Below are 60,590 nucleotides of genomic sequence, written 5' to 3'. Positions count from 1 at the left end.
GAATACCAACTGGCAATACAAAAGAAGAATGCTGCTCCGTAGCGCTTTTGTAGCGAGAGCTACACTGGCCGCATTTCTGCCATTCCGCTGTGGCCGGTGGCCGCACCGCGCCATGTGGCGTCGTCTGCTTGAGTTACACGGCACGGCGACGCGCTGCTGCCGCCACAGTTGTGTTGCAAGCGTTCGCCGCTTGCATCTGGCATGACGTCAGAGGATGAGCCAGTGAAACTCCGTTGCAACAGAGGAGGAGCCGGCGTTGCATCTATGTATAGAAGGGGCGGCTCGGGGGGGATTCGTCGGCAGATTGGAAAGTGAGTCGGAGAGGCTGAAAGAAGCCAGGCTTCGTTGTAGGAACGAAACCAAAAGGAGGCAGCGAGCCAAGGAGACGGAGGAAGAACGAGCCGCATGCCTCGAGAAGCGTCGTAAGTATGAAGCGGCCAGGCAAGTGGATTCAGTTGAGGATAGCACCCGAAACGTGTTCAAGTCGGGGGGACAATCCTTATCCTCTCGCCTCACCGACTGTCTTTCTGGCATTGAGAAACAACAAGATGAAGACTTTCAATATAAATGTGTTACACTTAAAAATGTCTAGTCTTTAATGTAACCATAACTTAACGAGAGGTAACAACCAACCTAACACATCAGACGTACGAAGCTAAATGATAAAGATGTGACCGTAGAGAGAACCAAGCTAAACAATAAGAATAACCGTACCTCTCGCTACACACACCCCAGGAATAACTGAGTTAAGCCACAGCCAATTTTTAAAAAGAAGATGCTTGCTTGTCTACTCATGCTTCAGATGTGAATTCTTGTCATTTTGTTTTATCTGTCGTCTTTTCAGAGGGTGTTAATTACATAGGTGCGATGCGCGAAGGCACGCACAAGTGTTGCAATATAGGTTGCTTTCTGATTTGTTGTATTTTTGAAGTGTTCATGACCTTATTACTGTGATCAAGATTTGCAATTTTATTTCTATGAGCAGTTTGCAAATGCTGTCTAACTGCCTGAATTTTTTTTTATTTTACTTTTTTACAAGTGTAAAACTATGTGTGCTTCTTTCATTAACATATTGTTGAAAAACACATGGTGCTGAGCGTTGTGCAGTTTGGTGGTTAGGGCGGGTTTATTCAGGCATTTGGTTGCCTTTTTGCCACCCCTTCCCACACAACCGCTGTGTAAACATCATTTGTATATCTGAATGAATGAGTGAATGTATATGCGCTGGATCAGTGGGTCCAGGAGCACGTGCTGTAAACCAGTCTCGATTCGGTAGGTCGATTACTTACTTATATATATATATATATATATATATATATATATATATATTACTTCCCGTGTCCTACAGGGCAGCATTTTGGGCTCATTACTGCTTTAATTCAGACACTAATGATGCTGTTTTTACGTATGAGCCGGCGAAATTTGTAAATTACGCAGTGACACCAGTGTATTCATCACACCAGATTTTTACACTAATTTTAATTATATGGCAGATAGGATTTTTGCATAGCTTCTTTATTGGTCTGCAGAAAACTGCTTAAAAGTAAACTCCTCTGACGGAACAAGGCTGTCATTTGTTGTACCAAAGGTGCAGTCGACTTCTGTTAATTCGATCCTGATGGACCGAAGAAGCTGGTCGAAATATCGGGGCAGGTCAAAATAAACAAAATGTATGGAAAAAAAGATGCAGATCCCACGCCCTGTGGCAATCGATGTTATGCGAAGCGGAGTTTCGGGAGCCTATCAAATTAACGAAACGACCATGAAAGCACCAGACGTAGGCGGCTCTTTCATGACCTACATGACACGCATGTGATGACATTCATGTCATGAGTCCCCAGGAGTCCCTTTAGCTACACCTAAGAGACCTTAAGGTGAAAGCCTTAGTCATGCTCATGACTATGACTTGGACCACCAACCTTTAGCACTTTTCCTTCACTTAGTACCACATCCGAACCCATTCCATTGGTTTTTGAGTGTAATCTTTTTCGTCGAGTCATTCTGATTTTTTACTGAGAAAGGGTCACGACCTATGACTTCTACCACAATCCTTTAGTGTTTCCTTCTCTTAGTGCCCACGTCCAAACCCATTTCAGTGATTTTGAGTGTTAATATTTTTTCGCGGAGTCATGTCATTTTGCACAGTCATGACTATGACTTCTGCCATCATCCTTTAGTGATTTCTTCACTTAGTACCGACGTCAGAACTCATTTCAGTGGCTTTTGAGTGTTAATATTTTTTCGCTGAGTCATTGTCATTTTTGCCAAGTCATGATCATGACTATGATTTGTACCATGATCCTGTAGTGTGTCATTCACTTAGTACCCACGCCCGAACCCATTTCAGTGGTTTTTGAGCGTTAATCTTTTTCGCTGGGTCATTATCATGACCTACATGACATGCATGTCATGACATTATGTTATACCTATCACTTATGTACGTCATACATCCTGTCATACTATGCCAATTTTGGTACCTGCCAAAGTTAACGAAACGACCATGAGAGCACCAAGACGTAGGCGACTGTTTCATGACCTACATGACGCGCATGTCATGACATTCATGTCCTGAGATATCATGTGTTCGTCATATACTCTTGTCATAGTGTGCCAATTTTGGTACATACACAGTTAACGAAATGACCATGAGAGCACAAAGACGTAGGCGGCTAGATAGATAGATAGATAGATAGATAGATATGATAAGGTGATTTATTAACAGAAAGCGACAGGCGAAAACCAACACAGCTCCAAGGGAACAACGGTCTTGGCGCCAAACAGCTCGTGATCTGAGTTTTCGTTCTACGTCGATGATAACGCCCCTCTACTGCTTGCTTCTTGTTCTTCTTCTTCATTACAATAACCCGGCAGCGAGGGGAGCCACCCTGACGACTCAAGGCGATGAAAACATGAGAGGGTCGTGATGGCGGCTTGAAGCAGCTGACGTGAACTGTGTCGTGGCCAAGACGGCGCTTGTCGAAGGAGCGGTTAACTGGCTCAATGACATAAGTGACGAGAGACTGGCACTCGATGACGCTGTATGACCCGTGGTACTTAGCAGCAAACTTGGGAGTGAGGCTGGGAGAGTAGAATGGTTGTCGAAGCCCGACGAGGGATCCAACGGCAAAACTCTGCACATGCTGATCGTTGTCGCGGCGATCTGTCTGGAGGGCTTGGCTGCCGGCACGTGATACGAGCGGGCCAGCTGACGACACTGTTTCTGCATGCTGTGCCACGTCAGAAATCGGACTGAATTCGGAGGCGTCAGGGCGGTACAGTAATATTGTGTCAAGTGTAGAGGACGGTTCACGGCCATATAAATAAAAATGGTGAAAAGCCTGTCGTAGATGTGTCGCGGTGTTATATGCTTAGCCACGAAGGGAGGAACGGCGTCGCAATTGGAGTGGTCAGAATCGACATACATCGAGAGCATATCTCCCAGCATGCGGTTGAAACATTCCATGAGGGTGGTAGGCAGTAGATGTGCGATGAACAATACGGCACGAGTGGAGAAGCTCTTGTATGACGTTGGACAAAACACACGGCCTCTGTCGCTAACAGTTTCCGCGGTGCACCATGACGGAGTATGAAATGGCGCAAAATGAAGGAAGCAACGTCACGAGCACCAGCCGCAGCGAGTGGAGCTGTTTCTGCATATCGCGTGAGATGGTCGACCGCAACAATTATCCAGCGATTGCCAGATACAGAGCATGGAAGCGGTCCATAAAGGTCGATCCCAATGCGTTCAAAAGGGCGGGCAGGACATGGTAAAGGCTACAGCTGACCGGGTGTATGGTGAAACGTCTTCCGTTGTTGGCATACGGGACAGGAACCGAACATATTTACAGACAAATGTGTACATCCCACGCCAATAGTAGCGTTGGCGCAGCCGCTGATACGTTTTCAGCCCACCAGCATGGGCATGTTGCGGATCAGCATGGAAGTATGCGCAAACATCGGTTCGCAAGTGCTTGGGTATGACTAGCAGCCATTTACGTCCGTCCGCCTGGTAGTTGCGGCGGTATAAAAGTGCATTGTGTATTGCAAAATGCATGGCTTGGCGACGAAGGGCACGGGGTTGGCTAGCGGGTGAAGAGGCACAGAGAACTTTCAAGAGGGATGCGATCCACGGGTCTTTGTGCTGTTCCGAGGCATCTCTGTGATGGTGAGAGCATCCAGGGAAAAGGCGGCCGCTGAAGTTGGGCTTCGTCGGATTGCACGGGTGATCGAGAGAGCGCATCTGGGTCAGAATGCTTGCGCCCAGATTGGTAAACAAACGAATGTCGAATTCTTGTATACAAAGAGCCCAACGACCGAATCGACCCGAGGGATCTTTGAGGGAAGCCAACCAGCAGAGTGCATGATGGTCGGTGACAACGTCGAATGGCCTGCCGTACAAATGGGGCGAAATTTTCCTAACGCCCATACAATCGCTAGACACTCTTTTTCGATGACGGAATAATTTGATTCCGCCTTGGTGAGGGCGCGGCTTGCATATGCCACGACATACTCAAGGAAGCCGGGCTTGCGCTGGGCGAGGACTACACCAAGACCAATACCACTGGCGTCTGTATGTATTTCAATTGGCACAGCAGGGTCGTAATAGCGTAGCACGGGTGGCGAAGTAAGTAGAGCGAGGTCGCTGTCGATGGACCGGCGAAAAGTATCTGAGGGCACCGCATCGGATGCAAGGTGAGGTGTCAGGGCATTCAGCTGATGGTTTGTCTCAGGCTCAGAGGGATCGAGGGTCACGATAACATCCACGTCAACAGGCTGGACGTGGCCAAACGTTTCATTACTGTAGAAAGTCAGAGTGCCTGAATTGGGGTTGCAGACAAATAGTCCAGGATTATCCTGTTGAAGCGCAAGGATGGCAAATGGCAGTGACGTATTGTGGCGGCAACGAAATATGTCAGATGGCGTGAACAGAACGGTGGCATCGGGAAGGGCGGCACAGGAACAATGACAACACTGTGAGGTGGCAGGTCAGTATCGGCGGTGACGACAAGCTTGCTATCACCAGGAGCGGGTACATAGGCGGAAGGCGTCTCGCAAAATACAGAGAGCTCTACTTGAGCACGAGCGCAGTCGATAACGGCGTGATTACGCGACAAAAAATTCCACCTATGACAAGGAAGTCTAGCACGGCTGTGGTCGGCACTAAGGACACCGACAGGAAGACACAACAGCGTAGGTTTCGCCAGGCACAGCAGGAACAGCATCGAGCACGAGCCCCACTACAGTAGCGCTGGCGATTCGGCTGCGGAGCTCTACACGACGCACTTCTTCTTCCTTACATCTTCCCCCCTCGCTGAAGACGGAGCCGCACAGGAGGCCTAAGGCGTCGTGAGGACGAAGGGCTCGTGATACGGCTTGAGCCGATCGATGGGGACAGTTTCGCGGCCTCGGTGACGCAGGTCCGTAGGGGGCGTCAGAGGTTCGATGACGTAGTTCACCGGAGAAGTTTGCTGCAGAACCCGGTAGGGTCCATGGTATCGGGATACAAACTTGGAGGAGACACCTGATGTCGAAGTAGGAAGCACCCACAACCAAACGAGAGCGTCAGGCGAAAACTGGGTGTGGGGGCTCCCGTCGTCATGACGAAATTTCTGAAGCGCTTGTTCTTGCGTTGTAAGGGAGCGAGCTAGTTGCCGACATTCTTCTGCATACCGGGCGGCTTCTGAAACCGGTGTACCCTCTGATAAGTCGGGACCTTGCGCTGCTCCAAAGCCATGTCGACAGAAGTGAATGGGGGAAGTGGGTCGTCTAGGACGGAGACACTGACAATGTCGGTGTGGACAGGCGAGCGCGAAAGAGCATCGGCATCGGTGTGCTTCTTGCCTGAGCGGTAGACAACCCGGATGTCGTACTCTTGGAGCCTCAGCGCCCACCGGGCTAGGCGGCCGCAGGGATCCTTGAGGGACGACAACCAGCGAAGTGCGTGGTGATCCGTGACAACATCGAAGGACCGGCCGTACATTTATGGACGAAATTTTGTAATGGCCCAGATGATCGCTAGACATTCTTTCTCCGTTACTGAATAATTTGCTTCGGCTTTCGTAAGAGTGCGGCTCGCGTAAGCAACGACATATTCTTGGTAGCCGGGCTTTCGCTGGGCCAGCACAGCGCCAAGACCAACGCCGCTAGCATCCGTATGGATTTCCGTGGGAGCAGTTGAATCAAAATGGCGTAGTATCGGTGGTGTTGTAAGCAGGCGACGTAGCGTCGCGAAGGCCTCGTCGCAAGCCGGGGACCACGCGGAAAGATTGGTATCTCCATTAAGTAGCTCTGTCAGCGGTGCCATAATCGAAGCGAAATTTCGAATGAAGCGGCGGAAGTACGAGCAGAGGCCAATGAAGCTACGCAAGTCTTTTAGAGACGTTGGCCTTGGGAATTCTGTAACAGCATGGAGCTTGCGGCATCGGGGAGAACGCCGTCCTTCGACACGACATGTCCGAGAATTGTCAGCTTCCGTGCCCCAAAGTAACATTTTTTCAGGTTGAGTTGGAGGCTAGCATCACTGAGACAGCGTAAAACCTGCTCCAAGCGATCAAGGTGAGTAGGTAAATCTGGTGCAAACACTACTACATCGTCCAAATAACACAAGCACGTGTTCCATTTGAGGCCTCGAAGAATAGTATCCATCATCCGCTCAAAAGTTGCGGGCGCGTTGCAAAGGCCGAATGGCATCACACGAAATTCGTATAAACCATCTGGTGTGATAAAAGCTGTTTTAGGCTTATCGTCTGCAGCCATAGGCACCTGCCAATAACCAGAGCATAGATCGAGGGAGGAAAAGAACTCTGCACCTTGTAAGCAGTCTAAGGCGTCATCAATCCGTGGCAATGGATAAACATCCTTTCAGGTTATTTTGTTTAGGCGACGGTAGTCCACGCAAAAGCGGGTCGAGCCATCCTTCTTTTTAACTAAATCAACTGGTGATGCCCATGGACTGTCGGATGGTTCAATGACGCCACGCTTGAGCATTTCACCTACTTGCTCATCAAGGACGCGTCGTTCTGTCGAAGATACGCGGTATGGTCGCTACCGTAGCGGTGAGTGAGCACCGGTGTCAATCCGGTGGCATACAGTCGTCGTTCGACCCAGAGAAGTGCTATGGCTGTCAAAAGCAGGGCGAAATTTGTCGAGGAGACGGAGGAGGTCACGGCGCTGCTTGGGGTTTAAGGTGTTGTCGACGACATGACTGAAAAACGTCTTCAAGCGATGTGGCAGGTACGGGACAACCGGAGAGGGTGTTGACCTCGGACGATCCATTAGGAAGTTCTAACGCGGTAATGGTGTCGTAAGGCTCCACAGTGCCGAGAGATTCACCGCGAAGCAATGTAATCGGCAATGGGAAGTGGTTGTAGACAGGAAGGTGAGTCGCACCGGCTTGAAGGCCAAGCAGCGCGGTTTGGAGTGGTGAGATGTGGCGACGAACGAAAAGCAGTGGAAGGTGTGAAGAGTACGGTAGAGTCGGAGGCAATGGAACAGGATACAGGTGCCAGAACGGATGCGTGCGGAGGTATCTGGATGTCGTCAGTGAGGATCAGATCATAATCAGATCAGATCAAGGATCAGATCATAAGAACACGAAGCCAGCACAAGGAACCTAACGCTGTAGATTGCGTCTTGTATGAGCACCCTGGCCGTACATGCTCCAACGGGTTGAATATGTTGTGCGCTTGCATTACAGAGAGAAAACACTGAAGTCGGCGCCGTCACTTTATGGATGGAGCGGCAAAACTTATGACTCATTACGGAAATAGCGGCACCAGTGTCCACAAGCGTGAAAGTTGGTACACCATCAACAAACATGTCAATAACATTGGCCGGGGACAAGTGAGGACTTAGACAGGTGGACGATAGCGCAGCTCGTGCCTCAGAAGCTGCGGCAGTCAGTTTTTTGCCTCAAGAGCACTTGACCGGCGACACATAGGCGAAAGAGAACGGTGAGGGTGACCGACGAGAAACGAAAGGTCACCCTCATACAGGATTTAGAGGATTTTAACCAAGAAGAAGACTGGACGAAGGCCATCACAGACCCCAGACAAGACGTCCAGCTCCTGGCTGTCCAGAGAGCCCATCAACGAGTGGAGAGGCACGGCCTCTCTGTTCCGACGGGACTAGCTACCGGCTGGGTAGGGCAGGCCCCCCTGCCTAGCTTCTACTACAACTACTTCACAGAAGCACGCAATGTGTATGTCTTTTGACTTAATACACCCGTTATATAAATTTTTAAAGCACAGAGTACACATGTTTGTCCCACCTAATAGTGCTTGTGAAATGTGCTCCCAACACCTTTAGTGTGTCCACAACTTCTATATTTGTGGATTTGTGGAAGGTCATCAGAAGTCGGCTGACGATCGCGGGCGTATGCTTCAGGTTCTCGTTCTGGCTGTGTGCGATGAGGAGGTCGGGAGGAGTAAGCCGAATATCTCAGTGCACTCGGGGTTGCCGCGAAACGCCGGCGACAGAAGCGGGCAACTTGACCCGGAATTCCGCAAGCGTAGTAGATCGGTAGATTGTCTGCAGTGCGCCAAGGATTTGCGTACTGCGGCTGTACCCCGAAAAGCGGCGTCAGTGGCGGTTGAACTAGTGGTTGAGGGGTCAATACCGACAGCGGACGTGGCTTCATGACGGCATCCACATACGTCAGTGGCGCAGCGACAGGAGTCGGCGGAGAGGCAGACGATACGACAAATAATAGCGGCGCGGCAACAGGAGTCAGTTGGCAGGCAGACGGCAAAGCCTCGGTGACCTGCTCCTGTATCACCTGTCAAATGGTAGGAGTCACGTAGTGCGTAGGCGCTGGCGTGGCCGGGGAGAACGAACGCTGTCGAGCAACTTCCTCGTGCACAAGCTCCTTGATCTGGAACAGGAGCGTCGTGTGGTCGCCGCCGATGGTCATCATGGCGAGGGAACCGTCTGTTGACGTCTGCCGCCGAGCTAAGACGCGTTGCTTACGTAGTTCGTCGAAGCTCTGGCACAGGCTCACGAGTTCAGACTTGGTGCGCGGGTCCTTAGCCAGCAACATCTGAAAGGCGTCGTCTATGCCTTTTATGATGTGCTTGATCCTGTCTTGCTCAGTCATGGAAGGATTCACGCGCTTGCACAAGTCAATGACGTCTTCGATATAGCTTGTGAAGTTTTCGCCCTGCTGCTGCGCCCGTCCGCATAGACGCTGTTCATCACGAAGCTTGCGCACTGCGGGGCGACCGAACACTTCCGCGAACCTCGTCTTGAAAATAGTCCAAGTGGCGAAGTCCGACTCATGGTTGCGAAACCAGAGGTTCGTGACATCTGTTAGGTAGAACAGGACGTTGCGAAGTTTTGTAGCGTCATCCCACTTGTTGTGCGCTCCATATCAAGGAACGTAACGCACCTTCGGACGGTGAAGTATTTATTAGAGTGTCAGAAAAAGATGGCGAAAATGCGTTGTTAAAGGCCGTTGAGCAAAGCTCACGGGGGACAGGAAATCCAGCGTCAGTTTTCAGAACAATTTCTTTAGGTTTGCGTATGTTGATAATGTTCCAAAACTTCTTAGGATTAGTTGTGAGCAGATATGGTAGTGTTTCAGAAAAAAAGTAATTCTTGGCTGAGCGGATGGCCATTTTATATTCAGATGCAATAGCTACGTAGGCAGCTTTTGCTTTGGTTTCCCCAGTCAGCTTGAAGCGTCGAAAAATGTGTTTTTTCTTGTTAAGAAGCCGTTTTAAACTGAAGTTAAACCAAGGAGCCCGATTGCATGGAGATAATAAGCGAGACGGAATGTATTTTTCAATTAGTGTTTCAACCTTGTTTTTGAAAGGAGCCAGTTTTCTGCGATAGACCTTTCCCAGAACTGTGGAAAAAAGAAATCTGCAAAACTTTCCAACTCGTTATTGATTGAGGAAAAATCTGCTCTACTGTAGTCACGAATTTTCTTACAGTATTTTAGACGCTGGGGCGAGTGTAGGGGGATTGCAAAATGAATCACGGAATGATTGCTTAAACCAGGTATAATTGATAATGAAGAAATTGAATCAGGAGATGTGGTCAAGACGAGGTCAAGGATGTTGGCATAAATTGCAGTGACACGGGTAGGCTCTTTAACAAGCTGGGTGAGGCCAAAGGTCGAACATATATCAAGAAAGGATGAACATTGGGATGAGGATAGAGTCACTGGTGGGAAGTCAACAGCTCAGTCAATGCCGAGGAAATTGAAATCACCGAGCAAGAATATTGGTGCTTTTGGATATTCAACAACGATTTGGTCAAGACAGTCAAATAGTTCATTGCAAAATGTGGATGTACTATCGGGTGGTCGATATCAAGCGGCAAATATCACATCTTGGTTATTTATGTGAATACAACAGCACAAAAATTCAATCTGTGAAGGCACGTGTATATGAAAAGAGGTGATATCAGATCACACAGCGATCAAGATCCCACCGCCACATCGCCCTATTCGGTCATTTCTATATATATTGTAAGCCTTACTGCAGGCGAAAAGTTCAAAATTTTCAATTTTATCTGAAAGCCAGGTCTCGACTAAAACAACAATATCTGCATTACACGTGTCGATTAGCGCAGACAGGGCATCGCGCTTATTCGTGATGGAGCGGATGTTAGTGAACAGCACAGAGTAATCGTTGTCATGCTTATTCTGTACGGCCGCGCGATGCTAACTCGAAGCAGGGGATCGGGCATTCGCAGGGAAATTTATTGTGCTGTTGCCTACATTACAGCTGGCAGTAGCAATACTGTTCTGCTGAAGTTCATAAACAGTATCGGTTTGAGAGCAATACACGTAGCACGTCTTGTTGATGAACAATTTGTTGTACCTTAGATGATACAATTTTTCGGAAGACTTCCCAAATGCAATTAACTTATTCCTAGTCATTCTAGTTGCCCGACAGAAGTCTTCCTTAATGGATACCCCAGATCCTTTCAGTTTCTTCTTTTGTGTTAGTATGTTTTCCTTTACTTTAAATGATGCCAGTTTCACTACCACTGGTCGACATTTGTTTTTTACAAAGGCGCCTAAGCGATGTACACGCTCAATTCTCTCTTCGGGTAATTGCAGCGCAAAAAAATTGCACAAGAATTGAACGAACTTTTTTTTCTGTTTCCGTCCAAGTTTCCGAGGCACCATCGGCGATACCATAAAAAATCAAGTTATCTCTCCTTGACCTATCCACGAAATCGTCCAGATGAGATTGCACCGATGCACTCTCACTTTTCATGGCCTCAGTAATGATGCTTCGGATATGAGCAGGTTCCTGCTGAGTTTCAAGTGAAGCAACTTTGTCCTCTACAGATGCTAATCTGGCATTCATGCTTGTAACACGCTCCTCAAGTACTTTTTGGTTGGCTTTCACTTCATTAAGACTTGAGATTAGCTCGGCATGACGCACATCCATTTTAGTAACAAGAGAGCTAATGGCCTCAGAACCAGGTTAGTGCTGCAACTGGGATCAGGGCCAGGGTTAAGCTCAATGTCTCCGGACATCACAAGAAACTTTGTAACATGTACACAGTCGGTAAATAAACACCACAAAATGTCCGGGCATGGGACGAGCAGCAAAGCGCGATTGCTAGAGCGCTTACAGTAAAGGGAAGTCGAGTTACCAACCTGCTTGTAAAAGAAGAACGGTCTCAGCAAGGACTGCGCCATTGCTGCCATTCCATGCCCACTGACGATGGTCGTCATCGTTGGCCTGTTTATATGCGCAGCACAGGGTGACGCATGCGTTGATGCCGTTGGTTTGATGAAAGGATTCGGTGCGATGATTCTGCTGACATTTCCGTCGTGCGCAGACGAAGAAGGAAACAGCAAACCACCGCTTGATACAAACTCCAGGTTTTCAGCAAGGTAGGGCGCAGTACAGGATCCGTTGGATGGGTTCCAGGCGAGAACGGTTTCTTGCCACATCGACGATATCTTCACATCAACCCGCCGTGGTTGCTTAGTAGCTATGGTGTTGGACTGCTAAGCACAAGGTCGTGGGATCAAAATGCGGCCACGGCGGCCACATTTCGATGGGGCAAAATGAAAAACACCCGTGTGCTTAGGTTTAGGTGCATGTTAAAGTCCAAGTTAATCTGGAGTACCCCACTATGGCGTGTGTTATAATCAGATGGTGATCTTGGCACGTAATACCCCATAATTTGACTAAAATCTTCACACCGGTGGTACGAATTAAGCGAAGCCAGCTACACTTCAGTGTTCACTCTGTTTCCGCAGCTGATAGCATTGCCCGCACTGGGACGACGCTATCACGAAAAGTGCTGGCAACGGGGAGCGCATGCTTCGTCTGCCTCTCACTTCAACGGGTCTCTGAAACTCGAGATTACCCAACCTCCAATACTAAACATGCGGGAAGACAGCTTACATGATGCCACGCTGTCTCGGCATGCCCACTCTTTGCCTCTAAAGCAGAGTGCGAGGCTGCGTGTGTGCTGTTGTGAAGTTCGAGGTCCGAGCGGCCACGAAGGTTCCATGGATGGTGCCGTGCCAGGTGCCAGGAGAAGGAGAAGTCCAGTGAGATCAGAAAACGGTTTTTACAGTGGAATCTCGATGATACGATCACGGCTAATACGAATTTCCGGATGATACGAATTTTTCTGTGGTCCCGGCTGAGCCCCATTACTTTGCAACGTGCTAGAGAACGGTTTTACAAATCGATTTTCGACCCGCGTCGGTTGATACGAATAAACGCCGCCCCACCGACGGCCGCGAAAAAGAACAGCGCGCAGTCACGCGCTTTCTCCCTTTCTCTTTTGGTGCGGAGGCGTGGATGCGGCTTCAGACAGCGCGGAGGCCGCGACTGGGCGCGAAGAGTTTGACGCTGTGGCGATTTTCTTGCTTTTGCGCGCGTCCGCCGCAGCGAGCGAAGGTTCGTGCGGTCTATTGCTTCAACGGAAACTGAGCGGCGTAAGCACAGCGCATACAAAGGTCAGAGCCGTGTGGAGATCGCTTTCAAGATACGGTGCGCGCGACAACCCCGACAACCCCGACAGCCGGCACAGGCGCAAAGTACAAGAACGCATTTGTTGGCAGAGTAGAAGCCGCCCTCCCCTCCCCCCCTTCCCGCTTTGCTCCTTTCGGTGGGAGATTGCGTCGCCAGTTACCCTTGCGCCCGGTTGCAAGATACGCATTTGGTGCCCCGCAGCACAGCGTCGCCCCCCCCCCCCTCTTTCCCATACCCCCCGGCCTTTCTGCCTTTCGTGCGACGAAAGCAGGGCCGGGCTCGACTGGCGCGCCCGGCCGTGACGGAAGTCGTGTGTTTGCTCTCCGCTGTGTGTTCGCTCTCCGTGCACGAAGGCACGCGTCCCCCGCACGAAAGGCGCGCTTTCACTCGCACATACGGCGCGCAGTGACGATTTTATCGCCCTTGGACTCATGCTCCAAGTCTCATGCTCCTCCTCCGCATCGCCTTCGTTGATCTCCTCTCCCGTTGGTGGGCGCACCTCGTTAAGAAGCGTGCTCGCTACCGCCTTTGTCGGCGAGATTGTCCAGTGGAAGCCGCATTATAACCGGTATTTCGTCTCACGCGGCTGCACTGTAAGTGGTATGCGTATACATGGAGTTCTATGGGAGGGTAAACGGGAGTCTGAAAAGGCCACGTTGTAGCCAGTTCTGCACTATAAACAGTTTCGTTATAAGTGATCTATACTCTAAATGCTTTACGTGCGCATGCCTGAGTGAGTTCACCTCCGACTCTTTAATTTAGCTAGTTTTAATTGTGTTTCGATGATACGAATTTCGGCTAATACAAATATTTTTCGTGACCCCGTGAGATTCGTATCATCAAGATTTCACTGTATATGCAAATTTACATGTGGTATTTTACAAGAATGGCTCCATGATATTGGAGCCGTCTGCATGCTAACATCTTTGCATGTTCTAGCGTTTACATTGTGAGGAGCACTTCCCTCTGCAAGTGTACTTTAATGCCCGCAGCAATAAATGTTGTTGAGTTGACTCGCTTGTTGCCTTATTCGCCCGAACCTACGTAGCTGCGATTGCACGCGCTACGGGTTGGGGAATACTCCCACAACATATCCGAGCGTCTTCACAACACTCAAGTCCTGCTGTTTTATCCCTTTTGTTTCCCTCTTTCACTCGACGAGGGAATACACTTTAGTTCTTTAGCAAATGACAATCTTTGATCAGTTCGTAAACTCCCGCGCATGATGTGGCATCGTTTCCCACCGGGCTTCGCCTCCAATCTTGCCCGATCGCCCCCACACACAGGCAACAGTTGACACCTTTGGAACCAAACGATGTCGGTCCCACGGGAATGCTTGCCGCTGGCCCCTTGCAAGAATTAGTCGCCTCTCCATGGCGGTCAGTTCGCGGAAGCCACCATTTCCAGGGAGGGCGGTGGCTGTTGTCTCGGAAGGGGCTCCAGGTTGGCGCGTCACAGTCCGTTGTGGTTTTCGTCGTAGTCCGGGCGGGCACTGGTGCTTCACGGAAACGCACCAAGGTTGCACCAAGGTGAAGGTGGTGAAGTTGCCATTTCAGCTACGTACGAGGCCGAGGACCCATTGCAGCCTGGGGACTAATTGCTCATCCATCAGTTCCAGGTGATGGTGTCACTCCTCGGCGGCGAGAAATGAAAAGCGTGAAGAGCACTTGATAGCTTCCCATCTGTCGATGAGGCCTCCTTTGTCCCGAACGATCGCCAGACACAACAATGCTCAGCCGCGCTAACAGCCATGTGCAGGTGCGGCCAAGACACGTGCCAAAAATCAAGGCGCGCGACAACTTAACCTCCCCCCCCCCCCCCTCGACTACCCCCTCGTGCATGCTTCATCGCATCATGTAACTCTCGCCAAGAAAGTTTGGACGATGGCGGGGCTACCGTAGCCTCCGTGTGACGCCCCAGGAGCATAGGCCAGCCACCTGTTTCACAAGGCACCAGCGGCATGGGCTAGAGCGCAACTCTCGGTGTGATGCCAGACTCCGAGACCACGACACCCCAACACCTACAATGCCCTCAAATTTTAGAAATTGTGAAATTCACTCAAAAGGATTTTGATCACCCAAAAGTTGCAGTCTTTCTTAGGTGGGCAAATTTTTGATGCGAGAGTGTCAGGTGGCCGATTAAGCAAAAAAAGCCGGCATCTGTCATCTATAGCAGCAAAAGAGCACTTGCATACACTCGCATTGCCATTGGCTGCAATGCTACATCGCACTTGGACGAAGCAGAGCAGGCAAAAGGGTGTACCTGCTGCAGCACACCAGGTGTTTCTTGAGGGCACCGCTATGGTACATTACTTGCAGCAGAAAACTTGAAGGACATTCACATTCACAACTCTTGAGAAGTGCTTAGGTGTCCTTGGATTTTTTTTATTGTATTTATGGACAAGCATTTATGGAAATTTTGATGAAGATTGGCAATTATTTTTTTTGTTTTTTATGGTGCTTGAAAAAGCCAAGCTTTGCAAGCCTAAAATTTGTGGTCTCTTTACACATTAATTTGCAAATAACTGCCAAGCCTATACTAATAAACTTTTTCTATAGTGAGCACGGTTATGTGAGAAAACACTAAAATTTCTAGTATTATTGTGTGCGAGTGCAGGCGGTCTTATTAAGCCGTTCAGCATTGCCCGATTAGGACAAACTTTGCCAAACTCAATGTTGTCACATTTTTCTTTTCTATTTTGGGTCGCAAGGATCTGAGCTTGCATGTACATTTAGGAAAAGTGATGTTCAATTACCACAATAAATCTTACTCGATACACTGTTTTAGTTCTTGGGATTTACGAGCCTTCAAAATTTTCTAATCTCAACAAAGGAACCGATCACTTTCATCTACGTGCCATTTTATTGCAGAAGAGGTAAGCAGTATTTAAAAGAACCAAAGTGGATTCCTTTCACCAGACCCATTTTTGCAGCTCATATAAAAATTTTGCTCGAAACAAATTATAGTACAAGAACAGTCATCGGACCACCTGGTTCATTCTTATTAGAACACACCCAATAATAAACTACATTGTACTCGCAGATGCTTTTTTGAGTTTTATTTTAATGTGTTTGACTTAAGTATTGTATGTAATGCATCCTGTAAAACAGTGTGAAAAATGAAAGTAGACAGGAAGGGGCAGGGAACTAACGCGTAGCCCATCAGATATGAACTACAATCTCATAACTAGGCCAGCATGTACGGTGAAAAAATTGTTGAACGTACAAGGATTTTTTTCCGTGCTCCTGCCACTTGCTTGCTGTTACACATAAATTAGCTTTTGATAGAACTCTGAAGTAATGAGATTATGTGAGTGATTGGATGTTATCTAAATGACGTAAAAAGTGTCCATCCTTAGCTTCTTTTCAGTGAAACACAAAGGATACCATAACTAGAGACCAACTTCAGTTTATCTACTTTCTTTTTTCCGTCACACGGTATGAACATGAACTGTTTCCTGCCGCAGGTTGTAGCTGACTGTAACGAGGGTGCCCGCAAGATGGCGCGCATGGAGGAGATGCTGCACGTTTCACGCACGCTCGAGTTTCGCGAGTGCCGCGCGGTGCCCCTCATCTCGTCCAGCCGCTGGCTGGTGAAGCGGGGCCCACTGGTGCGGGTGTCACTGGACAGCCGGAGGCGCACCTGGGGCCGCCTGGTGCAGTGCGCGCGCACTTCGCTTCACTTGTTCCTCTTCACCGACCTGCTGCTGGTGACCAAGCGCAAGGGGGACGACTACTACGCCGTACTGGACCACTGCCCGCGCAACATGCTGCAGGCATGCGCGGAGGCCCCAGCTACGCTGCCGCCGCGCTTGCCCGACTGCTGTCGCCACCTGTTCCAGCTCACCCTGCTGCAGAACAGCGCCGGACGCACAGTCGAGATGCTGCTGGCCGCCGAGTCCGAGTGAGCCTCGTTACTTGACCTACACTAGGTGGCACACAACTGGGAACTGGTATTGGGGGACACTTCCAGCGCTTTTGGAAAAGAACATGGTGCTGGGCGCTCTTCTTATCCCGTTTCCAAACTCAACTGCTCTGTAGTGGTATTCTCTAAGAGTCCACCTAGTGGACTGCCCAGTTCGGCCGCTGTTGATTGGCTGAAGCTGCACGGTTGAGGAGGAGACAGGTGCCCCAGCCAGTCTCCTTCATGTTCGTACAGCTGCAGCCAATCAGCGAAAGGGACAGTCCACTAGGTGGACTCTTGCAGGACACCCTCCCTGCTTATTTCTCTTGATCGACAATGGAATGCTTTTGTAGCCATAAGCCCTTTTCTTGCCTTGGAAATGAGGCACTTGGCCAGGTTCAGGTTAAGGTCGCACTGGTTGCCAGCTGACACTGTGCATTTTTTCATACGATATCGGATTGGTAGGTGCCATCTTGGAACATACCAGATGGATAGCATGCTAATGGACGAGCAAATTGTTAGGCACCCAAACACGTAACGAGGGTGCTGATGTCTGTGAGTGTCCCAAGTCATGCCCTCAAATACATTGTAAATACCGGGGGGGGGGGGGGGGGTTCTTTTTTTGACTATACACTTTTTTTAAAAACTTACCATGGCAAATAGTACAATTCTAGTTCTTGAGCTGGATTAAGCGAGGAGGCAGATAATACTTGCTCAAAAAATTACATGATTGTAATAGTATATACTTGATTGGCAGATATTACTTGATTGTAACAATGTTGGATGAAGAGCAACTGAGCAATGTTATTTCTTTGCAGGAGCGACAAGACTCGGTGGATGGACGTGTTGACGCCCATGGTGTCCAGTGACCCTGACGAACGCATCTACGAAGAGTGGGGTCAGTCGTGGGTGCAGGGGGGCCCACCCCGTATTTTTGCCAGGTCGGGGCAGAGGTTAAAATCTATGCCAGTGTGCACAAATGTTCTCAACAAGTCGACTAAAAAAAGAGAGACATGTGATTGGAATCACGTACACAGAGCAGAGCCATGTTGTCTTTCCTTCAGCTTTGACGGTCCGCCAGCACTGTTTACATCTGGTGTAACTAACATGGTGTTTACATCTGCGTGCACTAACCTAAGCGCTTATGTTTAATAAAACATTCTTGCATAATAAGACAGAAAATACAGTGGAACCTTGTTGATACGATTCTGCGTAATATGTTTTTCGGGATCATACATTTTTTTTTTCTTCCCGGTGCAACCCCTAGAAGAGCAATGTATTTCATGCGGTTGATACGATCTCGTTTTCGCCAGAAATTGGATGATACGACTGTAAACTAGTATTCATGTATACTAGATTAAATTACATTCCAACAACACACGAGCAACATGTTAAGGGCCGGCGACACTGGCGGAAAAGAGTGCGCCTGGCATCGCCAGAACGTGCGCCACGAAAGCTGCAGCGATTTCGTGCCGTGGGAGGGATCGGTCCTGGACCGATTTAAACTGGCGCACGCCCCGGCGGCAAACGAGCCACGAGCGAAGCAGACCAAGAAGAGCTGCCCCTTAAGTGACATACTCGTTGGAAACTGGTGTCATGTGGACCCGCCAGACCCCTATTTTCGCACTTGTAGTATCGTCTGCTCACATCAGATTTCGCTCGCGCTTGTTTTGGTTGACTTTGTCGGGATATGGGGGGATGCCAACGGCCCTCTGCCTCGACACACCGAGCCCCGCGGTTGGCGCATGCCTGCGCATCAACCGCGGTCCGGTACAAGCGAGGAGGAAACAATAGACGACAACCACGTGTACACTCGGAAAGCATTTATTACGACTGCAACTAACACTTCGAGCAGGCCAGCTAGCTATAGTTGACATCGCTGAGGGTTCCCTCGAAGAGAATAATACACTAGGTAAAGAAGGGCTTCCGACTTACCAACTGGGGAATACGGGGGGGGCCGCGGCGTTTGCCGCGGCAAGAACGTGGTTGACTAACCACGTGCGGGAATACGGGAGCGGCGGCGGAGACTTCCGCCGTCGCCGCTTGCTGGAGACCAAAGAGACCCGGGTGATATCAGCGGGATCTCACGTGACACCCGGTGGCGCTGATAGCGCTTGCGATTCCCGCGCGCCCGCCCGGAAGGAAAGTTTCCCCTCTCCCAACTCTCCCTGGCACGCATGCGCTTGACGCGACGTTCGCTGCCCGTGCGGCGGTTATGGGACCCGAGGATTCCCACATCCCTCACCCTTAATATTGCCCTACGGCGGAGAAATCGCTGGAACGACGGCATTGACAAAGTCCGGGCAGATGCGATGGTAAACTCCGGCAGGAAATGTCCGAATCCACGTTGATAGGCAGCACAGTCCTGTGTGGCGGCCGCCCACATGTGGCAGCCGTCACAGTGGTTGACGATGACGGGGGCTGAAGATGGCTTGCCCTCAAGATGCGCGCCGCAATGTCCACCCGGGAACAGCGGGTCAGGACTTTCTCGAAGCGGCGCGCGCGCCGGCACGATGAACCTCGCACCGACGCATCCTCGTGGGAGTGTATGATGGTGGGCCTCCCTCATTGTGGCTGCCATGTGCTGCTGCATCGGACCGCGAACAGGGAGGGGCCGAGACAGCAGGCAGGGACGTGGACCATGGCAGCAATAGCAAGTCGAGGCGGCTTCACTCGTTCTGCAAAGTCGCTCAAATGCACTCCACAAACACTTAGAATTAAGGCAGTAGAGGCCGCCGCAGCGTCGGCCGTCTGACACGATGCTGAACCACCCGTCTACCGCATAGCTTTATGTGGCAACGAGAAAAAAAACAATCCAGTTCGTTTGAATGAAGTTATTCGCTTCGACCGAATTTTTTCGGTCCGATACAGCGCGAAAGTGGGCGATGCTCGTATGAACAAAGCGCTCTCTGGTCCCCCGAGATTTCGGTTATTCCGCCCGCAAAATATTGAGTTCATCTGAACAAAATAAGCTTTCTATTTCGAACGAGGTTTCTCCGCTCGGGCGAGTATAGTAGAACTAGCGAATCCGTTGCACCCGCTAAATGTCACGGCATGGTCGTCTTCGAACATGCGACCGGCAGCTCGCAGAGCCTTAGGCCTAATCGGTCCATGACGGATACCAATGCCACAAAGGACCATAGAGGGTTCCAATGAGCCGCAAGCGAGGAGATGCAGGCCTAGCTAAGTGGTCCCCGCTCGCTGCTCAACACGCAGCTTCCGAGCAGACTCCTGGGACTGCGCCCCGCTGACGTCCTAGCCAGCGTTTCCAGCACCCGGTTCCCAGAGCCAAAGATACAGAAACGATGCTATTTACATATGTACAGGGAAAATCGACCACCGCGTCGGCTGCTGCACTCACTCGCTTCGGGCGTACTCTAAAAGAAAACTTGCTGCAAATCTCAGCGTCTACACGAGTGCGGCGACACTGGCGCAGCGTTAACTCGCGCTCAAGAAAGCCCACACAGATCTATTATAGCTAGCAATCACGCCTTCGGCTGAGGCCTAACGCTGGTCCAGACAGATCGTTGTCCCGTTTTCCAAGAGCTTGCCCCACGTTGGGAACGCCAAAATGTCGGGATATGGGGGGATGCCAACGGCCCTCTGCCTCGACACACCAAGCCCCGCGGTTGGCGCATGCCTGCGCATCAACCGCGGTCCAGTACAAGCTCGAGGAAACAATAGACAACCATGTGTACACTCGGAAAGCATTTATTACGACTGCAACTAACACTTCGAGCAGGCCAGCTAGCTATAGTTGACATCGCTGAGGGTTCCCTCGAAGAGAATAATACACTAGTATAGAAGGGCTTCCGACTTACCAACTGGGGGAATACGGACGGCCGTGGCGTTTGCCGCGGCAAGAACGTGGTTGACTAACCACGTGCGGGAATAGGGAGCGACGGCGGAGACTTCCGCCGTCGCCGCTTGCTGGAGACCAAAGAGACGCGGGCGATATCAGCGGGATCTCACGTGACCCACCCGGTGGCGCTGATAGCGCTTGCGATTCCACGCGCGCCCCGCGGAAGGAAAGTTTCCCCTCTCCCAACTCTCCCTGGCATGCATGCGCTTGACGCGACGTTCGCTGCCCGTGCGGCGGTTATGGGATCCGAGGATTCCCACGTCACCAACTGCAAGCAGCCGGGCATCTACCACGTGTGGCTACCTTGCTTGTAATAAGTACTTCTGCAAAGCATTGTTTTCAATACTAAAGTGTAAAGAACATGTCATCATTCAGCATACTAAGAGACGCTTCCAAAACACCAATGAAGCTACGGGGAGACCAAAGCTGGAACCCGGGCTGCCGGGAGAATAGACACTCCCTATCTTGGTTATCTCACAGCGCCCTTGGCCTATTTTTCGTGTTTTGTTCCTCATCCGGAGTCTATGTCAATCAGATGACGCTGATGCCATCCCATGTAGCCACCATAGCACGCTTACGTGAAACATCAAATGCGAAAGTGTGGGGGCATGCCCCCACTGGTTTAGAACCTGTGGTGGCTACTGCCCCCACTGTACACACCTAGGGCTACCTTCCCACTAAACACAACCGGCTACCTTCCCACTCGTTTTCCTAAAACATTTTACACGCATTATTCAAACTTGCAGCACCACGCCAATCAAAAGAGTTTCAAGACGTATGCAACACATTTGAAATATCATTACTTTCGTCAATGCTTTTGCTCTTGATGCACAATCTCGGCGTACACAATTCGGTACACAGCACTTGAAAGGGATAAAGTGTCTCGCATTGGTGTGATGTCTACCAAAATAATCTAGGACTCCTTGTTATGGCAAAATAAATGCTGGGCTGTGCACTAAACCGTAATTTGCTGCTATATCTTTTACTTATTCCTAGAAACTGCATTTAAAATGCGATTAACCTCTTTCCTGCCATGCCATTATTCTGAATTCTAACCAAAAATTGACAAATTAATTTTAAAGACCTCAGTTGCCAGCATGTTTTACTTCCTCCGACAGAATAACTCGCTCCTACTTGCACTGTCCCAAGGATTGTGTGATGCCATCTACCAAAAGCATGACAAACCACTGAGATGAAACCATCTCGTTCATGGCATTGCTGAAAATAAAAAGTATTATCGACGAGCTGAGCTCATTTTTGGCCATTTTTACTTGAAACACAGGACGAACCCAGCTCGTACTGCATGTGAGCTGGGCTTAAGATGAGGTGCAGGAAAGCACCTCAATACCTGCAATGGATAAAAGTAAATGAACGAACAAAAGTGGATCATTGGTGGAGTGCAGACAGTAGTGACGAATATACATGTTCCCTCAAGAACCACCTTTTCCCATGTAATTGATCTATGATGTTGTGGAGGTCGTCTTTTCGACCGCACAGAAGTCTTCAATGCATCTGCGCTTCCTTGTGCAATCAGTCATTGGAATGACCTGCCTAATAGCACTGCTGATATTCACGATTCCAAAGCCTTTAGAAACGCAATCTATGAAACCATCTATGACTGTCTAGTGATTGCCAATTTAATATTGCTTGTAATCATTTATCTATTATGTATTGAATTATTTCTGCACAAAACAAAACTGTACACTATGTTGTTAATTATTGCTTTAACTGTTCTTACATTATTTTTACTACATTTAGCCCTTGTATAATGTGTTGTTCTTGTTCCTTTTGATATGTTCCGTTCTTTTTTTCTTTAATTATTATGTAATGCCCCCGCCCCCTCACACCACCCTCACATAATACTCCTATTTAGAGCCTGTAAGGAACTTGTAAATAAATAAAAATAAACGTGCTCTGCACCTACATAACAACCAACCCCCCATTGCTTGTTCCACATTTTCAACTCTTAAGTCTTTTCAGTATCTTGCTCACCCACCTATTTCACTGGACCTCTTGCATGATGATTTGTACATTTTTGAACCACTTGGAGAGGACAGAGCATGGTGCAGGAGATGGTGGAAGCATGACTGCCACTCAAGGACAAAATATTTTTCTACTGCTATACATGCGCAGCCAAAGTTTGTGACAACCTAAGTGCCCATAGGGTTCTAAAGGGATTTGCATGGTGTGGGCTCCTTTCCTAGGACTGTTCACCCATCAATAAAGCCAGGGATGCGTGTGCACATTTTTAACCGGTGAGTAACCGTTGGCCTCCTGCAGCCGAGGTGGACACTCAACCACAAGTGCCATGGCTCTATAAGCATGCTCTGTAAGCAAGCACATCGGTAATCATCGGGCATCGTGATCAGCACACATGTGAAATAGCTGAAGCATTTTACTAGGGGTGTGCAAATATTCGAAACTTTCGAATAATGAATCGAATAGTGGCCCGAATCGAATAGTCACTATTCGTAAATTTGAATATTTTTCAAATGCTTTTACAATATTTCAAAACATCAACTGCACCCAATTAAACATAATATTGGAGCAAAAGTATGTTAAATTTTCACCCCCGCAGGGCGTAGTATAAACATAAAACATGAGAGCTTGCGTAATGGAGCAGGCTAGGTCACTTATGTAGGTGAACTTTATAGTCTATACAGCGATCATTCACGCTCTCTGAAGAGTCCTGTGCATACGAAGGAACTACTTGTTTGCTCCTAAGGCTTCGTTCGTGCTTTCAATAAACGCTTCTTAATGTGCTATGTAATGACAGAAACGTGCTAACTTTAAGAATGCTAGGATGTGAACATTGTTTTATATTAATTGTGACAACAGCTGTTGATTATTCAAAAGCTATTAGAAAACTATTCGATATTTGATTCAATTCGCTTGTGGCACTCTATTCAATTCGTATTCGATTCGGTCTCAAAAATCACTATTCGCACACCCTTACATTTTACATTGTAAAACATGAAGGCATGTGCGTGAGCAAGGCTTTGATTATGCTGTAAAAAAAAATTGGTTTACTTGGTGGCTCACGATCTTTTTGATCACATGACCTTATGGGGATTTTTGTTTTTTCCAAGGATGCTGATTTATGTTTGCACATTTTTTACAATAAACTTTCAGCCGACAGACAGCATTCATCCTGTGTTCTCCCTAAGTCGTCTTCGTCAATTTTTGCACTGCTTACAATGAATAACTTCCAATTTCACCATCCTTCTATAGTAAACAAAATTGGTCTTGAAGGAGCACACAGTGTACTTATTTCGCACCTTTTGCGTCCTTTTCTTACAGTTATTTGTTCTTTTTGTACCTCCAAATGCTACTCCTGCTTTGGGTCCCTAAAAAGGATTGAGCACTATTCTTGAACTCCCTTTTCACGAAAATGTCCGAAAAATTGGGCAGTCTGAAAAAATTAATGCATGCCTTTTACTGCCCCCAAAGGCTAAAAGCACCACAGGTATGTCCGAAATAGCTCTGAAGGGCTGCCAGTACACTAATAGGGGTGTCAGCGCTCGTACTGTGACGAGAGAAAGAGGGTGCATGCGTGTATAATTAAGCAATATGTACTGAGTGACAGAACAGTGGCTCCTTTCCTTGAACTTAAATAAAAAAAAAAACTTAGTTATTGATGCGAAAGCATCAAATGGCCCATTGAGTGAAAAAGCCGGCGTCTGTAGCAGCGAAATGGCACCTAAATTTCCATTGGCTACGAAGCCATGTCACGAAAGTGCCTAAACGGAGCAGAGCGGGTGAATCGGAACACCTGCTGCCGCGCTAGCGCATTAGGTGTTGTGTGAGGGGAGAGGACATTGCCATGACACCACGTCACCAGCGCGACTCGACGGAGCAGATACGGCGACGCAACGCCGCGGGGCGAGACGGGTTGTCGTCAGCGAGGCAGTCGCAGGGTCCTTATCTCTCTCTCTCACCCACACTGGGCTTAGCTGCTACGCGCGCCTGCTGGCCTTGGTGGCTGCTGCTGCTTCTTTGGTCTCTCGTCGAGCAGGAATTCAGGGGCATGCGGCATCCTTGATTTCGCAGCAATATCGTCCAAATGATTCCGGTCTACAGCTAACATAGAAACTGTACAAAAACAATAACCCGCACCAATTTATATGCAAAACTTGATAACATACCCCGCAGCAAAACTCGAAAACATTACTTGCAGCACAAGACACGAAGTATTGCTCAGCGGCGTTCAACTGGACATTAATGCTTTCGCGTTCACAACTCATAAGAAGTGCTTAGGTGTCCCCGGATATTTATTAGTATTATAAAAATTTAGCTTTTCCGACGATGTGACTATATAGTTCATGTGAACCGGACGTTCTACGCAGCACGAAAAGACACAAGCTAACGAGTTCGCACCAATGCCCTACGACGTCATAAGGCTGTCGAAATGCTACCGCAGTTGATTATTTGTAGACTCGTTAGGCAACTGTGTCTGGTTTTCGAGTGCCAGCAGAAAATGAACAGTGCATTAATTTTGAGAAACGGACGATTGTATTAACGTGCAAGCTTTATGTGACATTATGCAAGTCCGCGGGAGTGTGTTTAAGTACTTTTCCGGTCTTACATTTTAAAAAGCGCAGTAGTTTTATGACGGGTTCTCAATGTTTTAAATTGTGCTTGAAGAACTATGCATACCACTCTTTGTTTGAACAAAAGAAACAATCAAATTTTTTCGATCCTGGCTGCGGTGGCTAAATTTCAATGGGGGTGAAATGCAAAAACCCCTGTGTACCATGCAACAAGCATGCACGCCCTGCTGGATATGCACGATAGTCATCTATATTTACGCGGGGCATGAATTAGTATATTCAAGACTGTCGTTTATGTATTTAAGGGGCGCAAGGCGTCGCAAAGTGTGCGAACAGGACGACTGTAAAATACAACAAAAAGCTCGGCCATATTGATACGACTGCCTTTGTCAAAAGTAAACTCAAATTCATACGAGTCTTCCCTTGAACGTGCGACAACTAGGTATATAAACAGTCTTTGAATATAGTAAAACTTGAACGCTACATGCCTTGACAGACGCTGTAAAAAATTAGATAAGGCAAATCAGTTATGCAGAATTCTGCAAGGTGGTGGAAGGTTCATGAAAGGAAAAATTGGCATCCACCCGTATGTAGCACGAAGCTACAAAGGAAACCCACCCAGGTTTCTCAGAAACAAAGCTTCGTAGTCGAGGATAAATTCGAACCAGCATGAATTTTTCTTCAACTACGGAGCTTTGTTTCTGTAAAACCTGTGTGTGTTTCCTTTGTAGCTTCGTGCTACATACGGGTGGATGCCAATTTTTCCTTTCATGAACAAATTAGATAGCCGGCATTCAGAACTTCCTTGCCTTGTATTATACATGGGATCCTTTTTTTTTGCAGGTTTGGAGGTGATCCATCATGTCTGCTAAAGACAGCTGCTTCGTAAAAGATTGCGCCATCGCTGCCTTTTTCCGCAGCCGACGAAAATAAGCTCGGCATGCTACAACACAGATGCACAGTCAGCGATCCTGATAATCTCTGTGCCGGTCATCATGGATCACCTCGCATGCCACCTATAGTCCGTGTGTATTGCAAATACATTGACTCTATGGGGTACCTAGCAGTGCTGCGAAGGCCTCCAAATTATCGGGCATGTCCAAAAAATTGGTTGTTGACTGTATACAGCCTTGTACAAATGCTGCTCAAATTTTATTTTATAATATTATGTAATGTACAGTCGACCACCGCGCGAGTGTACTACTATGTAATGCCCTAATAGGGGCCTTTAAGTGTAAATAAATGATAATATAAATATGTATATGTGATACATACACACTACCTGCCATAGTGTCTCAGTGGCTATGGTGTTCTGCTGCTGATCAGGAGGGTGTGAGTCCGATTCCCAGCTGCAGTGGCTGCATTTCGATGGGGGCGATATACAAAAACACTTATATACTTATATTTAGGTGCACAATAAAAAACCTCAGGTGATCAAAATGAATCCGGAGTTCTTCACTACAGCGTTTCTCATTATCTTTTGTGCAGTTTTTGGACGTTAAACCCCACAATTTTACAGTGAAGCTGTCAAGGGGAGTTCCGCAACGGTTTACGTGTGGCAGTGAAGGCCGGCGTGTGATGACGCCCTGAATTTGCTTTGAAACATATTAATAAATGATTGTAATATAATAGTTACCTTGCGTATATCTCATTTGAATATGCAAGTTTTTTTTCAAAGCAGTAATTCATTAATTTTTTTTTTATCAAGTCGTCTTAAACCGACTTGACATTGGAGGTCGGCTAGGAGTTTGTATGGCTGCAGCGCTGAATGCTGACACGGTCATGCTGCAATGCAGCCTGCATGGAAGCCATCACTACGAATCTGCTGTAAAATGTAATTATTAATGATTATAAAATAAACGTTGCCTTGCATATACTTCACTGGAGTATACTTTGGCTAAGCCATGCTTCCATACCAACTCGCCCATTTTTCCCTTTTGGAATATACTTTATTGCAGGAGTTGCTTTTCTTTTTTTTTTTCCTCCAGCAATCTGTAATTGTTGCTTCTCGCATCGCATTTTATTATCTCCATGTTGAAGGCCAGCTAGGAGTTTGTATGGCTGTGACGGTGAAAGCTGATTGAGTTGTCCAGCAACGCCGCCTGCATGGGTGCCCTGTAGTGGCCGCAAGACCAAAGCATCGGTTAGAATCATCACAAGAACTGCCAACAAACAGACGCTCAGTACTTCTTTAAGAGTGTGAGAAGTCGCTTATACACTTCGCTATCTTTGCAGTTCCTCAGATTGGCATACATCTGCGAAGGATTTTTATTGCAATATATATGCACTGCAGTATTTTAACCCAGATTTTCCTGGGCCAGAAATGAGCACTGTGGGATGAAGAGGTCATCTGTATACTTATTTATTCAGCCACAAAGTCGGAGACAAAATAGGAACACTTCCAAGTCAAAATTGAGCAGGGTGAGCTCCAGAGGTAGCTCAAAGTATGAGAGGAAGTTTTACTTGACAGCAGAAGTTCAGGCATATGTTAATTGAGAAGTATAAAGAAATACACTGACTTTTTGCAAATGTACACAGTCATGCAGAGAGATTATGATGACAAATTACAAAAAGTCCTCCCATTCCTTGCACAGCCTATGCAATGCGGTCATACAAGCAGTTTTGTGGAAGCACCAGCATAGGATTCATGTGTACCTAGTAAATGTTCGACGTGTTGGAGTATTGCTCCTTCATATCAGTGTAAAAGTAATCACTATCCCTAACACCAAATATCAAGTGTATAGCATGCTACCACTGACAAAAGAACAATGGTTTTAAAGGAGCCCAGCAACATTTTCAGACTACAGTAAGTAAATCCATCTAATCACTAGGCATGTTTTCACAAACAGCTGAGCCAAATATTATTCCTGTGCATGGGCAGGGAGGCTACAATATCTCTTGAATGACTGCTTGCTGTTTACCTCAACTTCTTGAATTTGCGACATTTTGTGCTTACGGTCATGCACCTACTGTTGTGCAAACATGAGAGCTATTGGCGAGATTTCTTTACCTGTTGGGCAGGACCGAAAATGGAGAAATCTCATGACAAATTAGGCAGTGGCATCATCTGGTGGTAGGGAAGAGAAAAATACCAGTGTGCCAATACTGTGGCCTTCGTTATAGGGGAGTGTAACAAGCTGGTCTTGGTGGCTATGCCGATATCAAAGCTCAGTGCAATGATAGACAAAGGAACGTTGGATCGCTCCACTTCGGTACAGCTTCAAGTGCAGTAGGAATTTAAAGATACTGAAGGAATCGCAAAGGCAACGTTTGGTTGCCAATAACTACGTTCTTAAAAAATGCATTCAGAAACTTTTTTTTGTTTTGTTAAAAAGATTCTTAAATATCTTATGCATTCCACATTCTTGGAGGGTGCTGCAGGGCCCCTTTAAGGACATTGTAGGCAATCAGTTGTGTATTCCAAATGGTGTAAAGATGACAGTAGTGCTGACAAAAATGTGGTTGGAACTGCATTTTTAATTTACTGCATGCTATTTCACGCCCAGGTGAATGTTGCAAACAGGTCATGCTGCAGTACTACTTGAATGTCTTCATTTTGACTGTCACTATGAAGCATGACAGTCAATGTAGCAAATCAGTTTGGCATCATGTTACTTCTGTGAGAAGTTTGTACAATACACAGAATGACTCCAGCTCATCATTAAAGTAAAAATCGGTAAAACGGAAGCATGATCTTGCTCCCCTTTGTCAATGCAACAAAGAATGGTGTTTTCAAAGTGACCTTACTTATTCAGTTGACTCACGGCCACTGGATAAAAAAAGCAAAGTGCGGCCGGCCGCGTCATGCGGGCTGCAATGGGAGCGAGTGTCCCAGCCGTAGTTGCATTCGCGGCCGCTTGGCTGACCCGAACGGAGCTATTTGCGGGGCATGAGACGCGTCAGCTTCCACGGGCGACGGCGTTCCTCACACTTTTTCTAAGCCGTTCCCAGACAACAGTCCTTGACTGGTGGCGTCGTGGCGGATCACGCCGTTTTCGATGCACGCAGCAGATTGCATTTTTTTTTCCCAGTGACCGTGACTCACTTTACAGGTATCTGCTACCTCTTCCATAGAAAGTGCCACTAACCAAACCACAAACACAGGTCTAGCATACTTTCTCATTAAGCGAGAACCAAGGGAGAAAAAAATGGGGGGGGGGGGGGGGGGGGGTGACCTCTATAAATCAAGAGTCACGTTGGATGCCACCTTTCCTGTCATAACAGCAATTTACTTGACAGTACCTGCAGCTTGAAATGCACAACTTTGCTGCAAACAAGTATATATTCCAACAGCATGCTTACATGTGTTTCTTTCCCTGCAGCAGGCACTAAACACACCATACTCAACATTCAAATGCATGGTTTCTGCACACTGTTGGTACCCACAGCTTAATGTCGTATATTAATGGGTCAGAGGTTATTTGAGGTTTGTTTGCCCACCCCTGATGGGCACACATATGCACACCCCTTGAGCAGTAGAAGCAGACGGGGTGTAGCCAACTTGTGGCTATGCTATCGCAGTAAATGTCTTATGTGAAAAATTTCACAAAAACATGGTGTACTGACAACATCATTTACTTGAAACTTTAATGAGAGTGAAAGCTGGCGTCCACGACAAGATGGATGAGGCCAACTTTCATTTCCATGAAACTTCCCCCACATTACCGATTTCCCCAAAACTTGCTTGACTACTTGCAACTTTGAAAGACATTCTAGAGGCACTTTTTAATTTCTTTGTACATCTATAACCATAAAAAGAGAATAGTGAACAAACATGACATTATTCTCACACAATGCTAGAGCACAAAGGGTATGATTGCCTTTCTGTGCTTTGGGTAACTGGGGAAGTTTTGCCGATACCAGTTGTGGCTGAAGAAAGAGATGGCCACTTGGTTGGACCAGTTCCAGGCCATCATGAGCCACCAGGTGGTGTTGGGCTGGCCTAAGACCAGGCTGAGTGCACAGTAGATTGCAAGCTCAGCCATGTAGTGAGGGCAGGAGACATATGCAAACATGCCCCCTTGGGGAATCTTGTGAGTCAGTGTGACCACGTTGCCTGCAAGTAGATAATGCAGAATGAAGAAAGCTGCTGCGCAAGTTTGAAGATAATACAACATGCCTGCCAGCTGCTGATAACCTTTTTAATTGCCTCTGGAAAATCACCACCACATGATAACACCTAATGTTGGTGTCACTAGTGTTGCTATGACTATAATGGATAAAAAGTCCACTTGACATGATCATTAACAAATTCTATGTTGGGCTTCAACCAGACAAAAGCCGGTGTCAAGTGGACTTTGCCAAGACACAAGCAGTAGATCCTACCCAATTAATGTGGCCTGTGGCTGCATCACTTTGATGACTAGCATTATGACTTCTGAACAGTCTTCCTTTGTAATGAATGCATGTGACGCATGTTCCATTATGATGAACATACATTTAAAGATTGAGTGACATTCATGCATTTATTGACACTGCTCGTCAGATTAGAGCTTGCAAAACAGTGATTAGAAATGCAACTCAAACAAGACAAAGGGTTCACAGGAAGACGAAGTGATCAACAGTGGGCAAACAAGGGATGCCTCACACTGGTGCCAACATTCTGACACCCCTTGTTAATGTTTGCTTCAGCCCGAGGCTTCCCTCATCTGCCAACTGTTAACCGCGACTGTCATAAATAGTGACATCAAAAGGTATCTACTAGCTTCAGCCTGTGTTTGGTGTATAGGCAGCAAAAATGAATATAATAGCTTTCTGTTTCCATGGCAAATGCAAGGTTATAAAAAGGCCTGCAATTCACTCACAATCCATCACCACTTTCACATTTCTTGTGACATGGTAAGAAAGTAAACTGAAAGGTGACCTATTGTGTTTGAATGAGTAAATGAATATAGTGTATGTGCTTATAATCTTGCTATTCCATTCACTTGCATAAGCGCAAAGCCAAGGCCTGCTGAACACCAGAAGAAATAAATTCGGAGGGCTTCTTGAGCACAGCCTACAATGTTTGAAATGCAGCAATGTCGGCAGCTTAAGAATGTTTGCAGCTTGAGCAGTACATTTATGCCTCAGTATCTTTGCTGTGACCAGCTTAATTGATTAGCCTTTCTTACACATTTCTTAACAAGTAACCTCATGTAATCAATGTGCTGATTAAATGTAATGTGCATGCCGCTATGATTCAAGATGTTAACAATATTGGAATGTCTTCAAGTAATCAATGTACTGATTAAATGCAATGTGCATGCCGCTATGATTCAAGATGTCAACAATATTGGAATGTCTTCAAGATGTCATCCTAGAATACCTAACGGAAACTTGAGCAAGTTGATGGTGATTCATGATTAAGGGCAGCTCGAAGAACAAGGACAGAGAAGGAATTGCACAGGGTGAGTGCTGCTGTCTTTAAAACCGTATAAGTATTTAACTGGGTCGTGCAGGACCACCAACAACAAACTATTTAATATTATTACAGCACACAGGGCAGGCCACAGAGCTTGCTGCCTCACACTAAAATGTCCATGACCTGCAAACATTTCTACTGAAGCAGCTAAAAAATTTGGCGAAAAAAAAAGAAGAAAACAGACAGTGCACCCCCCCCCCCCCCCCCAACTGAACTTTATTTAGGAAAACCAGCCTTATAAATCTTTTTCGCACTCACAAAAAAAAAGAAGGTGAGTATGCATGCAATTCAAAACTCAATTGTGATTATTCAAGAATTATTCATTTTACCAGCAGGGCGAGGGCGATGGTGCACTAATATACACCTGTCACCAGCTTCCCAGATTTCATGTTCCTGCTTGGTGTTTGTTCCTGTCTGTTCCTGCTTGGTGTTTGCTCTAAGGACTTGGTCATGTGTGCACTCTTCAGAGTGAGCTGCCAAATGGCTGCTGTACCCATTTTCTACTTTGTTTTTGTGCTGCCTGGCTCTGTCACTGAACATTGTCCTGTCTGTCCTATGTAAACATTACTACAGCTTAGCAGAATATGGTATACTACTTCTGATGTACCGTTTGTGAATATTTTGCAAATGAACTTGCAGCATTAACTCCAGTATCATCTTCACAGTGTTAATGTCATTAAAAATGCATGTGTAGCACCAACTTCAGATATAGTAGAATTAGGAAAGTTTAAGAAGTACTGAGAGTAGATTTGTCTGATTTTTATATCTTTACTGGGTAGTTGTTAACCCAGTAATTGTGCTATGGAGCCTCAATTCCCCAAGAGCACCACAAATAATTAATTACATTACCTTTTAACATGACCAGCTCAAAATGTGCACCAAGTGCAGCGTGGCGTCAGGTGTGAAAAAAAGGAGACTATCCCCTTTAGTCACGAATTATGATTGACTGTCGATAAATAATGAAATTTACATACTTTAATACAATGTGCTGCAGACTCCATTAAGAGCAAGTCAAGGTGGTAAAATGACTCTCTGCATTTTATGATGAGTCACCATAATTACAGTGATTAAGTATCTAATTATTGTGCACTCGTAATGATATGTTTCTTCATAGAAATAAATTGTATCACTAGTGCGAATTAGTTGCACAAGTTAATTATTGGTTGCAAGCATTACTAGAAAGGCAAACAAATTCTTTCGCAATTGTTACAGAAACGTCCCACGTCAGACTTCCCGTCAAACGCTGTAGTGCCTTCTCCAAAGCGATCTTAGGTAGCGATAGATTTTCCTCAGAAGTAAAATGAAGGTACTTGAGGTAAGCAGAACGTTCAATTTACCCTAAGCTTAAGTTTTGTGGTCCATTCCTTGCCACAACTGCACTGGAATGGCAAAAATAAGTTGCGTCCACAAATGTGTACACCATGACTGAAGGGGATATTTTTGTCACCGAAACCTGATGAAGCAGTTTTGTGGTACCTGACACCACTGACGCATACACAAACACTATGACCATGCTGCTGAAAGCCGAGTCCATTCAGCACTCAATGGGATAAGTGGAGAGAGTGGATTTCCCTGCATTTACAAGAGAAGCACACAATAGGAAGGGCCAATTTTGCAGCTTTCCATGACGCAGTGAATGTGTCGCCTTAAACCATGGCGCAGTGCTGACTTGTGCGCTTTTGAGTTGGTTGTGGTACCAGATGACCAACACCTCTGCTTTCGATGATGCCAATAGTCTGCTTCATGTCCAAAGCCGTGCTACACTTGGTGCACATTTTGAACGGGTTGTATAAGAAGTGCTGCAATTAATAATCTGTGGCGTCCTTGAGAAAATGAGGTTCCGTACTGTAATTATGGAGCCAATAGCTACCTAAAGAAGCAAAAATGCAGCGGAATGCAAAATGTTAAGCACTCCTTAACCCCTTAAGTGTTTCTGACGAGCAGAACTTGTCCTAGCCAAAGCGTCCCCAAACTGCTCTGCTCGTCCTACCAGAATAGGTGCTCCTCTTGAGTGTTCAGGATGAGGAGCGCTCGTATACAGCTTAGATCGCATGTTGGAACACCAGATGGAAGCAGTTACTTGATGATTTCGGTTTTGCGACACATGCTTGCTTGCTTGCATGTTCCTCACTTGTATAGCTGGTATGTCAACCTGAAAAAGAAGCTTTTCATCTTCATCATCTTCTCCCAATGAAGATGATTTGAATACCGATGTTTATCTTGTGTCCGGAAGTGAAGAAGACAGCCATGATGCTGAATTGAGCAGTAGTTCTGGCGATGATTAGAACATCTCTGAAGCGAACATTGCAAGTGCTCGTCAGTGGGTACAACTTGATGTCGACAATCCTGGCGTGAAGCCACCTTGGTTTCCATTTTTGACCGTTCCAGGCAAGACTTTCAATTTGATATTAGCAGATGACTGTCTGGAGTACATACACCAGTTTCTCGACGCTGAACTGATTACATTAGTGGTCGATGAAACCAATCGCAAAACGGTTGAAAAAATAAAATGCTCTCGTCCCAGTGAACACTCCCACCTCGAAAAATGGGTACCAAGCTTCCTGAGTGAAATAGCCAAAGGTTGATTAGCCTAGACAAGTGAAGAATGATGAGGCATTTGTGACTGTTTTCTTCATGTGGTTTGTATAGTTTATTAGCAGCAGGCAGCTAGTTTCTTATGTAATGTTCAGAAATAAACTGTAATGTGTTGATTTGACTTAGTATGTGGTGAAAATATTTTTTCAACATTGAGTAGTTGCATTTTAGTACCATATGATTCGAAATCAGCAATAAAAGAAATAGGCACTTTTGGTTCGGAAATTTTCAAAAAAATAAAACACTTAAGGGGTTAAAGGTTATAGCGTAATATGTGGTAACACATCAAAGTGAATTGGCAAAAAGTAAAACAAGTATATATATATCTGTGCTTTGTAATTCAGTTACCATCCAAATGGCTGCTAGTAATTGTTATATCTGGATGGCCATGGATTATAAAAAGGCTGGATGAGAGACGACGAACGCCATGACGAGCGGTTTTTCGTGCACTGGCCTGCTCCGTGTTGGGAGAGGCGTTTATTAAATAAGTAGCGAAGAGATACGTAGGGGGTGCTAGCAATTACACCGCAGCCGTGGCCTAGTGGTAGAGCGCCCGCCTCGGCTGCGGGAGGCTATGGGTTCGATTCCCACCACCGCCCAACTCACCAACACGGAGCAGGCCAGTGCACGAAAAACCGCTCGTCATGGCGTTCGCCGTCTCATCATTCGCCGTTAATAACAATTCACATCCGACCTCGTGTCCAATTTAAAGTTCACGTCACGTCCATTCACTTGGACGCTTTCAAGCCAGTCCGATGATGCACTTTCTAAAATGTCCACTGTAAGGCTTCCCAAGAAGAATTCCTGGTCGGAGTCATCACCTTGGTCAGCACCCAGCTAGCTGCTCAGGGAGAAAGTTCACATCGGACCCTGTGTCCAATTTAAAGTTCATGTCACGTCCATTCACTTGGACGCTTTTGAGCCAGTCTGATGATGCACTTTCTACAATGTCCACTGTGAGGCTTCCCAAGGAGAATTCCTGGTCGGAGTCATGACCTTGGTCGGCACCCAGCATCCGAACTTTCCTCTGCATTGTTCGTTGCTTCTGACAGCAAACACTCGCAAGGTGGCCGAACTTCCCACACGCATAGCATGTAGAGCTGTAGGCAGGACACTGTCGGGGCTGGTGTATGGTTCCACACCTGCCACACTACATTGAGGCACTGTTTCTTTGGGCTGACTGTTCTTTCGTTGAAACGATGGTTGTCCTCTTGGCCGTTGCTTGTCAGCTTGCTGTTGTCGAACTTGCTTGCCTTTTCTGTTCCAAGTTGGCCACAATCACTTCTTGTCCATCCGCAGTAGTTGCTAGTGAAGACACATGCTGCTTGGAAATTTCTGCCGCTCTACACGTTGCAATGATTTTCTGCAGTGTCAAGTCTCTCTCGCGTAACAGCCTTTCTCGTAGCACTGCGTCACGAATGCCGACGATCATCCTGTCGCCTAGGAGGCGATCATGCTTGTCACCGAAGTCACACCTTGCTGCTTGATGCTGAAGTTCAGCAATTAACTCTTTAATCGGCTGGTTTTCTGTCTGACACATGCTGTTGAAGACGGCTGTCGCTTGCGTCGCGTTCTTGCACGGAAGGTATCTCTCGTCGAATACGCAAAAATTGCTGCTACCGTGTCGGTTGTCTGCTCACCTTCGTCTGGCGAAGGAAAACGGCATGTCTCACGACTTTCCACGCTGTTGGGCCCATGACGTGAAGTAGCAGTGCTAGCCTTGTTGCTTCTGGCTTAGTGCTGTATTCGCACGCTGCTTCGTAAAGCTGATAGGCCGCTTTCCAGTCTTACCACGCTTCTGCGGGATTGCTGCCTGGCTCTAAATGCTTAGGTGGTTGAATGAGTGGTAGTGCCATGCTTAATACTGTGGTGCCGCATCACTGGGGCGCCGAAGAGCTGCCAAGCTAGTTACTTTACTTCTGACACCATGTTATATCTGGATGGCCATGGATTATAAGAAGGCTGGACAAGAGAGAGTGAACGCCATGACGAGCGGTTTTCCTTGAACTGGCCTGCTCCGTGTTGGAAGAGGCGTTTATTAAGTAAGTAGCGAAGAGATACGTAGGGGGCGCTAGCAATTACATAATGTTACATAACAGTAATAAAGTGCCAAATACCTTTATGATCTTTCCGTAAGGAAGCCATGCGAAGGTGAGAGTCGAACTGCACACAGAAAGCCCAAAGGAAGATGACTGTGCCAATGATGTGATGTGCCGAGATATCTGATACAGAAAACCTTGGCATAGCAGAATCTGCAAGAAACAAACTGCAGTTACTACTGCACACTGAGTTCGCATACACAATGGCACAATACAAACAGTTTGGTACAATGAAGAAATTTTAGTGCACGATTATGCTCAGCTACAGTAGCTAACTGATAGTTTGGACAGCCATCCCTTGCCATGAGCACCAAAAATTTCAGATTTTCTGTGGTGCTTTTGATTTTTTTTTATTACTCTCCACCCACAGCACTAAAACTGTGATTGCAGTAACATATGTCAATAGATAGTTGTGGACTTACACTTTTGTACTGGAGTAGTGGCATATTATAAGAATCAACATGCTTATCTGCAGGTAATGCACTAGCAGCAGACCAGTTTCCAATCAGCTTGAACACACAACGTTAAGCTATACAACCTGTAACTACTGCTAGGTTATTCTGATAGTGCAGAGCAGTTTGTACTGCATCCACAAATCTTCTGGCTCACCTTACGCAATTTCGTTGTTCCTACAAATGATGGCTGGTGCAGTTTAATTAACGTCTCAAAGCAACAGAGGAACTATGAGTAAGTATGTTAGTGGAGCGCTATGGATCTGTTTTGACAACCTGGGATTCCTTAACATGTGGCCAAAGCATGGTACATGACCGTTTTTGGATTCTGTCTCCATCTGAATGTAGTCACTATGGCTGGGAATCACAGCTACAAATGTTGTGCTGGTGACATTGAGGCTTATGATTGCAAAGCATGCTAGTACTATTTTCTATCACATATATCACAGCAAGGAAAGTAAAACCATGTAGAATTGCAATAATGAGCTCTCCTGGCTACTCGTCAAGTAGACGGCATTAATATGACATGCCATCAATAATTATTAAGGGTGAGAGGTACATAAAGAAAGCAAATTCTCAGTTAAAACTTTCTGCCGGTATGCTCATTTACACATCCTCTTATTCTGTAACTTGTATGCCTTGTAATCAGCTATTTGTCACAACAAGCTGTAAACAATGAGCCTGTGATATGTCAGGATTATCCTACAAGGTCTCTGTATGTCAGATGGTTTGAAGGTGCATGCACACACAACTGTCTGGCACGAAACGAAAGTAACAATATGGTACAGATTACTGTAGGACTGACATTGCTAGAGTGGAAGGTTGTGGTAACCTTGCCAGCAACAAGTCTAGCACCCCTGATCAACCTTTCATGAAGATATCATGCACAGTGTTTTTGAAAGCGAGGTAACCAAGGCTGAACACGGTTTAGAAAAGTATGCATGATGCCACAGCAGCTGCCACTTTGGTGCTGCTATGTACTAGTAGTACGATGAAACAAGCTGTGCTGATTCGGCCTGCCTATTCACAGCTTATTTTCTGTAGCACAGTAAAATATATATGTGAAAAGGACTACACTATGGAGTACATGTTGGTGCTTGCTTAAGGACATAATTCAGTGCAAACAACCAAAAGGAAAAAAAAAAAAAAATCTGAGCCCTTCCACTACTGTGAAGATGGAAACCAGAAAAGCTGTGACTATGGTGGGTCTGCTGTAGTGGATATTGCCCCCACGATGAGAATGGGCATATTGTCGTTGGGCATCACCCAATCGAACATGTCTCTCATGAACGTTCCGGTTCAGAAAATTGTGTTGAAACCTGGCCGTCACACCGGGGAACTTGATGCTAGCGTTGCCGAGGCGTGCACCAGCGCTGTCGGGTCCCTGGAGGGCAAGACGACGCTGATGTTTGGCCTCAACATCGCTCTCCCGCAACTCGGGGTCGGCGGCTCTTTAGTGACGTTTGGCCTCAACATTGCGCTCCCTCAACTCAGCGTCCGTGGCTCTTTGCTGACGTTTCGCCTAGGCTTTAGAAGCCCTCATGCTAGAATCGGCAAGTCGACGACGAACGCTTTCCCAAGCGCATTTGCGGCGGCGTTGCTCAAATGCGTTAGAACACGTTGTCAGTTGCTCATGAATGGCTCGTACCCCTTTAAACGCGGCCTCCCCATTACGACGACAGAAGAGAAGTGAAATTCTATGCTGGAATGATTAGCGGCAACACAGCCAGCTGTGGAAGCAGACGACGACGAACGTAGGAGCAGTGGCTTGAAAGCTACCTTGAAAAGCCTCAGTCCTTGCTCAAGGTAATTTTTAAGTATAGTCTGCATATCTATTAACCAATTTGGAAAATCTCATTTTTGATGATATTGTTGTGAATCACTTTAACATTACCTCATATTCTTTAAGCATGCGCTCGTGCTCGGCACGGCATCCAATGGCACGAGCAGAAACCAAGGGGCGCCAACGAGCCAGCTGCGGAAGAAGAGGACGACGCTCGAACTAATGCTGATGATGATAGCTATTTTTTTACACACGGACACGATCCTGGGGGAACTAGCCCTTAACAGCTTCGCTGTAAAAAAATGTGGCAAACCCATCACACAATGACTGTCTCATTAATGTGATTAGCATTGAAGCAATGTAGTGAAACACCACACTGCCAACGGCGAAATTTATGAGGTGTGTATGCAGCTGGGCTTCTCTCTTGCGCTTCAAGGATGATGTTTATGGCATGTCAATCAAATCACACATGCCCTCAAGGCATGTCATTCTTGTGATGTCATGCATGCATGTCATTCATGTCATGTGTCATGTCACACCATGTCATTTATGTCACGCATATCCCAATATATATATCCTGTTAAAGAAACGACCATGACGGTGTAAATGATATATATCGTTCATGTCATGCATATCCTGATATATATCCAGTTAAAGAAACAATCGTTGTTATAGCATTTATGTCATTTCAAGACTTACATATCATGCATGACATGTAATTTATGCCACTCATACCATGCATATCCTGATATATATCCAGTTAAAGAAACGACCATGACAGCATCACAACGGCATAAGAGGCTAGATAGATACTCAAAAGTGCCCAAAATAGACAAAAAATGCTAGCTAGTCACAAAACAAGCACAAAAGTGCCTATGACATGCTTTTGTCTTCATGATTGTGAGTTCACGATGCATTAAATATGTCCTTAAACACTGTCGAGTTGTGACATCCCATGAAATCTTCCTATAGCTGAGCTACTGGCATGAAGGAAAGGGCTGGCTGCATTTGAATGTGATTCCTGCATGCAACTCAGTCACACACTCCAGGGGCATGGCAGGAGTCACCTAGCAACACTGCAGAAACTGCCGATGTTACCACTAGGCAGCCCTGACAAGGTGGGACTTAGCATTTTTCAGTATGTATTTTGCCAGTAATTTCCTAAATATACTTTCTGCCCTTTCATGCTTGAACATACTTTTATCAGAAAGACTGAATGAACTACAGAAAGCCCATGAGCATGGGCAACAAAAAACTATTTCAGAGTAGGAAGACAGGCTTTAGATACCAGAGGTGAGTCTTAGTTTTCTTCATTTAGCTGCACTACGCATTTAAAATTAGGACAACATAAATCAAAATAAATTATGCTATTCGAGTGTGCAGACTGGAAGCACTTCAGATATGCAATTTTCACAATTAAGTACGTATGAAATTTTTTTTGTTGATCTTAGTCGGCCAAAGCATTCAAGCAGTTGGAAGCCTGTCCTCTGCATTTTACAGATGCATAATGAAATTTTGAATGAGAAGATTCCCGTGAGAGCTATGCAAGCAATCATTCCATCTTCCCAGGCTTGCTGAAGTAAAAAAATGTGTGAAAAAAAGCACCTACGACATTGATCTCAAACCGAGAGCATGTCAGAAGCTTCCTTTATAAAGTTCATTGTTGACAGGATGACCCATTCAAGGCAGCAGAATTCTAAAGCATTGTTTGAACTTCTAAGAGCAGCTGAAGCACATCAAGATATTGATTTGGACATTAAAATGTTTTCTTTGCACAACTCTAATGGTTGACAACTATGTTTCTAAAAGCCATTTGAGACAAGTTGACTTTAACCAACACGCAGAGTAGTAAAAGGTACATTTACCCGCTGTGTTTGCTCAGTGGCTATGGTGTTGGGCCGCTAAGCACGAGGTTGCGGGATCAAATCCCGGCCACGCCGCATATCGATGGGGGCAAAATGCGAAAACACCCGTGTACTTAGATTTAGGTGCATGTTAAAGAACCCCAGGTGGTACAAATTATTTTGGAGCCCTCCACAACGGTGTGCCTTATAATCAGATCGTGGTTTTGGCACGTAAAACCCCATAACTTTTTTAAGGTACATTTCACTAAATGCCACATCACGAATACAGACAGCTAATAACAACCTGCAAAAGTTTTCTAGCAATAACTAAAGAATTAAAACTCTAAACAAAGCACATAAAATTAAATTGTCATTCTTTCTTGAAAATGTCACAGCAAAACCACTATTTTCAGGTATGCACGTCTCAAAAAGGCAAAAAAATTTATTTGAAAACTTGTCCAGCGTACCAGGCTTACATTCAGTACTCATTTTTTATTTTATGGCTTGTTATGGTCATATGTTTTAGCGCAAGAAGTAAACTGATGAACAATAAATAAACAATAAATGCCCCTCATGCCTTTCAAGCCTCTCATGTCAGTGGTCACGTGAAGTTTCACATGCCTAGGAGCTTGGGATTACCAGACACTGAAATCATTGCACATGGGCACTTCTGCCTACAGCATGGCAGCAGCTGCCTACAGTAATTACCTGAGGTGCTTGGCGCATTTGCCAGTACGGTGAGCTGCACTCCAATATAATAAAAGTAACCCATTAGGTAATGCCACACGTGCATGTGCACGTTGGAGTAGACCGACACAAACATACACTCGTAGCAACGTCGATACACATGGCATGTCTCTAGCACTTGGACTAGGAGGATGCTGGTTGCTGACACTGCGAGAGAGAGAGAGAGAGAAGGGGGGAAGAAAGAAAAAAATATAAGTGAAGAAAATGAACTGTTCACAGCCTCAATGCATAAGGTAGTCTAATGGCATACTTGAACAGGCATGCATGAAATACACGGTAAGGAGAAATGTCAATTAAGATGCTTGGCTGTGAACAAGATGGTGAAATGTGCAAAAGTTTTGCACTCGAGCAACTGGGTAAGAAGAGGAGAATGTAAACACACACACAAAACACGAAGTGCAAAATTTGCAACTTTCTGAACTCAGTGAGAGTCATAATCAATTGCACAGCATGATTTTTCAGCTAAGAGCACACAGTATTGCACTTAAAATACAAATTTTTAATATACAGTATCAATTTTGTAGTGACAATGAATGACATGTACATGCTGATTTGTTCTATGTGCTTCAGCTGATTTCGAACATGCACACACTGCAATTTCAACACAACTCAGTCACACTCTCCAGAGTGTGACTGCAGAAACACTGCAGAAACAGCCAATGTTACCACTGGACTTTACTGTAAAGCCTTGACATGCAAGTATTCCCTCTGAAGATAAGGTTTGAGGTGCACAAGCCAATCTTAACACTACCAGGACCCTGTGCTATTATACTGATGTTAGAACTTGAAATAAAAATGTCAGAATAGCTGTGATACAACCTGAATACAATCTACTTAGTGTTACATAAATATGAGCAACAGGTATACATGACTCTTCCAAACTGCTAGCTGAAATTTTGCACAGAGGTAGAATTTTACAGTAGGTTCAGTTTAATACTAAGTTTTCAAGCAAAAGTGCACACATTCTATCGCAACGGCTCTAAACCTATAGATCTTTTTCAATGAAAGAGAAGTGCCATCTCTTATTACTATGGTGAAGGGTGCATTTAACCACAGCAGAGGCAGATGGCATCACCATACTGTTGCACTACAATTGACGTTTTGCCGAGCGGTGTCGCCACAGACAACGCACATTTCAGATTTTGCGTGAACGAAATGGGCAAATAATGCTCACAAACATAGTATTAAACTGAAGCCACTTAAAAATGTAAACTCTATGCGGTATTTGATTGGAAATCAGCCAGTGGTTAGACCCTTATGTTATTACTATTAGCATGCTGCAATACAAAGTGTTTGACTTTCCTAGGATAGTTCTTCAAAACTGATTCAGCATCTCTAATTTCAAAGTGTGTGGGAAAAACTTTTGAAATGGAACAACTATTGTAGAACAGATGGTAAGCCATCACGAAAAGCCTGCAAGATACATCTGGTTTTACCTCATCTTTACTTCTTTTCATTTACTTTTTCATCTTTGCAAATGGAAATAAACAAAGGATATAAAAAATAAAGTTCAAACACGACTGATTCTTTTATGTGCAGAGGTTTGTCTCTACAAGAAACTGATTATTGAAAGAAAGAAAAAAATAACAGAGAATGAGAATGCACCACTGAATAAAGAGAACAAGCTCAATATGAACTAAGGAGATAGGAGGCAGTAAACTCAAGTAGCTACCATGATGGAATAGTTTCCTGAACTTCCAGCAGTGCTGAGCAGAATGGTTTTTATACTTCTTCAGACAGAGAGCAATGTTGTTACTTATGCATGTGAGTGCTACTCTTGATAATATTTTTTTTTCCCCCAGCATATTGCACACGCTTTGGTCCACAAGAGACTTCATGACGCAAAGTGACTGAAAGATAAGCAGGTCGGCGCAGATTCATAGCTAAATTGGGCAGTGCAACACGACGAAGACAAAAGAAGAAAAAACAAAGAGGAAATGTCACATCCATTACAAGTTTATTATTGGAAAAAAATATGTATGCTTACATACAAGGCGGAAGCCACAAATGCAACGAGAACAAAAGCAGGACAAGCCAAGCGACAGAAAGCAAAAGAAGTATGCCGGAAAATGCAGCAACAGGAATTCTGGCTGTATCAAACAATTACTTTGCTTGTTACTTGGCTACTATGATATGAAAGGTCACTTAGTATAGGGTTACAACTGCATGAGTGACAATGAGTGGCCAGGTGGGATCACCAAATCAGAGGGAATGCTGGCGCTCTTGCACACACGTACTGACATGTAAACCATTCAGCCCGTGCCTTCATCTCCTTTATTTCTAATGTTGGCACAGGAAAGTGAGCTAATGTAGATTAGACCAGACCTGCAAGTAACTTATTTGACGTGTGTTTGATTTGGCACCCAGATTGTTTTTTCTTTCCTCCTACTGCACATTTTTTGCTTATTAGAAAGAAAATCTCTCCCAATTTGTGCAGTGAAGAACACGGCCAACATTAAATCTACTGCCAACATTTTTCAAGCCATGTCAGAAGCGATGCACATACGAGACCACTGAGAATCTGTTTTGTTTTTTGTTTTTGTGACGATACTAGGGCTCCCATTTTTTTGTCAATCCAATTTAACCAGTTCATCACAAACTTGCACTATCTATAAAATGCATTTCATATGAAAATCAGATGTGTTATTAGTACAAAACTTCACTCCTTATGGTCTGAATTGTCTGCAATGTGAGCAATGCTGTGGTGGTAGCGAGCAATTTTTTTCTGCTTTGCCTTATGGCAAGGGCGAATGTGAGGATAAAAGAAGGCCATAATTGTAACGGAAAGGTCAAGCGGACGGACACAGAGAACCCAGTTTCGAGCTTTGAACTGCTGCCACAGTAAGCAATGTGGTTGCCAATTCATGTACGACTGAAGGATATAGTGAATATGAATTTTGCTTACCAGTCATAGCCGGCCTTGGCTCAAAGAAATCGACCACTTTAATGATGGTGCCTGGCAGCGGCAAACCAAAAACATATGATCGCACCATGAACACGGTGATGAAGGTAAAGATGACAACTCCTAACTGATAAAAGTGCTTGAACCATCTGTAAAGACAATGTTATAGAATTAGGGCACTCTTCGAAAACTTGTTCATTGAATGTGAATACTACCTACTAAGTGGCCTGTCCTGTAGCCATTTAGTGGCTATCTACTCTTGTTAATTAAACATGCTTCCTATAAGCAAGGCACATAGAAATGAGCACACCAAGAATAGAAAAACAAAGAAATGAAAATATGAACAGTTTTTCCTCTTCCACTAGTTAAAACCATGGTTGTCAAACTGTGCAGGCCCCTGAGATGGTGTAATGCAAGGCCTTCTTAATTTTTATCACTTATTGCATGCCCTGCTTGAAAATGCAGAAGGAAGGGATTGAACTTTTCACTATATATATATATGGCTAGAACAAACAAAAATAGCTTGAAAAACTTTAGAACAAAGAAGTCATATCATGACTGTTGAAGGTAATGCAATTAGCATTCAAGCAATGTAGCAACATACTGTATTCTTGAAGTCGCGTTTATTTGACATCTGTAGTGGTTATTCTGAGACTTCCGTTGCTTCAGCTATATGCGACATACTCTGGTATCATCCTACTTTGCTATGGCACTCGCTTGCCAAGGTCGCCCATGAGCATGGCAAAGAAGGAATGACGCTGATGGAACAGCAAAGGCAGTATAACGAGGACGGCATGGTGACAATGAGATGTCGGTTTTTAAATCATGATGATCGTGACAACGCGTGACGACGACATCAGGACAATGGGACGACGATGAGTGTGTGACAACAATAGCATGATGATGAAAGTATGACGCAACTGGATGACAATGCTGGAATTATGATGATGGCACGACCACGATGGCATGACGATGCCAGTATGACAACAGATGCACAATAGCAACTCTCCGATGACGATGGCACGACAATGCCGGAATAATTACGATTGAATGTTGACAGCATGATTACGATAGAATGGCAAACGAGGAATGACATCTATGGCGGTATGACGACGAGGCATGACGACAATGGGATGACATTACTTAAGTGATGACGATAGCAAAGCAGCAGTGTGACAACAGTGTGACAACGATGACATGACGAGAGCCGGATGACAAAGGAACGACCGCGATGGCATCACGATGATGGTATGACAACAAATGTATGACGATAATGGCCTGACAAAGGTATGAGAACAATGGGATGATAATATGTGTTAGATGACAATGGCGTATCACGTAGTGTGTATGACAATGATGGCATGACAAGAGTCGGATAACGAAGCTGGAGTGACAATGATGGAATGACCATGACGACATCATGACAGGCGGTGTGACAACAAATACATGACGATGCTGGTGTGAAGAGAGATGACGAAGGCAGAATGACGACAATTGAACGACCAATACGGGATCACAGAGGTGGTGTAACAACAAATGCATGATAACTGTTTGACAACGATGGCTTGATGACAGTCGGATGACAAAGCTGGAATGACGACGATGCAGCGATCAAGACAGCATCATGACCACGAGTGCATACCCAGTGGCCCAAGCTATTAGACAACTTGGGCCACTGGGTCGAGGTAGAAGGCTAACGACAACGGTATGACGAGAGTCAGATCACGAAGCTGGAATGACAACAGCATCGCGACCCCGAGTAGATACCTAGTGGCCCAAGCTGGTAGACAACTTGGGCCACTGGGTCGGTGTAGTAAGCTAGATAGATAGATTGATAGTTTAAAAACAGCTGTAGTAGGCAAAGAATGCTATTCGCATTAAAAACGAAGTTCGTTGTCATGAACGTGCGTTTCGCGCAACGCTTGAGCCGACACTGATCTGTCCCTGTGCTCACAAATGATCATGTATAATTAAAAAGCTCCGACGTACGCCCGTAACATTATGCAAACGAACCATGGGTGCCGCTAAAACAAAATGAATTGCTTCGTGGCACGGCATACAGCCAGAAAGAGAATTGTAGAGAGGACTAGCGTACCATAGACCACAGCGCGCTTGTCAATTTCAGGCTGCACAAGTATCACGGTTTTTTGAGGCATCAATAGTCCGTGTGCATCTTTATACTCACGGGTGTACGTTTCGAAGCGAACCGGATCCTTCACCGTTCTGCAGCAATTTCATCCCTGAGCAAGAAGCCGGCACGACTCCGAAACGTCGGGCAGTTTGTTCGCACGACGTTGCACCTATCTTAACAGAAAAATATATAAATGATATAAAAACACCAGACAGGTACATCCTCCACGCAATACGTGACGTATAAACAGAAGAAATCGTTTTGCGATCTCTGTTAAGGAAGATGCTCCAAATAACATCAGGGGGTCCTACACAATCCTGCACCAATGGTGCTGTCAGTTTACGCCAAAGTGTACGCGCATTCACATCATGCACTGTAGTACCTTTTAGGAATTGAAATGTCTTTGAGAAGCCGAGCTTTCTTGTTTGTTTCGGCCACTTTGCCGTAAAGCATCGCCGCCGTCAGCAGCCCTGGAGCGGCATCTTTCTTGATGAAGTACCAGCAACTGGCTAGGAGCATTGTAGTCGTAACAAGCGTCCAGAATACATCCAAAGGATTGAAAGCGTTCGTAAGCGTGGAGAACATGTTTCGCCGTTGACGTTCTTGCTGACACAGCAAAATCTGACGGATCAGCACAGCAGAATGTTGTCAGCGCGCTACTCTGAGCACGAAACGGGACCTCCCACCGTAGGCGGTCTGCGCTGCAACCTTTCCTCCTCCACCATGCCCCCAAACAGGAAACTCCGCTTCGCTGACCGCGAACGGCCTCCGGACACACAACGCTTAGTGGCGATAAGCACTAATAACCTGTTCATAGTGAATTACATAAGAAGCGTAGTGCGCTTGTATTTGCAATAACACATGTGCAACCGGCACGCGTTGCGCTTGCGGCCAGCAGGAGTGGCATGGCCGGTACAACGTTAAGTATGTACTGCACGTACGTTACGGGTTGTACCACAGAACTCCCATACTAGAGTGTCACTCTACCCATACAAAGTTACAAACTTGTTGCTTGTTACGCGTACCGGCCCAGAGCAGCGTCTGATCGCCTTCGGCTACGGTTTTGCTCGGCTAGGCTTGGCTGCAGCGTGGAGCGTGGAGTGGTGAGGCGCGCGCTGCGCAAAAGGCCATAGAAAATTCACGTAGAAACTCCTTTGAAAGTTGTCAAGTATGCGTAAGCATTTTGCCACTTGCTCATCTCCACGCAGCCCGGTGTCATTAGACAGCTTTAGCATAGGTGTTCTGTCAGTAGCGCACCCAGGATCTCTGCCAGGGGTGGGCCATAGAGAAAGAAATTGAATTTCTTTGTGTATGGGTGGGCCGCATACATAACTTGCAACTACGTCACACCGCGGAACTCTGGGATACGATCTCGCATGGCGCCGCCATTACCGAGCACATTGCGGCAGACGACACAGCGCCAAGCTGTGCGGATTTCTCATTTCCCGTCGACGCCGTACGTCGCAGTGGCGATTTGTGAAATATTTGGCTGCAGTACGGAAAGTAAGTGCAAATCGCATGAAAAGGGACCAGACTCGGGGATGTACTGTTTGCCTGAGGTAATAACAAATCAGTGCGACCACACAAAGGCGCTGTCCGAGAAGCGGAGAGCTACTTGGCTTGCGCGCGTCAACAGGAAGGACCTCAAGAATGTTTACCTGCAGAGAAACAGTCAAAACAAAATCTCCGTCACAGCCTCCTTCATTTTCTGTCAGCAATCACATGAAATCGTTTTTTTTTTTTTTTTTTTTTTGCTATTCCTCACAACAGTTGTTCATTCTTGTGTTCGGCTGCAAAGCAAAGAAGAAAAAAAAAGTGGTGACAGCACCACAATTGCTGTTTGCAGTGTTGTTGGCTGACACAAAGCTGGTAATGATCATGCACAAGTCTTGAAAGCAGCTGTCGTGCTCCCGTTGCAGGTAATCCCAAGTAATTTAAGGAAAAGAACAGGGACTCAGGGGCAGTAAAAAATACAGTTCGGCAGTAGACACACTAAAGTTGCTTTCCTTTAACGGATAGCAGGGAAACAGGTGTTTCTTTTTTTTTTTTTTGCTTTCACTCTGCGTTGGCTCATTTCTGATCCAGATTGTGAAATTCGGTGTACGTTATCCCCGCTCGGCGACATCGCCGCGTGGCCGACGCGAGTTGAAGCTTCAATTTCACTTAGGCTGATGTATGTCGATCCTTTATGTGGTTATTGCTGTTTTTTTTATCACAGCTATGAAATGCCGAGTGCATTCAACTCACCTGGCTAAGCAAGACAACTCGCTTAGACGGCAACTTCTTCGCAATAAGGTTCCGGACCCATCCGCTCGTAAAGTAGTTGTGCGAGTCGAGCGACTTGTAAGCCTTCATATGATCTAATAAAACATAACACTAGATAATTTATAATGTATTTTGTTGATAACACGAGATAATTTATAATGTCAACATGGGTAACCGGTGGTAGCAGGCTTGCATTACCAGCGGCTTGCGCACCAACTGGTAGCCGATATGGATCCACGCCGTCACATGGGCGATTTTTTCTTTGTACCTGGCCCGCGTTGGTCCCACAAGTTCATCAAAGTATGCAGGATAAAGTCCTGCACAATTCTCCTTCGCCATGCGCGCAAGGCAATCGATTAAAGCATACGCACAAAGCAAAACGATCCGCCGCACGGACGTAAACACAGGTCCGCTGCTCCGGCACCACGACGTATGTGCTCGGTAATGGCGGACGCAAAACCGGAAGGCAGGAACTGACGTCACGTGCAACTTATGTATAGGCGCCGACTACGGGGGGCAGGGGGGCAGGCGGGCAGGCGGTGCACGTCCGCGTCAACAATGATGCAATAAGCTTTTCGCCACATTAACGTTTCAAGGAAAAAGGTAGAGGCAACTCAAAAGAAACCATAAATTATTTGGGTAACAGGACCTCTGGTAAGGACAATTTAGGAGCGGGAGGCGGGGGGGGGGGGGGGGGGGGCAGGCGATGCTAAAGCCACACACACACACACACACACACACACACACACACACACACACACACACACACACACACACACACACACACACACACACACACACACACACACACACACACACACGCACACACACACACGCGCACACACACACACACGCACACACGCACGCACGCACGCACGCACACACACACACACACACACACATGCAATGGAAGGAGAACTGACGCACGAGCTATCAAATTTCCCGATGAAATCTGCCTCAATGATTTCACGTGTCAGCTGTGAATTTTCTCTAGCCAGCACTTCGCTTTTGTCGAAGTAGGGCTTACACCCGTATTCATTGCCGTGATCACGTCTGCATCCGCAACAAATCCGCGTATCAGGGGGCCCAGCGCACATAAAAAAGAATATTTACTACAAACAATTTTAATAAATAAACAAGCAATTGTACTGAGTTTAAGTTTAGATCACAAATGTTTCCTGACGTAACGTAGTAGTATTGTCGAGGTTATACACTAGTAACACTACAAAATATTATTTATTTATTTATTTATTTATTTATTTATTTATTTATTTATTTATTTATTTATTTATTTATTTATTTATTCAAAATACCGCTAAAGGCCCTCGCGCAGGAGGGTATTACATAGGGGCTGTTCAATACAACAAAAATGTTATACAGTGGGATTAGTCAAACGTGGAAAGAACAACGCATGAGCGAACACAAATATCACAAAATAATATTAGCTCCAAATAACACAAAGATAGACATGGAAGAAGCAACAACAAACAAAGAGAGAACAATGTGTCCGAGGTAATACAATGAACATAGCGATAGTTTTTTTATTTCACAACTTCCGTCATTATTAGTTCATGAAATTTAACAGAATCAATGACGGTGGCTATGTGTCATGGCAGTGTGTTCCAGTCAACGATTGTACGTGGAACGAATGATTGTGAATAGTTTAAGGTATGACACGCAAAACGCTTCACTTTGAAAGGATGGTCACGTCTGGGAAGGATGGCAACTGGTGAAGAAAAGAAGTCGTCATGAAGCAATGAGTGATGATAAAGTTTGTGAAACAGTGATAACCGGGAAGCTGTGCGTCGTTGCAACAAGTCTGGCAGTTCTGCACGAATTTTCAATGCTGAGACACTAGAATGACGTGAGTATAGTCTGAAAAGATGAGGCGAACTGCGCGGTTTTGAAGTGATTCGATGTTGTTGATTAAGTAAACTTGGTAAGGGTCCCAAATGGCACATGCATACTCGATTTTAGGCCTTATTAGGGTGATGTAAGCAAGTTTACGTAGGTGCGATGGAGCATGCTTCAAGTTATGTTTTAAGAGACCTAATGAGCGGTTAGCAGATGCGAGTGTGACGTTGATGTGATGATTCCAGGATAAGTAAACACCAAGGTATTTGTAAGTACTAGTAAGTTCAACTGCAGTATTATTTAAAGAGTACGAGGTGGAAATGCGATTAGGGCGTTTAGTGAAGGACACATAAGCTTAGTTTTAGAAGTATTAAGGCACATTAACCATTTAGAGCACCAAGAGGTTACGCAGTCCAGGTCAGCCTGGAGTGCCCGTTCATCATCTTTACATGAAATTTTGCGATAGATCACGCAATCGTCCACGAAGAGACTGATTTGGGATGAAACTGTGTTAGGCAAATCATTAATAAAAATTAAAAAAAAGCAAGGGGCCCAGGACGCTGCCCTGAGGAACGCCTGAGTACACTTTCCCAAGGGATGAGGAACTGTTATTGACGGATGTGAATTGGACTCTTCTTGAAAGGAAATCTTTAATCCATACGAGTACAAGCGGATGAATATTAACCTGTTTTAATTTGATTAGCAACCTGTGATGAGGCACACGGTCAAAGGCTTTGGAAAAAATCAAGAAAAATTGCGTCAGTTTGTATGCCAGCGTCAACGGAAGAATGTAAATCATGAACGAACCCGGCAAGTTGAGTGTCGCACGAGTAGGCCTTTCGAAAGCCGTGTTGGTATTTGAAAATGATGTTATGCTCTTCCAGATAGTTAATTACCTGCGAGTGAATTATATTGTGCCAATTTCGAGAAAATGATATCAGCCGACCTTTCGAATACGCAAGCAGAAGATCTTCGCCGGGTCTTGCTGTCGTATTCCGATATCTTTGATCTCGAAAATCGCCCTTTAGGCCAGTTCAGCACTCCATCCACACCGGTGATGCTCAACCGGTTCACCGGCGCCCTTATCGCGTTTCCGCTGCGGAACGCGCCATAATCGAACAGGAAGTCGATAAAATGCTGGCCAAGAACATCATCGAACCGTCCTCGAGTCCTTGGGCCGCTCCTGTTGTGCTGGTCAAGAAAAAGGACACCACCTGGCGATTTTGTGTTGACTATCGACACCTAAACAAGATCACGAAAAAGGACGTCTATCCCTTGCCCCGTATCGACGACGCACTCGACTGTCTTCACGGCGCCCAATATTTCTCATCTATTGACCTTCGCTCAGGTTATTGGCAGATTGCTGTTGACCCACTGGACCGCGAAAAAACCGCATTCGTAACTCCCGATGACCTCTATCACTTTAAAGTGATGCCTTTCGGCCTTTGCAATGCGCCGGCCACATTCGAGCGCATGATGGATTCGCTTCTTCGTGGCTTGAAATGGTCAACCTGTTTGTGCTACCTTGACGATGTCATTGTTTTTTCGCCAACATTTGACAGCCATCTTCAGCGCCTCTCCACCATTCTCGAGGTATTCCGCAATGCCGGTCTCCAACTCAACGCCTCAAAATGCCGTTTCGGACGCCGTGAAATAACCGTACTTGGCCATCTCGTCAACGCGTCAGATGTCCAGCCCGATCCTGAAAAAGTTCGCGCCGTGAAGCATTTTCCTGTACCTTGTTCGGCCAAAGACGTACGCAGTTTTATAGGATTGTGCTCCTATTTCCGACGTTTTATTCGTAATTTCGCCGACATTGCGCGTCCCCTTACTGCGCTCCTCAAAAAAGACGTTGCTTTTACATGGGGCTCACCCCAAGCTGCTGCCTTTTCGGCGCTTATAGATGCCCTGACGACTTCCCCTATTTTAGCGCATTTTGATCCGACTGCACCGACGGAACTTCGCACAGATGCCAGCGGCCATGGAATCGGTGCCGTCCTCGCTCAGCGTCAGAGCGGCCACGACTGTGTTATTGCGTACGCTAGCCGCCTCCTGTCCGCACCGGAGAAGAATTACTCCATAACGGAACGAGAGTGTCTTGCTCTTGTCTGGGCTGTCGCCAAATTTCGTCCCTACCTGTTTGGCCGCACCTTTACCGTCGTAACTGATCATCACGCCCTCTGTTGGCTTTCTTCGCTCAAAGACCCTACAGGACGCCTTGGTCGTTGGGCTCTGCGCCTCCAAGAATACTCGTTTTCAGTGGTGCACAAGTCCGGTCAGCTTCATCAAGATGCCGACTGTCTCTCACGGCATCCCGTGGATTCCCCTGACGTTTCCGAGCAAGACACCGACGCCTGCGTCTTTTCTATCTCGGACCTCGTTAATATACGGGACGAACAACGCCGCGACTCGGCTTTACGGTCTATCATCGACAGTCTCAACTCCGCCACACCCGACCCTTCCCTCCACTTGTTCTTCCTTCAGGACGGCACCTTATACCGCCATAATATGCATCCTGAGGGCCCTGAACGCCTCCTTGTCGTGCCTGCCCATCTGCAGTCAGATGTCCTTCGCCAGCTTCACGATGAGCCCACTGCTGGTCACCTTGGTGTCACCCGCACTTATGATCGCGTCAGGCGCCGTTTCTTCTGGCCTGGTCTCTATCGCTCCGTCCAACGATATGTCGCTAGCTGCGACAAATGCCAGCGCCGCAAGAGGCCAGCTATGTTACCTGCCGGTCTGCTTCACCCGATAGACATTCCCGCCGAACCATTCTTTCGTGTTGGGCTCGACCTTCTTGGTCCCTTTCCAACCTCGACATCAGGCAACAAGTGGGTCGCCGTAGCGACCGACTACGCGACGCGATACGCCATTATCCGTGCCCTCCCAACCAGTTGCGCTACGGATATCGCCGACTTTCTCCTTCATGACATCATCCTGCATCATGGTGCTCCTCGACAGCTTCTGACCGATCAAGGCCGATACTTTCTGTCTCGCGTCATCGATGACATCCTTCGTTCCTGCTCTACCCACCACAAGCTCACAACTGCTTATCACCCCCAAACGAATGGACTCACAGAGCGCCTGAACCGAACTCTGACCGATATGCTTTCCATGTACGTCTCCGCCGATCACCGCGATTGGGACGCTACTTTGCCGTACGTTACTTTCGCCTACAACTCGTCCCGACATGACACTACTGGCTACTCCCCGTTTTATCTCCTGTATGGACGCGAACCTTCCCTGCCTCTCGATACTTTACTTCCTGTCAGCTCAACCACCACGTACGTTCGCGACGCCCTAGCGCGCGCCGACACAGCTCGCCAGATCGCACGTGAACGGCTCACAGTGTCTCAGGCTTCCAGAAAGCCCTGTATGATAGTCGCCACAGAGACGTTTCTTACTCCCCAGGCGCTCTCGTGCTACTGTGGTCTCCGTCCCGCCGCATCGGTCTCTCCGAAAAGCTGTTGTCCCGCTACGATGGTCCTTACAGGGTGCTACGTCAAGTCACCGACGTTACGTATGAGATCGAGCCCGTCACCGCACCAGCGCCGTCTACGCCCCCAACCTCTGCTATCGTGCACGTTGCGAGACTTAAGCCATACGTAACTGGACCCTCTGGTCTGTCGTAGCAAGCACCGGGTCGGCGCTCTCGCCCCGGGGGGGGGGGGGGTAGTGCCACAAGACAGTGAAGGGGCTGCTACTGTCGGTCGGACGAAGACGACGGCGACGAAGTGGCCAGAGGCGCGCGACAGCCTTGCATCCGTCGCTGCTGCTTGTCCAAACCTTGTATATAGCCATACTCACTCCCTAAATAAACGTTATCCCCGTAACAATATGTTCGAGAAGTTTGCAAATGGTGCTTGTTAATGATATTGGCCTGTAATTAAGTGGGGATGAACGATCTCCAGATTTAAAGATGGGTGTTATTTTAGCGATTCGCCAGTCTTCAGGGATTAAACCAGACGACAAGCACTGAGTAAAGAGAGCAGATAAGATGCGATGAATGCTCTGAGCAACATTTTTTAGTATCTTTTTATTGAATCCAAGGTGATCAGATGCTGAAGTCGTTTTAAGTTTGCTCGCGAGTAAGGAAAAGATACCGGCTTCGTCAATAACTATTTCAGGCATTGAGTTAACGGAAAAAGGGATTACAGTTGGCGATGTCGTAACGTCCTCTCGAGTAAACACTGACAAAAAGAAATTATTTAGGACCTGCGCGCACTCGTCCTCGGGAATCGCGTCACCGGTAGCATTTGAAAGGGTGATGTCGGGATGAGTACAAGGGTTTGAGGCGAATCTTGAAAGGGGCCCGTGTCTGGCAATCCCGGGGGAACGACATCAACGTTCGGTTCCCAAGGTGTCAACCACTGCCTGTGTTCGGGGGCGACCTAACAAGATTGGAGGCGGAGCCCGGCGGGAAACGACGACACATCACGTGCGGGATATGGCCACCTGATCCAAGATGCTGATTGGCTAAAAGAACTACAGTGTGTTCCCTCGTCGAGTGAAAGAGGGAAACGCAAGGGATAAAACAGGGGACTTGAGTGTTGTGAGAGACGCTTGAGGCTTGACCATGTAGAGCACGCTTGACGATGTAGAGCACGCTCGACCATGTTGAACGCTCGGAGATGTAAACGCTACTACATGCAAAGATGTTAGCCCGTAGACGGCTCCAATATCATGGAGCCCTAGTTGTAAAATACCATGTACAGTGTATATAAAACAGTTTTCTAATCTCCCTGGATATCTCCTCCTCTTGGCACCTGGCACGGCACCATACATGGAACCTTCGTGGCCGCTCGGACCATCGACATTCGCAACAGTACAAGGGTTTATTGTGCGCCAAAACTTTCTTGGGTTGTTGGTTAACATTGATGACAGATCGTGAGTGAAAAAGTTACGGCGGGTTGATTTTAGCAGCGATTGGTACTGACTGTCGCAAAATTTGTACCGGGACCAGGAAGCCGATTCTTTATGTTTATTAGCTTGCCTGTAAAGGCGTGTTGTTTTGTTATTAAGTCGCCGAAGCTGATTATTAAACTAAGGAACTGTGTTAGTACATGGAATTGTTATGACGGGTACAAATTTGTTTATGAGTTCGGCAAATTTAGTTTTAAACAAACTCCAGTTTTCATCTACTGATCGGGTTTCATGATCGTCGAGAAACACTCCTGCGAAAGTAGACAATTCCTCGATTATACAATCGTAGTTAGCTCTACCGTAACACCTAATTTGCTTTTTAGGAACGCTTTTTGAAATGGGTGAAAAGTTCAGGTTTCCTGTGATAATGGCGTGATCTGAAAGACCATCATGCAGCATGTACAATATCGGAACAAAGATTGGGATGGTTTCTTAAAATTAGGTCAAGGATGTTAGCCGAGGTTGAAGAACGTCGTGTGGGCAGACTGATTAATTGAAACAATGAGAAATCAAGGCAGGTGTTCACGAAAGCACGAGGCTCCGATTCCAAGGAAGTTTCAGATAAGGTAGACCAATCGATAGTTGGAAAATTAAAATACCAAATATGACTAGCTTTGGATTAGAAAATTTCGATGATATCTCGACTAATACTCTGCGAAATTCGACTGTGAACATATTCATATCAGGGGGACGATAAACAGTACCAGTAATTATGTTGGTAGCACCATCTTCAAAGACACCCATGTAGACTCGAGATATGTATGAATGAAAATGGGAATAGCAATAAGGTCTTTACTAAGGGCAAGAAGAACACCCCCCACCTCGGCGGTTTTCATGGTCGCAGCGATACAACTTAAATTCAGAGTCAGTGAGAAGGACGGAATGATCGGGAATGCTGTCATTTAGCCATGTTTCCGTTAGTGCGACGACCGATGCAGAGCATGAATCGATCAGCGAGGAAAGAGGCACGTTTTTGGGCACTACACTTCTTATATTAGTAAACAAAAAACTAGCAGTCATGTTCGTATTAAGTCGTACACGTGAGCAAAAATGCTGATTAGGCCTAGTAGTTGGGCGAAAGACTGCAGAGTGTCAATGGCTGTCGCTATTGCACGGTTTTGAAACAGGCTGAGAAACACGTACAGCGCATTCAGCTTCAGTGTCCCAGAAATACGTGTCATTGTTAATAGTAAGTTTGTTAAAGTTAAGGCGCACGCGGTCCCCATCTTTCTTTACCGTTTTAGAGAACTGCCACAGCTTACGTCGGATATCGCGAACAGCTTCTGAGTAGTCACGGGAAACGCTGAATGTCTTGTTTTTCAGCTTGAAGCCGTTGGCCATGACTGTTTCAACTTCCTTCTCGTTGAACAGCTTAACAATGATATAGGCCTTGGTTTATCAGGTGAGAAACGGCCTATGCGGTGCGCCCTAGCTATGGTGGATACGAATATGCCAAGTTTATTAGTGCGAAAGTTTATAGTCCTATTCGGCCCAGCTCGCCCGGCAGCAATGGGACGAGACGTGTACCGAAACGGACGGGCGTATGCGAAGAGGTATAGCAAATGGAGCTTAATGAAAAGTCTACTCAACGATAAACAGTCTAAGGGCACCCTTAGCCTCGCGACGGATAGGCTCATAAATAAGCAAATCGCAAGCGGTCTCACCGAGAGGGGAGCCAACAACTTAGCATATACCTATCTCCCCCTCGCCAAAGACGGAGATCGCCCGGTAGATGTAAACTACATGGGACGCTCGGTACCTGATCTAGACCAACTCTTCACCGTATCAGAGATCAGACATGTTATCTTCAATCTAAATGGCAGATCAGCCCCGGGACCCGATGGAGTCACGAACAAACTCCTCAGGAACCTAGATGATAGGGCAATCGAGATAGTCATGGCCGAAATAAACGAGGTATGGAAAACTGGACAGGTCCCGATAGACTGGCGTACCGCAAAAGTGGTACTCATACCCATACCAGGCAAACCCCCACATATAAACAACCTGCGGCCCATATCCCTTACATCATGCATCGCCAAGGTTGCGGAGCACGCGATACACAACAGGATCACTGAGCACATTGAGAACAAGGAGCTCTTTAGACACAACCTAATTGGCTTTAGACAGGCGTTGTCCACACAGGACGCTATGCTTTTGCTTAAGAGTGCAATCTTTGATAACAAGACTCGTGACGTGAGAGGGATCCTGGCACTAGACCTCTCCAAGGCCTTCGACAGGGTCGCGCATAGACACATCCTAACAGAGATTTCCTCGCTTAACCTGGGTCAGCGTTTTCATGACTACACCAAATCTTTCCTCGCGGATCGCAAGGCACACCTCCGACTAGGCACGGTCTCGGGAGGGCCCTACCAGCTAGGCAACTGCGGCACCCCGCAGGGCTCGGTCCTCTCCCCACTGTTATTTAATATAGCCATGCACAAGCTCTCCACTTGCCCCGATGCAATCCCAAACGTGGGTCACGCCATATATGCGGACGACATCACGATCTGGGCGCCGGGCGGCTCACTTACCATGCTCGAACACTCGTTACAAAGCGCGTTGGAGGGAACGGAAAACTTTCTTTCCAGCATGGGCCTTGAACTTTCCCCCGCTAAATCAGAACTACTGTTATACCGACAGTCCCGACAAGGGGTCAGAAACCTTGAGCCTCTGAAAACTCTGCCGATAGAAATTGGAGCTAAGAATGGACATCCCATACCAAGGATGGACTCGATCAAGATTCTAGGTCTCCACGTTGATGCTAAGGGCTGTAACTCGACGGCCCTCAACAGGCTCACTGGACAGGCTAGTAATGTCCTAAGACTTTTAGCCCGCATCTCAAATCGGAGAGGCGGTCTCAAAGAGGACAATCTGCTCATAGCTTACCAGGCATTCTTCTTAAGTCATGTTACCTACATCGCGCCGTACCTTAATTGGGGTAAGGCGTAAAAGGCCAAACTCGACTCTCTAATCAGAACCGGTATCAAGCGCGTGCTCGGCCTTCCGCAGTCCACGAGCACCGAGAAGCTGCTGGAGCTAGGACTCCTCAACACTATCGATGAGCTAATAGAAGCTCACACAGTGGCTCAAATAATGAGATGGTCGTCCTCTAAGCCAGGGATCAAAATTTTAGAAGAAGCGGGTGTCCAACCCAGACATGAACAGGGGACCAAAATTAGCCTGACCCAGCAAGCCAGAACTCGCATCATGGTTGACCCCGTACCGCGAAACATCCACCCAGTGCATAACGAGAGTAGAACATTCGCGAGAGCCAAGTCGATCCTTAAAAAGATCAATCAGCACAAACTAGGGGCCCTCTTTGTCGATGCTGCCAGATATGACAGTGGGGATAAGTTCGCTGTCTCGGTTGTAGACGCGGAGGTACAGTGTACTAGAAGGGGGCAGTGCGCTTACTCTCCGGCGGAGGCTATGCGATGCGGTGGCTCCACGAATGTCGCAGATATGAGCTTCTCCGATAGCCCGAGCGGCGGCGCTGGCGTCAGTTTCAATGGATCGGCTTTTTTGGGGGGACCCAGAGCCCTAAGACCACCAGTGTAGACGAAGACGGACCCAGAGAGGCTCCAAGATTCAAGAAACGTAGAATCGGTAGAAGAAATAGACGTAAGCACCAGGGGCAAGGTCATTCTGACATAGGTTACATTAACATGCAAGGTGGCAGGAATAGGCTGAAGTGGGAGGAGATAGACGAGCAACTAAGGCAAGAAAAGCTGATGGTATACGGGTTTGTGGAGACACATCTTAGGGACATGGAGCAACCTCCCTGTAATCCTGACTATGCATGGGAATATTGCAATAGAACAGAGGGCAGCAGAAAAGGGGGTGGAATTGGTGCATTCATTCATAAAAGTATGAACTGGCAAAGGGTCAAACAGGAATGCAAGGAGCATTTATGGCTAAAAGGGAAAGTTGCAGGAGAGCAGACACTCCTTGGTTTTGTATACCTGTGGACAGGAGCAAATGCCAAAGAGGAAAACAAAAAAAATGCTGGAATGCATATCAAGTGACATTAATGAGCTAGGAGAAGGGTGCGAGATTATTATACTAGGAGATATGAACGCACACATAGAAGACATGGACGGGTACACAGACTCAACAGGCAACATGATGCTGGATATGTGTGAAATGCATGACTTAGTTGTATGCAACAGTACTGAGAAGTGTGAAGGGCACATAACATGGAGGTAGGGAGCCTGCAGTCGACGATAGATTATGCACTAATGTCACATAGGATGCACGATAGGCTAAATGTTATGAGCATAGATGAATATGGCTCCAGAAGTCTAGGTAGTGATCACAAACGTATTAAGGTGAGTTTAGAAGGGAAATGAAAGTAGGTAGGAGGCAAGATGAACAACCAGGTGGGATATTTTACTCGGAAAAGCAGCTTGAAATAGCAACCCAGCAAATTGAGGAAGTAATTTCAGAGGATACAAAAACAGAATGGACATATGCAAATTTAACAGGACTATTTGAGCTAGAGCTTACTAAGGTACGAGTCAGGACAAAAGGGAACAGAAGACGTAAACCCAAGAGCTGGTGGGATGAGGAGGTTAAGAAGGCCATAGAGAAACGCCAGGAAGCATCCAGGGAACACAGATATTCAAAGCAGAGGGGTAGGCAGAAAATGGAACAACTTCTTAAACTGTAGAAGGGAAGCATCCAATTTGATCAATGAGAAGATCAGAAGAAAGGGGAGCCAATGGTTGTCAGAAGTAAACAAAAAGGATAGAAAAGCAGCGAAGAAATTTTGGAAACATCTCAACTTCTTGAGTAATAAGACTAGCCTAGAGCAGAGGTTTATAGTTACAGCTCAAGGTGTTCGACTAGAGGGAGATGAGGCAATGGAACATATAAGAACAATGATGACAGAAAAATTTAAAGAACGAAACATAGCATGTGCTCAATCAGGTGAGAATGGACTAGTCAGTGCAGTGGCTCCACTGGCACAAAGCGAGTGGGAAAGGGCAGAGAAGAGGGTTCCTAGTAGCACGTCGACAGGTCCTGATGGCATCCCAATTATGCTGATAAAGACATTGGGCCCAAAATCTAAGAAAGCATTAAGAGAGGCAGTGAGCAAAATGATAATGGACGGTAAAGCCCCTGACGGGTGGAGACTGAGCAGGATGAGCATGATATATAAGGGAAAGGGGGACAAAGCCGACATAAACAACTACCGTCCCATAACAGTGACGTCAGTGGTTTACAGGGTGGTGATGCAGATTATAAAGGACAGACTGCAGGCATGGGTGGAGAGCGAGGAGGTGCTGGGGGAACTACAAAATTGGTTCCGAAAACAAAGA

The 60,590-nt window shown here is 46.4% G+C and overlaps 2 protein-coding genes across 2 annotated transcripts; one reads left to right on the top strand and one right to left on the bottom strand.

Moving 5' to 3' along the window:
- The first annotated feature begins 16,401 nt into the window (after window positions 1-16,401).
- On the top strand, window positions 16,402-22,030 carry LOC119447791 (rho guanine nucleotide exchange factor 16). The gene is made up of 3 exons (XM_049663946.1): window positions 16,402-16,859; window positions 17,678-17,828; window positions 22,004-22,030. The coding sequence occupies exons 1-3, from the start codon at window positions 16,402-16,404 to the stop codon at window positions 22,028-22,030; spliced, it is 636 nt and encodes a 211-aa protein (XP_049519903.1).
- Window positions 22,031-27,617: 5,587 nt separating this feature from the next.
- LOC119437645 (polyprenol reductase) lies at window positions 27,618-47,262 on the bottom strand. Its single transcript, XM_037704642.2, has 5 exons — window positions 46,610-47,262; window positions 44,100-44,245; window positions 41,156-41,341; window positions 36,387-36,521; window positions 27,618-30,327 (listed from the first exon to the last, which is right to left on the bottom strand). The coding sequence occupies exons 1-5, from the start codon at window positions 46,810-46,812 to the stop codon at window positions 30,068-30,070; spliced, it is 930 nt and encodes a 309-aa protein (XP_037560570.1). The 5' UTR covers window positions 46,813-47,262; the 3' UTR covers window positions 27,618-30,067.
- Between the last annotated feature and the right edge of the window lie 13,328 nt (window positions 47,263-60,590).

The sequence above is a fragment of the Dermacentor silvarum genome, chromosome 1 (assembly GCF_013339745.2).
Source record: "Dermacentor silvarum isolate Dsil-2018 chromosome 1, BIME_Dsil_1.4, whole genome shotgun sequence".
Taxonomy (NCBI): Eukaryota; Metazoa; Arthropoda; class Arachnida; order Ixodida; family Ixodidae; genus Dermacentor; species Dermacentor silvarum.
This window is presented reverse-complemented; position numbering and strand designations above follow the sequence as displayed.

Bases quoted from the DNA above. Each gene is read 5' to 3' on its own strand.
- LOC119437645 (XM_037704642.2), bottom strand. From the start codon at position 46,812: ATGTTCTCCACGCTTACGAACGCTTTCAATCCTTTGGATGTATTCTGG. The intron at 41,342-44,099 runs GTAAGCAAAATT...TCTCTCTCGCAG, and splicing joins GCCAAGGCCGGCTATGACTG to TGTCAGCAACCAGCATCCTC. The intron at 36,522-41,155 runs GTAATTACTGTA...TGTTTCTTGCAG, and splicing joins AAATGCGCCAAGCACCTCAG to ATTCTGCTATGCCAAGGTTT.
- LOC119447791 (XM_049663946.1), top strand. From the start codon at position 16,402: ATGAACTGTTTCCTGCCGCAGGTTGTAGCTGACTGTAACGAGGGTGCC. The intron at 16,860-17,677 runs GTGAGCCTCGTT...ATTTCTTTGCAG, and splicing joins CTGCTGGCCGCCGAGTCCGA to GAGCGACAAGACTCGGTGGA. The intron at 17,829-22,003 runs GTGTGCACAAAT...CTTGAAACACAG, and splicing joins AGAGGTTAAAATCTATGCCA to GACGAACCCAGCTCGTACTG.